The 72,089-nt window shown below is 44.0% G+C and overlaps 4 protein-coding genes across 10 annotated transcripts; 2 read left to right on the top strand and 2 right to left on the bottom strand.

Moving 5' to 3' along the window:
- Positions 1–2,149: 2,149 nt before the first annotated feature.
- Positions 2,150–15,303, bottom strand: LOC133342425 (protein phosphatase 1 regulatory subunit 14B-like). Its single transcript, XM_061551603.1, has 4 exons — positions 14,502–15,303; positions 6,983–7,066; positions 6,431–6,463; positions 2,150–5,281 (listed from the first exon to the last, which is right to left on the bottom strand). Exons 1-4 carry the CDS (start codon positions 14,793–14,795, stop codon positions 5,216–5,218), a joined length of 477 nt encoding a protein of 158 aa, XP_061407587.1. The 5' UTR covers positions 14,796–15,303; the 3' UTR covers positions 2,150–5,215.
- A 9,489-nt stretch (positions 15,304–24,792) lies between these two features.
- Positions 24,793–52,908, top strand: LOC133342422 (calpain-9-like). 3 transcript variants are annotated; one of them, XM_061551597.1, is made up of 20 exons: positions 24,793–25,111; positions 25,921–25,990; positions 28,865–28,983; positions 30,568–30,701; positions 33,227–33,395; positions 34,758–34,829; positions 36,550–36,635; positions 37,590–37,664; positions 38,889–39,052; positions 40,285–40,448; positions 41,065–41,276; positions 42,607–42,631; positions 43,031–43,093; positions 44,292–44,349; positions 44,931–45,001; positions 46,345–46,413; positions 46,873–46,951; positions 48,878–48,994; positions 49,906–49,964; positions 50,879–52,908. In XM_061551597.1, exons 1-20 carry the CDS (start codon positions 24,932–24,934, stop codon positions 50,903–50,905), a joined length of 2,013 nt encoding a protein of 670 aa, XP_061407581.1. In that variant the 5' UTR covers positions 24,793–24,931; the 3' UTR covers positions 50,906–52,908. The 3 variants fall into 3 exon arrangements, 2 of the variants coding, with proteins under 2 accessions (XP_061407581.1, XP_061407580.1); XM_061551596.1 differs by lacking the exon at positions 50,879–52,908 and having other exon boundaries at positions 49,906–50,341; XR_009755128.1 differs by lacking the exons at positions 42,607–42,631; positions 49,906–49,964; positions 50,879–52,908 and having other exon boundaries at positions 48,878–48,928.
- A 1,056-nt stretch (positions 52,909–53,964) lies between these two features.
- LOC133342424 (heterogeneous nuclear ribonucleoprotein L-like) lies at positions 53,965–66,613 on the bottom strand. 3 transcript variants are annotated; one of them, XM_061551598.1, is made up of 14 exons: positions 66,450–66,613; positions 62,455–62,573; positions 60,989–61,232; positions 60,281–60,366; positions 58,974–59,070; positions 58,701–58,773; positions 58,246–58,308; positions 58,020–58,123; positions 57,208–57,390; positions 56,563–56,684; positions 56,063–56,264; positions 55,861–55,918; positions 55,086–55,205; positions 53,965–54,615 (listed from the first exon to the last, which is right to left on the bottom strand). In XM_061551598.1, exons 1-14 carry the CDS (start codon positions 66,468–66,470, stop codon positions 54,557–54,559), a joined length of 1,551 nt encoding a protein of 516 aa, XP_061407582.1. In that variant the 5' UTR covers positions 66,471–66,613; the 3' UTR covers positions 53,965–54,556. The 3 variants fall into 3 exon arrangements, with proteins under 3 accessions (XP_061407582.1, XP_061407586.1, XP_061407583.1); XM_061551602.1 differs by having other exon boundaries at positions 55,086–55,181; XM_061551599.1 differs by having other exon boundaries at positions 58,032–58,123.
- A 2,204-nt stretch (positions 66,614–68,817) lies between these two features.
- LOC133342199 (ADP-ribosylation factor 6-like) lies at positions 68,818–71,151 on the top strand. 3 transcript variants are annotated; one of them, XM_061551170.1, is made up of 2 exons: positions 68,818–68,905; positions 69,260–71,151. In XM_061551170.1, the coding sequence occupies exon 2, from the start codon at positions 69,323–69,325 to the stop codon at positions 69,887–69,889; it is 567 nt and encodes a 188-aa protein (XP_061407154.1). In that variant the 5' UTR covers positions 68,818–68,905; positions 69,260–69,322; the 3' UTR covers positions 69,890–71,151. The 3 variants fall into 3 exon arrangements, with proteins under 3 accessions (XP_061407154.1, XP_061407152.1, XP_061407153.1); XM_061551168.1 differs by having other exon boundaries at positions 68,819–68,905; positions 69,112–71,151; XM_061551169.1 differs by having other exon boundaries at positions 68,826–68,905; positions 69,116–71,151.
- The last annotated feature ends 938 nt before the right edge of the window (positions 71,152–72,089 follow it).

Below are 72,089 nucleotides of genomic sequence, written 5' to 3'. Positions count from 1 at the left end.
ATACTCAGGATTGAAATGCTATTTCAATTGTGCAATCCGCAGCTGTCCATAGTGCGATTGGAAACGTGATCAACGTTCCTGTTGAATAAAATAACGTGCTAATTAATGCATCTATGAGAGTACTGACATGATTCGCAAATGTCCCTGCTTCTGTAGATAAATAAATAATGAGAAATTGCGCCTTTGCTAATCTTCGATCCGTGACCACAGTCATGAGACCATATAGCAGTGAATTAAAATTATGGATGGGTCTAACCTACAGCATACACAACAATGCCACATTTACGACATTTCATAACTGCCCTTACCAAGTGACCACCCACACCCAGGGCAGTGTTTGTGCACAGTCATTCTCTATGGACAGTCACATATTGAACATTTTTATATATTCGCCGATAGCTCAGTCCCCAGTTAGATATGCGATATTGTACTGTACCAAAGTAAGGCATTAAAATGTGTATCCATTCTATGTTTTTTTTACTTCCTGGAAAATGCAATGATGCTTTTGTCTGGAACCGAAGTGTGGGCACAGTGGCAAATTGAATCACGCTTTCATCTGCACTGGCGGAAAACCACGAACAAAACGTGCATGACGTTATATTTCAGCGCGTTGTGGAAAATGTAGAGTAGGCAGCACCTGGCACAAGAATGGTTTGTGTGCCTTATGTCAGTTCCTTTCAGCGTGTATTATTAATGTATGAGCATTGGCAGCTAAGTTGAAATGAAAGTCCCAATGCAAGCCAAGGTCAGCTGGAGAGAGTCGTGTGATGTATGCACAACCCACACACTCTACATTTATACTCCTGCCCATTCTTGCCCGAAATAATGCATGCCCTACTGATTTATTGTGATTTATTTATCCTACGGCTTATTAGATTTGAAAAAAAATAGCGGCCAAAATTACACCGTGCATTTTAATGTGGATTAAATATATTAAGATGTATGTGTAGTACATCTATAATTTACATGGTTATAATTAAATTGTGTGGTGCTATGCTGCCCCTAAAGCAATGTTTAAATACTGTACAGAAATTGGTAATGTTGGTGATTTTTTCTTTACTAAAATGAGCAAATCAGAGACCAGTGAAATACAATCATAAAATGGCTTTAGGGCTAGGTACATTTCAAATTTTGCTCGTTAGAATACAACTGCAATGAAAATAAAATGGATATATACATTATCTGCAGTATATTTTTACAAATTTCATCAAAACCATAAATATATTATAATATCAGTTCTCAAAAATAATTTTGTAAAAAACCAAATATCTATGGTGTATATACAATATATATTGGAGGTGTAATGATTATCAATTAAAATGTACAGCAGTAGACAATACGGTACATACATTAAATTATACCAAGTATCTTTTTAGTTTACAAACTATACAAATTAAATTTACACCCATGTTTTTTTTTTATGTATTCCAATTGCCCTATTTGAATTATTCCATACGTCTCAGCGTGCAAATAGTGAGGACCCAAATGTTATAAGATTGAGCGTTTTATGCAGTTATTTTTTGACTGGACCCATGACCATCCACTCGCAAGGCAAAATAACTATTTCAGCATGGGTGGCTGCCTGGATTTTAACCCAGGACCTTAACGATGCCAGCTCAGCCGTCTGACCTCCGAGTAGCCCGGCTACCTTAAGAAAAATGTATTGTAAGGGTTGGAGGGTGGATCGCTATTTATAAAAGCAACATACAAAACACCATCAGCCTCCTACTCAGGGGATTGATGTTTTTCCAGTTTAAAATACGTCATACAAAAAAAAACAATTAAAAATTTAGATATTCACCAAAGGCTGGCTCAGGTGTTTTACAAAGCTTACCATGCAATCGTTGGTAAATCAAATAAGAAGCACAGCAATTCGGTGGGACATGGGTGACCTTCTGAATGGCTATCATATAAGCCAAGACAAGTGGACGCTTCAAGCCCTTCTATTCTGGGATGGCAATCATGACTGGAATGACATCTCCAAGTCGGAAAAGTCAATCGAGAACGCTGTGGATCGCATTTTGTTTATAATGCACAGCACAAATATGAGCACACGCATACCCGAAAAAACAAGACACCAGTGAAATGTTACAAAAACCAACTGACAGCGACCCGTAGTTTTGATTAATAAATCAAGGTGTGGACAATGTGTTTTGAAGGTGCTTTATTTAGAGTCCACTCGTATGTACACAGACATTTAATAACAGCACGTGACCCAACGTACATCGGTAACATGAAAACACTGCAACACCAAAGACAGCAAATATACTTAACGTGTGTGCATTTAGATTTAAATTGTTTAAGATAAACAAACAAAAGCACATTCCCACTATACATACAGAAGCAAATATGTAATTTTCCACCAGACCACACCACTTGGCTTATTTGTTTATAACAAAAGACACGAAGCTACACCTTTGTATGATACGAGTGGAAAATACCACAGTATACGAACTTGCACACCTTAAAAAAACTAAATAGTATTTGATTAGAAGAAATGAATGGTGATATTCCCCATTGATAACAATAATAAACAGCATACATTATCGTTCAGTCACATAATTTTCCGTGGAAAATTAGACATTTACATTCACTTGCAAATAATAAATATTGATGTGTGCCATAAAACATTATAGAAAACACCTTTGAGCACAAAATAAGCTGTGCTTAATATTCAAAACCAACCGTAATCACAATCACAAGATTCATTGTTGCAAGCAAGAAAACACATTTGAATGAATTATTGTACATTTTGTTTTATCCAGCCAAATACTTTTTTTTTACCAAGCTTATCTTGTTAATGCAGTTTGATGTACAGACCTTTAGAGCAGTTGCTCGTTTCTAAATCATACCTGACATTTCAATACCGCAGGCTTAAAATGTATCGGAAGCCGACACCCACTGACAGCAAACCGAGTGAATCTGTAAAGGGGCTGTAAATACCCACTCGCACAGAGACAATATATTTTATTGATAAGTGCTTTAAATTAAATATAACCGGCCACGTGTCTGTAATCACTGGTTTAGTGGTTGTAATCACTTAATGCAATGTGTTCAAATTATAAAATTTGGCTGAATTGATATGATGCACACTAACTCTAAAGAGTCTGATGATCTCCGCATGTCAATTGCAACCTCTCGTGAACTTTTATCTACAGATATCGATGACAATGGCGATTAAAGCGAGTGGTTTATTCACACTAACCCTGTAACATCACCAAAATAAATCTATAAGTATTTCCACTGTAACAGAAAGATCATCACTTCCATCCTGTGTCCACAGGGCACAGATAATAAAATCACAAACTACCATCCTAAGGCAAGAGCAGTACAGCTGTCATCGTTTTTCACATGCCAAATGGGAAGTAAAAAAAACTTCCTTTCTTTCCCAGACAGCTGTCACATGTGGTATAAACGATTTCACAAGTTTGGATCACGAATCGTGCATGCGAGCGTTGACAGTTTGTGCATATTAATGATGTCATGAAAGTCAGAGATGATTTGTGAAATGGGTGAGTGGCACAATCGGAGAGAGTTGAAACTGCCGAGTGTCAATGCTGACAGCGTCACGTAGATAGCAGTAACTGAAGTAAGCCACCATGCGGACACAACTTTACATTCGAGAATGCAGAAATTGTTGCATTTGGTTTAGGTGTCATGAAAGTGTCGTGCCAAAATTATTGTAAAAACACGTTATGGACATTAGACCAATATGTCAGTATTCACGTAAAAAAATGTATGTGCATGTTTTATAACCGGAAAAATGCACACCACCTTCCAACGCCACTGCAGATGGTTGTAAGTGGAAACTCCTCATTTATTTCTCGGACAGTATCAGCATTAATACTGCAAGGAATACTTTTTGTTTAAAAGCACAAGTGTAAAATATAATTGAACCAATACAATTATTGGCAGTCAGCTTTAACAGTTTTCTTGCCAGCGCAACAAGCCAACCGGATTTCACGGACTAAATCGGTTATAAGACGCGCAAAAAATTCGAGACGACGTTAAACACAAGTGCCAATCAATCTACTAACCAATCGGTTAAGTAGGCACTAGCACGCCATTTAACCCGGTGTGCTCGTTTCAGGCATGGAAGGCGATCTCCACAAGCACCGAAATATTACATTTACGATGTTTGTTGTGTAGAACAATGTCCAATGAAAATACAATATACAGTACAAAAAAAACACAAAGTCCCCTGATGTTGAAAGCCAGTGATATGACTGTGTGTAACAAAATACCACATTTCCCAATGTGTGCGCGTTTAAAAAAGAAAAGTGGTGTAAAAAAATATTCCTGCTGCGACAATGACGCCAAACAACTGTTTACACTCCAAGTAATGTGCTTAGGGGATTAATTGTTTTTTTCGAATTCTTGGGTCTTTCGGTAAAGTCACATAGATAGGTTAAAAGAAAAAAATGCAAGTTATATAACTTCATTGCATGCAATAAAGGACGTTTTAAAAATAAGAAGAATGTTACCGCCAAAAAATGTGAACATTGTCACGTGCAAAAACTTAATCGAAGCATAGAAAAATAAAGCCATCAACAACAGCAAAACAGAAGGCTGTCACATCTGTTTGTATACACGTGTATAAACTGCATTATTTTGCTTAAAATCCCAAGCATTAAACTACACGATACACACACAGACACCCACACATGTAAAACAATTGTACAATCTCCATGTGTGTGGACACATGAAAACAAAAACGCATAGGTTTTACAAACTTACACTGAATGAGAATAAGCTGCAAAACATTAAAAGGTAACAGTGTAATGACTGAACATTCAAATGCAACCGTCTAACATGAATGTAAAAAAGTTACGCCATGATGGTAAAAAATGCACACGTCTGACGCTTTAATGAACCATAAGGAAAAAAATTCCAAAAACTTCACTATTACGATCGCGAAAGGCATGTGCCTTTAAAAGTCGCAAATGCCAATAAACTTAACCCGCACACTATATATTCCTGGAGTGTATCTTAAAACTACTTTACTACAAATGTGCCTTCATGGCTAGCAGTGTGCAAAATAATATCTGCTCTCAAAGTGTACCAAAGTTTTCCCTGTGATTTTTTTAAATATCCAATTTAGGGGTTTTTTTGTTTGTCTTTTCTCTTTAAATACAAATTTTCGAGCATCTTTTTTTACAGGTGGCCGCCATGGAGAGGAGTAGCTTGTTCCACTGCACGGCCAAGAGCCAGGTCTTTATTTTTTGTTAGTACTCAGTTTTTTCATCCCTTTTATTCTGGACAGCAGCTCCAAAACAAATTCCTGCACGAGCACACAGACAAATATGAATGTCAGGTTTATTTCTGTTTGTAAACGAGCTGCCTGGTGTACCTTACACAACATAATTTGCAATCCACCCATGCAAACTCTAGTGACAGTACAGCCATGGCCTAGCAACGAACGATTCAAATGTTGTAATGATTCACAGCCAGAGGAAACTATGCGGGCTCAGTGCTAGTGAACGAGTGTGTTTTTATGGCAGCCTGGCCCAGCCGAACCAATCACAGACCCAAGACCCCAGGCTCATGCCTTCATTCTGTGCCACATTCTTAAGGACTCCGCCAACTCGAGAACCATAAATGGCATCACCGAGTCGGCGAGGAAATTAGACACGCAATCTACGACGTCACTCACAATGTTCAACATTATGTCCAGATTAGTCTTTAAAAAACGAGGAATATTACAAATGCGATACATTTTAGCGCAAATTAGTCTATCCTAACGACTGAGTGTTGAAACAATTACTTCGTTTTAATGTTTTTATTCAGGTACGCACACCGGTCCGGCAATAACGCCCCAGGGGCTTCTGGGGAAATGTTATACTGTACTGTATTTAAAGATCGTTCCCCGATTTGCAGAGCACGGGGAGAAAGCAGGCAAGGGCACGGAAGCAGGATGGGCCAAACCCATGGAAACTCTTGACTCGTGGAGATTGGGGACACAGGTTGGGCCAGCTCGAGGCCAGCTGAGACAAGTTCGCATTTGTTGTGAAAATGTGGCAAAGACACTACAGTGGATCAGTCAACATCACATTCACCACAGCACCACCCTCTTCTTACCTGACCTTAAAATGGACCTTTCGCTCTGCGTACGAAAATGGTTTTTTTTTCACCCACCTTTAAAAAAGGCATTGCTAATTTTAGATATGTTTATTGCCAAGCAATCCGTGACCAAATCGAGACTTTGAAACACGTTACGCATAACCTTTTTTAGCACAGGGTACATTCTGAAGTTTGAAGCCAAGAGCTCAGCAACTTGACATGGATATACACCCATTGCCCACTTACTCACCTATGCTCAAGATATTTTAGTACGCGGTCCATTCTGCAGGCTTGTGGTTCTGCTTCACTGTATGTGTTCTACATGGTGATGTATTTAACTCTCTCTGCATTCAACTTAGCACTGGCTTACCTCTGAACTGCTGCAACACTCTTGTAAAATCTCCTGCGGAGACAGACACATGGCTGTATTAGTGTATGACAGTTTTACAGGAGGCAAATAACCCTGCTGCATTTTAATGTACCCGAGAAACATATGCACACATGTTAAGGACATTAATCATATTCAAAGGGATACTCAAAATCACTGCAAATAAAATTAAAATACAGGATATCTGTTTTAAGTAAACCTGACATTCCAAGTCAAGGTCCCGCTTTGTCACTTTCTCTTGGTACAAGCAATGGCAATTTTTCTGGAAGCATCCCATCAAGTGCAGATGCTTATGCTGCTACGGTGTGAAGGTTATCACACTGGACTTGTAATCCAGGTTGCCAGCGCAATGGTTGTATTACCGTTAATCTATTGGAAGGTCGCGTGTGGTGGTGTAATATGTTGCTACTCACACCTCTTTCAAGACGTCGAAGAAGTAGGCCAAATACCCTAAACAGGGGCTCTCAGAAGCTCCCTCTACACGAGCAGCGAGTCTACCTCTTGGGACAGCATTTAGTACTAACGTACACTCACCCGTAACTGCTCAGCTCTCTCCTCATCCGTGTTCATATCCAGCAGCTGGTCAATGTCTATCTCCAGTTCAGGCATCTCCTCCTCCTGTTGTTGTTCAAAACAAAGGGCAGCATTCTTTAAGTCTATACACACTCTTGATTAGCTGCATATACAAATACATAGCACATTCATACGCTACTGCTAGAACAAATTACACAAAATAACGTATTGCAGTGTGCTTATATCAAACGAAGTAAATTCGCATCGACTGACATTTAATACAGTGCAACATTATGACATAAGCAGTGGGACCTCCAATTGTGAAGCTGTTAAATAAACTTAACACAAACCACCTATGCAATCGTGCATGTAACAACAAATGCATTCAATCAGCTGTAATTGAAACTAAAAACACAACCACCAAGGGAGGCCATCATCCCCACTGAGTAGCCAAGGTTATCTAATCTGTACAAACACCCCACGCCTTCCTATAATCATTGGCGGCATGCATTATTGAAGCCAGACGGAAACGAACATGAAAGCAGGCCGAAGCCACGGGGTTTCACTGCTGCACATCACATGAGACGAAGTGAACTGAACATTACAGACCTGTGCACGATTAAAAATGCATGGCAGTGCGGTTATTGAAAGGTCTTTAACTTGCTGCTCAAAAGAGACCTTTGCCGTTATGGCTTTTTTATCTTGATCATTTAACCTTTTCAAATCCTCGGCTATTTCTCTGTTATTCAAGATTCTCTTTTTTTAGTTTTCCCTCTTCTAGTTCGTGTTATAGATTATTCATAGCTATGCAATTTCACAAATTAGGCAATTTTACAGTCACAATGTAAAAACATATCCTAATACATATGAGGTGTCATTTTAAAGTAGTTAATTACATTTTTTTGAAAAAAATGGTCTACATGCATGTTGAACTTCTTTCACACCGTACATATAAACCGTGCTGGAAGCCTTTAGTTTCATTTACACAACTGAATCATGATCCCAGTACAAATATTTAACCTCATCTGAGAAGGGCTGGCACCAGTATTCTATAAGCATTTCTTCCGTACCACTAAAGGTGGACACAATATTTAAATCTGAATGACAGTCCTATTTGGTTGACTTACTATGGCCATGTTTATACTCATGATTAATCCCATATTTCAAGTATCTGAAAGATACATGCAAACTTGTGCAACTGCCCAGTGACAAAACAACACTTTTCCAGGAGTGCCAAGTATATTTTGTTTAACCAGGTTAGAATTCAAGAGACACAGGATAGTTTAATTTGCCAGAGTAAGCTGGGGCATCAGTCTGCCAGTAAGGGCAGATCATGGCTATGTATAATCCCAATTGAGTAATTTTAAAGTAATATTTCAAATTTGGGCCATGATGCCAGCACACAATGGCCTAGTTTTTTTGCGAATGACATCAGGTGATCTTTAACATCCACTCTGAAGGAGACTGTCGTGTATGGCTTTACACCCGCAGTAATAATTAGGGCGGCCGCTAGGTTTTAATCCTGAACCTCTATAACAGGCTGCGAAATGACTACTGCTAGGCCATGTTACCATACAATTTCATTCATGCCTCAATATTTTTCAAAAATATCATTTCAGAATGTTTATGTCTGTAAAAATAACAATGTGCATTTATTGACGTAACAAAAAATACAAAAGTTAATGCATAACATAATTAACTGAAGTAAACATTTGCTTGTGAAAATAACACATTGTTATATATAAATGTCAAAACCAATACAATACCATACATATAAGAAGTGATTTGTGCTGGCAGTGATGCATGTATGTACTGCTGTTTGTAAGACACTTGGCCCCGTACATAAAGGCCAAGATTGTAGTGGACTTTGAAAAAGAATGCAGTCACATGTAACAAAACATTTACGAGACTACGGTATTGTAAAATGCAAATCCCTGAATGCTGGTGAGAATGGGCTAACTTTACACACTCTCTAAATGGAGGACCACATGGGTAGATCGCGTAAATAAATGTGTCGTTAAAACCCACCACCACCCTACACAGGCAACTCGTAAGGGTTATTCAACGTAAACAGAGCATGCCAATTCGTCACTAGTACAGCACACCGGTGTGTTGGAGAGCCAAGCCACAATAGAAGCCGACGTGTTAAACTGACCTTCCTGGTAATATGCAAATTTGTAAAAAAAAAGGAAAAATTTGTACAAAACTAAATAAATAATTAAACTAAATAAAATGTTTACTTTTGTTCATAATCTCCCTTTGCTTTGGGATGTTTGCCTGCAGCTTAAACAAAACGAAGTAATATCTGTCCAAGGAATGTCATGTCAAACAACCCAGTTCCACAACAGCAGCAAACCCACAGGGTGAAGGATGCCTGACAGTTATTGCAGTTTCCAGTGGCACGATCCTATTATTCTTAACCCGGCGGCCATAGGCAATGCCATTTGTTACACTGATGTTCTCGCAGTACTATGGCTGAAACCTTTTTCCAGTGATAATGCGCTGAAATAAGAAGATGAATGAATGTAGAAGCAGTATGTGTAGAGGCAATTGCTCATGTGAGTATTGGGGCACACTCATTGGCAAGAAGTTGTGCTGACACATCAAACAAAGAATTGCTAATTTTCCTCAGTTCTATTACATTGCGTTTTAAACACAGTTACTGCTCGACTTTGAAGGATGAGCAAAATAGCAACTATGCTATGAAGTATACTACCAAAAGTAAAAAAAATGATTTTATCTGGGCCAAATAACTTCTACTCTTACATAGCTCGAGATCAGGCAGAATTATTTAAGTCTAACAGCTACTGGTTACAAGACAGGACATGAAGGTAATAACAATAATTCAATCAAGTATATGTCACGATATATAAGAATAAGTACTGCCAACTTCAGTTCTTAAAAAAGGATGCCACACCTAATGGTCTAACCACAGCACAAGTCAATCTTCGACTTAACGTGGCCTCACCCAGAAATGCATGAACGTCAGAGTCTTCTTAATTTTCACAAGTAACCGTGAAACTCTGACCCCATTGACTCAGTGGTGGTGATAAAGCTGGCACTTGATATTCTAGTTCATATTTTCCAGGCATTCAAACACATCGTTGTTGTCAATGATTGCCAAGGGACACCAAATGTCGGTGTTAAAATCGCCAAATCCCGCAGGGAAAGGAGAGCATAAAGAAGTAAAGTATTCACCCCTTGCAAAGTGCAAGCAGCACACAGAAGCCCTCACTGAAGCTCCATTGATCGAAGTTGACTCAGCGCAAATTCTCTGAGCTCATTAATGTGTCTCGCCGGACTTCTCCGTGACCTCTGCAAGGATTAATTCCCTGCACCAGTCAGGCAGCCATTTGTTTCTGAAGGACCGCCTGTGTGCAATGGATAGGTAATCTTTAACGAAAATAGAGTTGCCTTGAATGCAGCTCTGCTGGGCATGTTTTCTTACAACGCGATGCTTCTCTGTTCCGGGCTATATAAAATGTAAGGGAGCACATACTTCTGTAGTCATAACCATTCAGACAAAGTGAGCCTCTTCCAGCAATGGCACAGCTCTTCTGATGGACATCTTTGCTACACTGCAGATTTAACATTTTTCCAAGGTCCCATTTGTCTCGGTAGGCAGTTATTAACTTGTGATCTGTCAATGAATTACACCCGAGTAGGATGACAGCTCTCTGCATGACTACATCGTGGGGCAGCAGTAGCCAGCAATCTTTCACGATGTGAAATATTGTCAATGCACAATAATACATTATCGCTGTGTACAATGCCCATACGAATATATTCCACCACAATTTTACTTGTTAATACTAAATCCTTGTAATACAACAGTGGTTGTTCCAAGGTTGCATACGATTGGGCAGCACGTCAAAGAATGTTGCGATAACATTTTAACACTCAAAGGGAATGGTCAAGGTCACCGCATAAAAAAACTACAAACATCATTGTTGAAGAATGTTAAGTGCCAACTCTTTAAATTCAGATATGCAACTTGTGAATTATAAAGTACAGTGCCTGTAGTTTTTGCACGTTGCTGATTTATATACAATAATTTGATTGAATTTAGCAGAAACCTTTCAAAACGCCAAATAAACATTACTAGAACGTGCACCACGCACAAGAAGACAATTGTAATTTGTGGCTTTTGAATATTTTGAAAACCCAATATTACATAAGTGCATATTTTCGTCATAAATCTGCGTTGCAAGTGCAAATAACCACACCCATGCCTTCAGCTGGCTTATTATATAAATCCAATTCATTCCTTGGGACACATTCTAAAAATCATCACTCCAAATGAAGGAGTTTATTTTTCAAACTAAGGATTATTTGAAATAAAATTTTCTAAATAAATAACATTTTATCAATGTAGGATTAATATGCGTTTCCATCATTCACAAGTCTTCTTAGGTTTCGCTGACAGTTTGGCTGGTTGACCTTTCCCAGGCTCCGAAACCCAAATGTTATTACAGTACTTTAAAAGGTCAAACAGATGAAACTTTAGACCTGTGCATATACCAAATAATGTATGGATAATTGCACAACCTTTTCACCAAGGTAGGGCCACTGGCTAGGCATGTTGCTGCCACGTGTACGAGTGTACTGACGATACACAATCGTTTCAGTTAGCCCGTGTGGTGTGTCTACCGAAATTACAAACACTGTTTGTGTGCACTGTTAGTTCCAGGACTATATAGTCGTTATTATACAGGGCAGAACTGCGCACAAAAATCAGTTTGCACACCTCCAATGGTACATAATACTGCACTTGTACAGCAAATACACATAGTGCAATGCGGTATAGCGTATTACACCATCGTCATCCATGAGCAATCCACTGCTAGACGAAGATCTCGATTAAAAGCTGCTAAAAGTTCCACGTGTTGATGTTTCAAACGAGCATGAACGGAAAGGTGATCTCCTCTAACAGCCCCGAGCTCCTGTAACTTCCATACTCCTCTGGCCATGAGCCAGTGACTCGATGCAAGTTCTATATTCTATAAAGCGTGCATGTTGTCCTGTGTAGTGCATGTTGTACTGTGTAGTGCATGTTGTACTATGTAGTGCTTATACAGTGAGTTGTGTATACAGTGCACAATACGGGATATAAAAAATAAACTACTCGAGTATACGCTCAATACTGCCGTGTATTGTGCACTCCCGTTAATATTCATAGTGTAGATAGTATCCAGTAGTTTATTTTGTATATTTGGCACAGTACGCCATATATGTTGCTGTGTATAACACAGTACACGTATTGTGGACTCTAAATGGTGCACGGATACACAATACATTGAAGCCAGCATACGGTATTGTACAACAGACAGTATGCTGGACTACACACACACAATCCCGTATAAACACACTACAATGTATAATGCTAAATAGTATAATAGTCCATTAGTACTATGCCGCACAATGCACCCTGCACATTGCCAAGCTGAGAGTGTACACACATATAGTAGACCAGTGTATGACTATAGTCTTATACTGTGCAGTACTGTACATAGTGTATTCTTTAGTATACAATATATACAGTGTTATACTAAACAATACATTATATTAAACAATAAACTGTACCAAGCACTTTTGCACCATGTGGCATGCACTGCAATGTGGACTCACTCACTCACTCAGTACACTGCTATATAGAGTAACAAGCTGAAGGTAATAAAGTATTTATATGCACTATGCACTCTATAAACAACACACTCTTTGGGGTATGTGGCTTCTCTAAGTTTCCACGCGACAAGCCACTTCGTTTAGCTGTCATTGGTGGCCAGGTCGCTGCTGAAAAAGAGCGACATGAGAGCTCAAGTGGGCCTTACCTAGTACAAATAAATATAACGTTTTGAGTTTAGTTTACTATACAACAGTACATCGTACACTGAACATACTATTCCATACCTGTCAACCCCTTATCAATGCCTCCCTTATTACAGACCAATTCAGACCCTATTGGTCACCTCGTGCCCTTATAAATCTCAACGTTCACCCTACAAAGTCCCATCACAAGGGAGAAACACAAATAGACACAACACAATTTTGCAGGTATTGAAACAGCTGTACATATTATGGACCTGAAAACTCAATTTCCCTTTACAAGAATTCGAGTAAACCGTATGGGTTGGCAGGTATGCACTAATATACGATACCACTAAGATACTATAACACTACACTACCACACATGTCAACCCCTTATCAGTGCCTACCTTATTACAGACCAATTCAGACCGTATTGGTCACCCCGTGCCCTTATAAATCTCATCGTTCATCCTACAAAGTCCCAGCACAAGGAGAGAAACACAAACAAGCAGACAAAAACACATTGCCGTTCTTGCCCGTAATCGAAACGTCTGCACGTCGCACGGACCTGAGAACTCAATCCCCCCCCCCCATACAAGAAGGACAAGGTGTTGTTGGACACGGTATGATGATGGCTCAGTTATTCACACTCCATGGAACACACACACACACTCCATGGAACACACACACACACTCCATGGAACATCCACACACACACACTCCATGGAACATCCACACACACACACTCCATGGAACATCCACACACACACACTCCATGGAACATCCACACACACACACTCCATGGAACACACACTTACAATCACTCCATGGAACACACACACACACACACTCCATGGAACACACACACACACTCCATGGAACACACACACACACACTCCGTGGAACACACACACACACACTCCGTGGAACATCCACACACACACACTCCATGGAACACACACACACTCCATGGAACACACACACACTCCATGGAACACACACACACACACTCCATGGAACACACACACACTCCATGGAACACACACAAACTCCATGGAACACACACACACACACTCCATGGAACACACACACACACACTCCATGGAACACACACACACACACTCCATGGAACACACACACACACTCCATGGAACACACACACACACACACTCCATGGAACACACACACACACACTCCATGGAACACACACACTCCATGGAACACACACACTCCATGGAACACACACACACTCCATGGAACACACACACACACACTCCATGGAACACACACACACTCCATGGAACACACACACACACTCCATGGAACACACACACACACTCCATGGAACACACACACACACTCCATGGAACACACACACACACACACTCCATGGAACACACACACACTCAATGGAACACACACAAACACACCATGGAACACACACACTCCATGGAACACACACACACTCCATGGAACACACACACACACACACTCCATGGAACACACACACACTGGCGTCGTCGACGTTAACCCAGCGACTGACCAGGGTGCTGAACGGACAGCCGCCGCCGCCGGTGGTGGTGGTGGCGAGGCCAACACGAGAACCACCACGGGGGCAACGCGAACGAGAGAGAACACAACAACTACAACAACGTGTAGTGGTGCTGGTGGTGGACACGTGCGACAAAGCCAGGGAGGGAGGGGGGGTGAGACAGGCGAGGCGGCGCCCTACGTCGCAGTCGTAGAGGAGGTGCAGCCGCTCGTCGATCCACTCCTCCAGGTCGAGCCTCTTCTGCAGCTCCTTGCGGTTGTACTTGACGGTCACCTTGCTGCCCGCCCGCCGCCCCGGAGGCATCGTGGGCGGCGCTGCGCCTCCACCAGGGAGGACCGGTTGTTGTTGTTGCTGCTGCTGCTGCTGTTGTTGTTGTTGTCCATGTCCCGGTTGTTGTTGTTTTCCGTTCCCTTGCCCCGCCTGCGTGGCGGTGCCTACCCCTGGCCCGGCCTCGAAGCAAACTCTGGCAGACATCAGCAGAGGGCCCAGTCCTCCTCGTGACGGTGATGATGGTGATGAGGTGGTGATGGTGATGATGGTGATCAAGCGCCGACTTGTATGTGCTGATGGTGGCGGTGATGATGCTATCAGTGGTAAATATCGCGGTGGTGGTGGTGTTGATGCTGCTTATCGCAGGTGATAATGACGACGGTGATTAGTGTGTGACAATTATGGTGTCGATGATGTTAATGTGTTGGCGGTGATGTGGGTGGTTGGTGGTGGTGACGGTAATTACGCGACTGCGTGCTTAATTGAAGCGATGTTCAAGCTGATTGTGCCGACACCTATCGACTCGGCGTATGACGACGTCGATGACTTTAACGCAACTGCAGTGAAGCCACTTCACGAGTTAAATTTTAACGTTACCGCCACTTCGTATAAATCACGCGTCTGCTTTGTTCTTGTTGTTGTTGTTCTTGTTGTTGTAAACGACGTTGTTTACTTGTCTGTGAGGCCGCGTTGGCGACAGCGCGGAGTGAGGGGAGCGCACAGACGGCGCCTCCTGCCTCAGCCTGGGGCTTATATAGGGGAGGTGGTGCCGCTGTGGGGGGGGGGGGGGTCGGAAAGAATCGACGGTGGCTCGATTCAAACTAATCGATTCCCCCGCCCATTCGCACGTATGAGGGATCGCACATTGTTGCGAGCACGATTAATCGAAAGGGAATCGATTACGTTCGCGTTGGGGTTCCCTCTGCAGCAGAGCGCTGCCCCCAATCTCTTGCCCCCGACTCTTCAAGCGGCTGAGATTTGATCTTGATTTGATCTTGATTTGATCTTGATTTGATCTTGATTTGATCTTGATTTGATCTTGATTTGATCTTGATTTGAAGCTGATATTTGGCTTTAAATTCCTACTCCCAACAACGTTCGTCAATAATAAAACTGCCTTCTGCTTTAAAGGGATATTTACATGGAATGTCGAGGATGCGACGTTTCGAGCAATGGCCCTTCTTCATGGCGCGTGTGAATATAATTCCTACTGAAGGGCAAATCCGGTCCTATGGACGAGTTGAGCCTTCCCCATGAGCCTTGCCACCCCGATCCATCCTACTAAGCCCTCTCTCCCTTTGCCTTGTCGGCTCTGCCCTTTTGCAGTTTGTTTTGGAAAATAAAGAGATACATATTTGGAATATAAACATTACACAAATACAAACAAATGCAAGCGTGTGATAACAAACAAAACACAGTCATTCTAGATTTGATCTAGATTTATCCCATGACCAAATATCATAGAACCCGCCCGATCTCGTCAGATTTGTTGCAAGCTAAGCAGGGGTGATCCTGGCTTTAGTGCCTGAATGGAGTGACCATCGTGCCTAACAGGTGCTATAGACTGCTGCGTGGCTACTGTGGTGGGCAGCAGAAGAGGCAGTGCAGCAACATCATCTGTTGCCCTGGACCCACGTCTATTCTCCCCACTTACAGAAACCCGCACGCATTGACTGGCGTGGTGAAGTATGGTCAAATAGCCTCGATGACCTGCGACGGTTTGGCCAGGTCGTCATCCAGCAGTAGATTAACAAGGAAGGATGGGAGGGGTGGGGCTGGGTGGGGAGGGGCTGGTCACCCCGTGGTGCCCTTATAAATCTCAACGTTTAACCTACTCACGCCGACTTGTGCCCACCCTCACAGTCGAGCATATTTGCGGAATACACCACGCCGCCGTTGACCCTGGCCATTGACCGAGCAACCCAACGTTCCTACCAGCTCCCTCCGCAGGACACGGCCAATCAGTGAAGGTTTGTCACGTAAACAAAACGTGTGTCAACTCGTTACTAGTTCAGCACACCGGTGTGTTGGAGAGTAAATTCGCAATATTTACAATTCGAATACTTTATATTTACGAGATCTAAACCGAAACAAAACCTTGATTGTGGATAATATTGGTCACGAAAGCCTACGTGTTAAACTTGAATGAAATATATCATGGGACCTCCTGTGCCAGTACCAAAATATAAGAATAGGGTTTTCTCATTTTTTCTGGCAACAAAACTGAAACCTTACAAGGAATCGTGTCTGCATTAACCACACGGTGTTAGACCAGAGGACGCATTTTGGCGTCCTCTGATCTAACACCATTTGAGACGCGGCTCAAAAGAAAGCTGTCTCTGGTGTAGACCAATCAGTTTCAAGGACAATGCAAATATTATCAGAGTGTGTTTTTTTCTTCTTCTTGGTTCTTTCGGTAAAGTCACGTAGAAGGGAAGTAATAAAATAATAAAAATAAAACATAATATTATGTTTTATTTTTATTTTTATTATTTTATTACTTCCCTTCTACGTGACTTTACCGAAAGAACCAAGAAGATGAATCCCTGCAGTCACGAAAGCTTTAAATCGAAATGTGTGTTTTTTGTTTGCATTTTGAAGTATTGTGGTTAATGCAGACATGATCCCTTGTAAAAAGGTTTCAGTTTTGTTGCCAGAATAAAGGTGAAACCCCTATTCTTGAAATGAAATACATGAATTGTTGTGCTGCGAGTAAATGGCCAGGAGATGGCGCAAGTGTGCTGCACTTGCTCAGCATGCCACGGTGACCAAACGCGGCACGCGTGTAACAGGATGTCAGCGATTTAATTGCATTGAAACAAACTTCAGTAAGGCTACAGACACCTGAAAGTTTATTTAAATGGCATGCTAACTATGTGAGACTGAGAGCTTGTCAGCGACACTTTCATATGCCTTGGTTGTTGAAGCCAATCGAGAGAAGTTGGTGAACAAATGGGCGGGACTGAGCATTACAGAAATTACAAAACAGGCATGTCCTTCACACTTGGGATTTGCTGCCAAGATGGCAATGAACTGTAGATATAATGGGCGGTCTGAAAGTTAATATCTAATGGGGTGTTAGTGAACAAGCGTCTGTACATATTCAACAAAGTCAGAATTAATGTACCATGTAATAACATAAATGATCATTTACGGCCTTTTGCCAAGTCCCTGCTGGGTGAAGACCACCCTTGTTCAGGAGAAAGCCTGAACGTTTGGCGCACGTGGCCCAACGATTGGACGGCTACTGGTCGTGTTATCCACCTCTGAGGTGCAAATAACCCCCAGGATATATCAGGGAAAGAAGAACACTGCATCTCACAATACTGTAAGGGAGGAGCGAAACACGAGATGAAAAGAGTTAAACATGGAAATACCAAACAAAATATAAATACACAGATAATACCATTAGGAATGGAATGTGGAGGGGGGAAAAACAGAGAACACAATACAAAAGTGTTTTAGATGTCAGAACAAACAATGGGAGATCTAAAGCAAAAGGTCGTTGATTGAAAAAATCACAATTGGTAGTCCGTACAGATGAAAATGGAATCGTTATGTATGATAGAAAAAAAGCATAAAACTAGCCGAGGAATTTCATGCAGATCTCTAGCAAAAAGGTTCAGAGAGACGGAAGGAGGAACACCTACATCGGAGAGCGAAACGCAAGTTAAAGGCATAATTATGACTGTTAATGAAATTAAGCGAGCTTGGCTGAAGCACATCGTGAGCAGCTGACGAGTGAGGGAGATCACAATCAGAGCTGCCAGCTCGAGTCCCAGCAGCCTCATCGTTCGACCAGTCATGGGGGATGGACGTGATGCGTGGAAATTATTCATATCCGTGAAATTAATATCAAATAAGTGCGAATAATAGTAACTATTTGCACATGACTCCTATCTGAGAAACAATGTGTTGATGATAGGCGACTACTTCTGGGTGTACCTCTAACCCACATAAACACAGGTTACATGATACATTTGCTGCGCGACTCATGCCTTGACATGTGACAGATCCTCAGATTGGTAACGCAAAGCGTGACTTTCTTTCCACACTATATTGTCCAACAAACTTTACTGGGCATCTGTGAAAACTACTGGACATCTGTGAAAATAAGCTTTATAGCTCATCGGATTCCTCCAGTATAAATAAATATTCTGATTCTGTTCAGTCCACCATCTCTTGGCTTCAAAAGTGGCACATCACGTGACACCTTTCTCTTTACATCACCATCAGCTTGATTTTTTTTTATTCTCAACAATTTCAGGCCTCTTTCCATGCCCACGTGATGTACTTTCTCCGACATTGTTTTAAATTTCCCACACATTAAAAAGCAACCTTCCAATATGACCATTCTTCCTTTCTTCTTGGCAAGCATAAATCTGTTCCGAACTGCAAATATCATGAAGGGAGACAATGATGCTGAAATTGCATGGGCAGAGATTTATTTGGCTCACAGCAAAAATCTCTTCAGAGGATTTTTTGTATAAAAATCCAGCCAGTGCCCATGACAAATCCTACCCCTCTACTCACCTCTAGAAGAAAGAAGAAGAGGAATGTAAAAGTAGCAAAATCGTTTCAATTTTGAACGTTTGAGGATACAATCTTAATTTTAGAACTTTCGTGACTGCAGGAATTATTATTTGGTTCTTTCAGTTAAGTCACGTCTAAAGATAAAATAATAAATTAAATTAAATAATAGCATACGACGTTTCGATTGCAACACAAGCAATCATCATCAGGTATAATGAAATAGCGACATAAAATCTAACCAGAAAACTATAGACAGACACTCATTGATATGCAATTTTTTTCTCTAACCCCCTCCCTCTCTCTGCCTCCGCCCCCCTCTGTCTATTTAAGGCCACCCCACAGAGACGATCTCCCCTCTCTGTTACCTGTGTTGCTCTCTCTGTGTATCTTGGTGATATCTGTCTGCTAATATGTCTGTCTATAGTTTTCTGGTTAGATTTTATGTCGCTATTTCATTATACCTGATGATGATTGCTTGTGTTGCAATCGAAACGTCGTATGCTATTATTTAATTTAATTTATTATTTTATCTTTAGACGTGACTTAACCGAAAGAACCAAATAATAATTTGAGGATACTTCAACCCGGTTGGACGCCCCTCCTCCATGTCGCGTCAGCCGTGCTGGTTGCTTTGCCTGGCCCCTCGTCACGTCGCTGACTGTGGGTTGGTGACGGTGGTCGCCACTCAGACACCGATTGCGTAATCTCTCGCCACTGATGTTAACTCGCGTCAAAATTACACGCAAAATGTAGCTTAGCTAAAGCGAAACTTGCCGTAAAACATTGCAGTTTGGTGAATGACGTATATGTTTCTAAGAACTCTCTCATGCACGCATGCACTCAATGAAAATGAATCACTATTTTTCAAGAATATTATTGGTACCAGTAGAAGTAACTTGGTATTGCTTGGGTTGTTATTTACCTTGGATAGGTTTGAGCTGAAAATGATTAACCAGTAACAGCGAATGTGCATCCACTCTCGCATTCCTTTGTTTTATGACTAGCCCTGGGACACTAACGCAAACGGACATCACACCGATCCTTCAAATGTGAATTAATTATTTACTAATGGAACAAAATACTCAGACACAGCATTAACTGCGCATTTAAACTACTCAGGTATGCTGCCGTGGTTTAATGGTTAGCACATGCAGTGGACTTGCATCCCAGTAGTGCCAAGTGCATTCTCCCACATGACTCGCACTGCTCTGTCCATCCCGCAGAATACATGGATACACCACAGTCGGTCGGAAAGTCATGTGCGGTGGGGTAAAACGTGGGTACTGACACTTGTTCCAGAACGGTCCAGCCAGCGTGGGGAGAGAAGGCCAAATATCATTGAGATAGCGGCTCTGTCGTGCTCCCTCCAGGCGGGGTCCTTACGTCAGCAGTGGCATAAGCAAGTGACTCATGGGGGGGGGGGGGGGGGTGCGATGCAGCAATAATCATATTAATGTAAAACCTGTGCCTTCACTGTAAAAAGTTCTGGGGGATATTGTGACTGTGAAAGGCGACCGCTCAAGATGCTTTGTCCTCAGCCAAGCGTGAAGACAATTGACAGCCAAGCTGCAATGACTACAGTGCAGAAAATGCAACCCAACCAGATCTGCAAAACCTGATAATACTGGAACACTTCAACCGACTCGGTAACACTTTCAGAGAGAAAAGAGTACTAAAATTGTGATTTCCAGAGAGCAAAAGGTATGATTGATTGGAAGTGTTGCCAGCTCCTAAAAGCAGAACATCACAAAATACTTTCTGGGCAGACCTAAAGTCATCAACACTCTCACTAAACAATTTACAAATATTCACACATAGTAAACAGATGTAGGATCCGAAATGTGCACTGGAAATTGCTCCTAAATCTGCACCATGTCTTCATCGCAGAAAGTTGTTAAATGTGTTACCTCTGGTCACTTTGACAAAATGTTGTCATTCGGGAAAACTCAAAAAGTCGTAAAATCTATCAACAAAACTACCAAGTTAGCAACACCGATTACTGTGACCATGTTACAGTTCTCCCGTCATCTCTTGCATTCCACGTGAAATCACCATACTGTGTGTGTCATGCACACAGCCTTGTTATAGACCAACTCAAAATAGAAAAAAAATTCTGGCCCATATTATTTGTATAATGATTCCATCCTTGAGAGGACCGATCCCTGAGTCACACTCACGCATTTTGCCATCGAGAAATAATATTTTGCCTGTATTTTATACTCTGTAACAGTTTCCTTGAACACGACAGAGTATGTGAAAACACCTTACAATAATATAAACAGTACGGTACTGTTCAGATTTCATTGAGACTTTAATTCAGAAATAAGGGTAACGTTTCGACATTTGCAATGGCTGGTGGGGGTTGCACGCGTAACAATAGTATTCTTTGCATGTATAATGTGCTTACATCCCTCAGCAACTCACGTGGCACCTTTCCCTGTGCATCAAAAATAGGTTTCTCACCACCTGTGTGATGTCTACATATCTCCACGCAAAGAGTCGTGGGCGAAACAACCCTAAACGTAGTGAAACAATAACATTGGCACTATTTAGACACGTATGTAGGATGGACAACAAAGGTTGAATTAAAAGTGTGTTGTTCGTGTTATGCAAAACGCACCATTATAGACAAATGGAAAGAGCCTGCTTCCCCAACACTGCAAGAATGGGCCTATAAAAAAAAACGTGCCAAACTAATGGGCAGTGAGGAAGCTTACCACCAAACATGAAACCCCCCCATCACGACCTCTCCTCCAGTGGGCAGTGACTCTTAAGAGCATTCATGAGGACATTTAGGCACTCCCCGTTTCCCTCTCACTCCCTTATTGTGTTCATCACCTACAAGGGTATCAGGGTTTAGGAAGACACGGGGGCTGTACAGTTGATTGAAAGAGTTTATTGAAACATGCGGTTTAGACAGATTTCCATTGCATTGTAATCCGTAATGTGTTTGCGCTGGTGTCAACCCCTTTCATATCCTCTGCGGTGTATACCTGAATCATTTTGTTAATAAAAAATATATACTTTTGTAGTGTGTTGTTCTGGAAAATGGAAGGGACCGGAAAGAGAGGAAGACCTGACAGAGCACGGCTTGACGATGACATTCGAGCTTGGTGACAGAAAGACGTGGCCACAACTTGAGCGATTCGGCACAAGACAGAGAGGAAAGTGGAAACAAATGGCGAAAAGTGCAGTGGACACCTACGGCCTATCTTCCCACATGGATCGTGTTGATGATGTTGACAGAGCACATTACGGTATTAATTTAATCATGCTTCAAAGGTGTGGTGGTAACCACAGACGCATTCTGTCTTCCTCACCACGGGCTGATGCGTCTTGCCCATTGCGTGATCACTAGCGAAGAGCGTGGGCACAGCTTTTTTCTCGTTCTGGGGGTGGGGGGTGTTTGTTGTTGTTGCGAAACTTCGTTGTGCGTTGACGGATGGTGCCACACCCTCCTGGCTCCGCTTCTTGTTGTCCGTGCCATGGCCCTGTTTCACATGAAAGAAAATTTATTCAGAGACACAAGGCACTTTTCTCCAGGTAATCTCAGATCTCTGTTGTCACTCTGAAAGGTCTCGTTGCCACCTTCCAAAGACACTGAGCTTGTGTGCAGCCTGACAAAGCTGCACACATTTCAATGCCATGTCTAACAAAGTACATTGTATATAAAGTGCATTTTATATACGCACTATGTTGTAACGTGAAAACTAATTTGGTAATCATGTTTTTAGTTTCCCTATATTGGGATGGGGAGCAGAGGTAACGTTACAGGGTTTAAGCTCCATAATCAGCCACGGCTGACATCCTGAGCTCTCCCTGCATCAAACCAACCTGACGAGTTTGGTGAAGAATGATAATAAATAAAAAAACAACCCCGACGAACGGCACAGCGTGCTAAGTGTTATGTTTTAATTGCTTATGCCTAAAAAGTTTATAAAATGGCTATTATTCCCAACAAACTTTGCTTTTGTGACCAGGACTTTATGTGAAGGAAAGACACGAATGCACACCACGTTTTCTCATTGAAAACAGGTACATTTCTAAATATCACTGTCTTAGTCACAAAAGCAAAGTTTGTGGAGAATAATAGCCATTTCTTGTACTTTTGAGGCATAAGCGATTAGGAAATAACACTAGCTACCCAGGAACAATTGTTTTTGTTACACAGTATAATCAGTGGTAATTTGGCGTACAGGAAGATTTCTGCCTAGAATAGGAATGTGGAATTTGCACCATTGGCCGACGATCACAACCGGTGATTAAAAATCAACCCGTGCTCATTTGAGTATGCGGACTTTGATTTTTGGATTCTCTGTAGTTGCCTTTGGCACCATTTTTATTCTCATGTCAATTTAAATAGCCTTACACACTGACGTGATAATTTGGCCATTTGGTTATGCAATCTTAGTAGAGACATTCCATGATGTCATTATTTTTAAAATGCATTTGTATTTCAGAGTTTTTATCAATTTCTATGGAATAAAATGCTCTTAAAATTGCCCCAAACGCCTGGCATAATGGTCTTTGATATTCAATTGTCTTTTCTCGTATCCAATTGTTAGTATGCATCTGGTTCATTGTAGAAATAAAATCTAAATCCAGATTGGCCACAAAGTTTTACTTTAAAATGCTCATTATTCGGTTCCCTATGATCTTCGTGAACAATGTATACATGCGTGATATGGGGGATAATGGCTCTGTAATTATGCAATTCAGCTGTCTTACTTTTTGAATAAAATAATGATTTGGACATAATTCCAATTTCGATTGTACTCCTGTGCAAATACACACTTAGTCGTCACAACATGGGTCTGCGTATTTTGTTACGACTGGTAACGCTTCTTTGACGATGTCCACAGTTATTCCATTCCGATCTGGGGGCTTTCCCATACATTAGAAGCCATTTGAGAAACATTGAATTAGATAATTTCAGACGTAAACATAAATGTAAGGCAGTATAACTATGTAGGAATTGTTGACAAAGTCGTCACTGTAAACACGAATGAAACTATTTCAGAAATGGATTGAAAATCTTAAAGAAGGCTGTAAATTTTGGCTAATAATAATAATTATCTTTTACAAAACAACAGCCATGGACATAGACATATTAAATGAAATAAATGCTGGAGATTGTGCAAATAAGCACAGAGAGATGAAATGACACTGGAAGTGGGACATCTGTATCAACAAGACATTTATACTGTTAAGCAAATGAGCTTGTCCAGTGGATAGATAATTGCTGATGGTAATGAGTGTCGTCTTACGAAAACAACGTTCACAAAATGTACTCTGAGTGCACGTTTAAAAAACACAATTCGAAAAGAAAAATTGGTCAAAAGTAATTATTAATTTCTGTATTTAAAAAAACGATATTATTTTTTGGTATTCCTATACCTAAAGTGTAATATTTAAATACTGCAAAGTTCGAATTGTCGTCAATAAATGCATAAAATGCTTGTTTTTATTACCTTTAAAGGGCAATACATATAATAGCGTGTGATATGTAGATAAAATCATTATTTATTCATCAGCCATGTGGGGGTGTATATCGTAATTGAATAGCGAGGTGGTTTTCTGCGAGTCTGAACACGTGGGAAGCGTTGGTTTTCCTATAAAGCCTCAAGGCATACCTCGTAAATAGAAGCTCAAATTCCATATGCGTCGAGACAGGTAGGCGTTGGTGTTATAAGGTGAGAGCTGCCTTTTTGAATGCATTCAGTCGTTCTGACTGCTGCAGCTTTTTTCGCAGCTCACGTTTGATTTAACTGCCCCCGTTTTAAGTACACATCTTGCCCATCGCAGTCATGATTCGGAACTTTAAAACAAAATCGAGGACGTTTCAGGAGATAAAGGAGGAGTGCTTGCAGCGCAAAATTATTTTTGAAGATCCCGACTTCCCAGCAAGTCTGTCCTCACTGCATATTAAAGTCCAGCCGACGGTCATCACACAGTCTAGCAATTTCATTGAGTGGAAGAGACCTTGGGTGAGTTCACATCCATTACATGCATACACCGATATTAAAACGAAAATGTTCCCCTTTGATACGAGCCACATCGACAAATGAAAGTATAACTTTTCATCAAATGTATGACATAGTCAACGTGAGTTATGAATAAAATGTTATTCACACAGGGTAAACTTCTACATACGTTGCTGTATTTAAGTGTGGAAAGGAGAGGGGGAATAGAACGGTATATATTTGAGGAATATCCAAATATGCTCTCTAATGAATGTGATTTACAGAATATTATATGAGAAATGACACCGATCTGTCCCACAGAACGATGTTTAATGTGAGTCAATAACCTAACACGGTTTGCATTTATAGGCTGCTTAAGTTACTCAGTATCTTAACACACTTTGCACCACATCTGATCTCAAACATTCATTCCATTTCCCTGCGGTAGTCTTGTGTAGAGGAACCCCATTGACATGTGCCGCTATGTGGCATACGGTGTATGCAGCAACCGCTTTAAATGTTATATAGTCTGCCTGCAGAGGGCGATGGGCTTTTGTTTGGAAAATCTGGACCACGATGTCGAAACAGACAGCGTATTTTTTTTTTCAAATAACTTCATGGAATATGTAATGTCCACTGTGAAGCAGAGGGCACGTATTTATGGTTGATAGACCCGCAGTATTATCTTAGAGCCTGTACAACAAGCAGCAAACATGCTACTTGAGTGTTTTATGCAGTCTAACCCACAGCCAAACAATAACATAGCAATGGATATGTTGTAAGACAAACGCTGCTCATGGCACATGTTTCATAAAACATTCATCTCTCCGCAGGAACTCGTTCGTCACCCAGAATTCATTGTGTCTGGAGCCACCAGAGCTGACATTAACCAAGGCATTCTACGTAAGCCTTATATAATTACATTAGAATACATACACGCTCATCATCATCATCAGCTATCATCTATCCACTGCTGGGTGAACACCACCTCATGGTCCTGCAATACCACAAGCCATCTTGCTCCTGCACGTGAGCCGGTCCCATCGCTCCATCTCCTTGGCAGTCTTCCTCTCAGGCCGTTCCCTCCTTTGACTGCCATTTCTATACCAGACTTGACCATTGGCCATCATCTCCTATAGCAATGTCCTGTCCAAGCCCACTTTCTTTCCTTAACCGTCATCACGATGCGTATAATTTGCATTCGGCTGCTGCTGCTGCTGATGAACATGATGTGACATTTGGAGGCCGACCAAACCAATGTTAGCAAAACCGCCAAAGCCCTCCTGGCCATGGCCCGCCCTCGTGCAGCCTGCCTGAGTGGCAGGCTGCACTCACGGCTCCCGTGGGGCTCGTCACGGCGTGACCCGCGCACCGGCGACCACGAGGCGACGTGGCAGCTCGCCCACAGCCCACGTCGCCTGGAGTCGACAGGCAGCGTTGGCCTGATGCTCGCAGTTACAATTGGCATTCGTATTCCGCCTCCACCCTTTAGCCGGTGATGTACGCCTGCAGTTGAGGACTCGATCCATTCACATTTAAATTTAGTGGCTTCCCTAATCCCCGGAGATTTGCTTCACACCTTTCAGATCGCTGCTTGGCTACCGTGCGCTGGATCCCATTTGAAACACGGTAGCACCAACACTTCTGCCGTGGCTGATCATTGTTTTAATGCGGCTGGCTCACGCGAAATGTATTTCTCTAAGGTACTTTGCAAACTAAAGATTCGTTCACGAAGCCATCCATATATACAGACACAGGCACAATTTCAACCGAGATGATGGCTATAAACTCAGCAGTCATTGGAAAGATGTCATCACCCGCTTTGAGTCATGATTTGATTGGTTTCTCGTCAAGGGAGCACAGGTTAAGTTATGACTTGATCTGTGTTGTTTTATTGTTTGTCTTGTAGTCTTGCCCCAGGGCACATCGAAACGTCGCTTTATTATTTTCAATGTATTATTTTTATTTTTAAAATTTAATTGTATTTAATTGTATTATCTTTTATTTTTATTTTATTTTCTATCCACGTGACTTTACCGAAAGAACCAAGAATACTGAAATGTCAGTTCATGCCAATAAGTGTCTTATGTAATCTCAACCGCAACAACGATTTACCGGTTATGGTTGTAATGACGAGGAACACACCTACAATAGCAATTCAACTACAATTATATTTTGAAAATGTGATCAACAATTACAGTATTTAATTATCACAAATAAGTATTCATATAATTAGATTATGCAATGCACACTACAGATTTGCTTTGTCCACCCACTGCTGGATGAGGCTCTCATCACACCGTGCGGATCGTGGGAGCACGTCTCCGTGGCGAGATGTTAACTACCTCGCCTGGTATACAGGAGGTCGTGGATTCGATCCCAACCCTGACGCCTGTTAGTATATTTGTAGTTTAAGTGTTCTCTCCGTGGTCGCGTGGATTTTTCTCCGGATCCTCTGGGATTTCCCTCCATATTTATAACCAACATCACGCGTTTAGAGGATTTGGCCGCTGCTATAAATTTCAACAGGATAAGCCACTTTGTTGAGCTATCATTTGTGGCCATGTCGCTTATGAAAAATAGCTCAGTGGGCATTACCTGGTAAAATAAAAATAGTTTATAGTTACTTGACCACCCTTCACTGGGTTCGTGAAGGCAGGGAGAGAATATGGTGAAGCATAGCACAGTACAACAATGGATTGTTCTGCATTGCCCTGTGCTGACAATGTAGCCACCACAGCAGCCTACAGCACCTGTTCCTGTAGCCGTAGTGGTTGCCCATTAATTCAAAATCCAGGCTCAAGCCTGCTTGGCTTCCAAAATCAAACTCATGGATGTACAGATGTTTATTGGAAGAGGCGATCTAACAGATTAAGAATGGACCCTTTCAAACAGGGCTTGGCACGCAGCATAAAGGAGTTCACGCGCGAACTGCAGATGTCAGCAAATGCTCCGGTGTTTACCATGGTCTCAGCATAATTAGCGTCAGGACTCCTATGTTATGTTGGGTCATGTTCTCGCAGATAAAGTATCGTCTATTCTATTGTTTGAATTAGCCCCTACTTGGTGTACTATTCATCACCTGAAAAAGTTAGTTGATAAAAACATCCCTTGCTTTCCTTTTAAAGTAAGGCTGTGGGTCCTATGTAAGCAAATAGAAGATTATATAAGACTAGATTTAAACACAACATTCCAATTTTTTTGCATCCAAATAATTGGGTTCCGAAATAAAAAATGACGTTTTTCTGATGTTTATAGTAATAAGCATACGCTTGATGACTCTACTGTATTCCCAATTCCAGATGTCTAACCCTTCTGGCACATCATTAGAATAGTATTTTTAAAACATATATTTGGTGATGCTGTTGGAAAGTTGCGTACAAGCACAACAACAAAATAAACTACACAAACTCGTCGACAACACTGCCTTAAAACTACATTTTAAAATGTATATAATCGGCTACATTGTGGGCAAGGCCATTTGCTGCTATGAATAAGGACCATTGCTTGACAAGTCGCCAATTATATCTTTATTTTAAAAACAATACTGTTGACGAGTGTGCTCGTGTTTTGTTAATAACAATTTACATTATTCTCTTCGTCTTTTATTTATCATCATTATTAAAGTAACCAGATGCCACAGTTGCCCTGCGAAGCGCTTTGTGCAGTCTGAATCCTAACATATGCACTAGAAAGGTAATAATGCCTGCTGTTGTTGGTGTTTTGTTGATGAATTAAGCGCGTGTTTTACCCCTGTCCCTGTGTTGGTTCCAACAGCTGACTGTTGGCTCCTCTCCGCCATCGCATCGCTCACCCTCTACCCACATCTGCTGGCCAAGGTGGTGCCCATGAAGCAGAGCTTCCACGAGGACTACGCTGGCATTTTCCTCTTCCGTGTAAGAGAGCAAGGTCCCTTCACACGTGGCGTGGTGGGACCTCGCGGTGACGCGCACGCAGAAGCAGTCTCGTAAATCCACTGCTGGATGAGGGTCTCCCCGCACCTTGTGGGTAATGAGGAATATTGTGTTGTCATCTTGCTCTCTACAAAAAGCAATGCCCTTGAAATGTGGTGCACGCTGAAGACGACAGAGCAATGTCTATAGCATTCACAGAAATTCTTATTTCAGTGACCTTGTCAAAGTGAAGGAGTCATAAATTGTATGAATTAAAGTACACTGCGCACCCTGCCAGTTTAATATGTGAAACGTATTACGTGTTGTTGAGTGGCATTGTGCATGTAAATAACACGTTCCTGCGGAGAGAGCTGATAGGAACGTTGGGTTGCTCAGTCAATGGCCAGGGTCAACGGCGGCGTGGTGTATTCCGCAAATGTGGCCGACTGTGAGGGCGGGCACAAGCTGGCGTGAGTAGGTTAAACGTTGAGTTTTATAAGGGCACCACGGGGTGACCAGCCCCTCCCCACCCAGCCCCACCCCTCCCACCCCCCACCCAGCCCCACCCTCCCTACCCGACCCCTCCCCACCCAGCCCCTCCCCACCCTCCTCTCTCCACCCAGCCCCACCCCTCCCATTTTTGGATGCACGACGGACAGACGGACGGACACAATAATCCCCTGTGGGCTGGTGTAACCAGGAGGTTCCTACCAGTATAATAGTGCATGTCCATGCCGTTCTTGTTACTCCAATGCAGCATGAGGTCATCCCCACGCCGTGCTGGAAGGGAGATTGCTTCCTCCACACGGGTGGAGGAGGCAGCGAGGAATCACGGGGAGAGTCGCAATGGGGAGTAGCGATGGAAAAGTACTCAGGAAGCGACTGGCTGACATTGTATCAGTTGCGTTTATTGTCCAACAATCGACAGGAATGTAAATGCTTATGCAATCTGTACTTACGTTTATACTTAATTTATGCTTATTTATTTTAGTGACGTGCTTACCTTTCCTAACTTTTGCACTCTTAGCATGTGTTTGTGTTGTTTGTTGTTGCATCTTGCTGACTCGCCCACGCTGGACATCTGTAAAAATATATGCATAGCTCATCAGATTCCTGCAGTCTAAATACGAATTCTGATTCCGAGTGCCCGACTGCTTTAAGTTGAATTCTATAAAATTGGTCGAATCGGAGCCTCCTTGGGACCCACTGGCACTTTCCACTGGCACCTTCCCTTGGCAAGGGGCACGCGGCGTCGTGTGCACGGGAAACATTTCCAGAGCTCAGACTCTGGACAGCCCCGGCTGAAATGAATCCCTGGGTGGACGTGTATGTCAGAATCAAAATCTTTATTTATACTTGAGGAATCTGATGAGCTATGAATATCTTTTTCACAGATGTCCAGCGTGGGTGGGTCAGAACGTTACAACAACAAACAATACAAAAAGTCGACAGGAGTATTTTTTCTTTTATCGGTTAAAGCTCACTGAGCTATTAGCTTCTTTTTAAGAGGCGACCTGGCCACACTTCGTAGCCGATGTTTGACCACCGTGCGCTGAGCGTGGTGTGGGTCTCTCTCACCCGGCGCAGTTCTGCCAGTACGGCGAGTGGGTGGACGTGCACGTGGACGACCGCCTGCCCACCCAGAACGGGCAACTCGTGTTCGTGCAGTCGGGCACCGGCAACGAGTTCTGGAGCGCCCTGCTGGAGAAAGCCTACGCCAAGTACGTGGCACGGAGACATCGAATCATCCACAATGTTTGGATCGCGCAAATATAAATGTGTCGTGAAACCCCGCCACCACCCGATGCAGCCGATTGGTAAAGGGTTGTCACGTAAACAAAACGTGGTAATTAGTTACGAGTTCAGCGCACCGTTGTGTGTTGGAGAGTAAACCCACAACATGTATTATAATTCGAGTTTTGTGACGTTTAGTCCGGTAATTACAACCAGCCTCATCAGGCGACAGTTGGGACTCTGGAAGGATCCTCCTGTTGTGGTCAAGCAGGTGCAAAGACCAGAGGGGGGTTCAGGTTGTCATATAAATGACATCACATCATCATCACGATCCATGGGCGGATAGCCCGTAGGTGCTCACTGCACATTTCATCATTTGTTGTTTCCACTTTCCTCTCCGTCTTGTGCCGAAATGCTCAAGTAGTGGCCGCATCTTTCTGGCACCGATGTCTCGTGATGTTGTCAAACCGTTCTCTGTTAACTCTTCCTCTCTTTACGGTGCCTTCCCTTTTGACAAACAACACACTTTTAATTGTCGTGCTGTTGTCCATCCGACATGTGTCCAATACAAACCATCAAATACACACAGACAAAAACAAGATCCCCCATCCCGATAGGGACAGGTACAGCCCTTTGTCAATCCACTGCTGGGAGAGGGCCTCTCCTAGGCCTTGTAACCCGTGGTGGTTAGTTGACCATACTTCACCACGTTGGTCAATGCTGGTTGATGAAGGCGGGAGCGTGTGTGTGTGGGAGTGTTCGAAGCGCAGTACGACAGTGGATGTGTCTGCACTGCCCTCTGCCGCTCACAATGTAGCACAGCACCAAAGATGCCAATAACTAAACTAAACATAACAAAAATTGGTATTTTGTCAGGTCAGGCCCACTGAGCCTATACCAGTCTCGCTGTTTTTCAGAAGCGACCTGGCCTCAAACGACAGCTCAACGAATGGCGCATCACGTGGACATTTATAGCGGCCAAATACTCCGAACGCGTGTTTCTGAATGTGGAGGGAAAAACCAGAAAAACCCAAGCGACCACGGGGGGGGGGGGGGGGGGGGAGACTTGCAAACTCCAAAATACAACAGGCGTCCAGGGTCGAGATAGAACCCACGACCCCTTGTAGACCAGGCGAGGTGGTTGACATTTCGCCACCGCCATTGGTGTGCATGACAACGTGGCGTGGATGGTGGTCGCCCATCCGATCACTATCCAGGCTCAACATTTTGGATGATTTGTTCACAGGTCTCCTTTAACATACTGGGGGGAAATGTTGTCCAGACATGATGTTTAGAGACTGCACCATTTTTATTCTGATACCACTTTTCACTGACGTTTGCGCTGGCTGGGAACGCACGGTTGTGTGTTTCCACAGTACTGTACTGTATTAGTGGCAGCACTTTACTAGGCAAAAAGCAAACGAAGCAAAAGTGTAGGGCTCCAAGTAGCTGAAGGGGCCTTGGATTCCCAAAAAATTGCGTTAATCAAATTTCAACTGGAACTCATATTATATATATTTAAAAATAAATTATCAGCATTGTAATACCGCTCCCAAAATAGTATAACGTTTATTATTTTACACACGTGTGACATAATTAATTGGTATAGCTTGTTTAGCATATAATGTGTGTAGTTACCCGAGGCATACCCATAATTTATTTATGCTTTGGCCCCCAATGGGCGAGCACTCCCACCGAGATCAATTGCTCTTAAAAAGAAAGCTTTTTCAGATCAGCTCCTCATTACCAACAACAACAACAGCTGCCATTCGCCACTAAGTGAAGATGCTGTCACCACAGCTCTTGTGCCAGGCTAGGTGCACCTTAAGGCCCCGTGAAGTGTTGAAGGCTCCCTGGCAGGGCAGGGAACAGACCCAGGTTTTGCGTGCAGAGACAAATCTAGAAAGTTCCTAAGGGTGAGGGCAGTCGGAAATTGTATATATTTTTTATGGGGCCCTATATTAATAACAATAATATAAATTAACCAGATCATGTTCATTTGTTCCACAGAAAGTCTCATTTAGCCAGTTACCCAGATAGTTTGAAAGGAACATCCGTGGTGGATCAGCAAAAAAAATACATGAAATGTATTGGCTCTCGTAAATATAAACCAAATAAAAAATTTCGGGAGTTCAAGGGTTGAGGGGGGGGGGGCATCACCCCCATCGCCCCCCCCCTCCAATTCCACCCTAGATCCATCACTGGTTATAAGTTAACTGATTGATCTAACTGGCAGATGCACCACCTGTGCGCCCCATTGCTGCTACCTTGCTCCTCATAACCAGCACCAACAAACGCCATTCCCCACTAAGTGGCGGTGACGTCACCACGGCGCTTGTGCCAGGCTAAGTGCACTTTGTGCCCAAGGCTGGAGATCACGGAAACAGACCCCGGTGCTTGTGGGTTGACTGACTTAGATGACTGGCAGATTGCGCCACGGTGCCAGCATCGCACACACACGTGGCCAGCTGTCTGTTCCCAGCCTGCTGACGGTCAAGTGCTGCTTGCGCAGGTTGAACGGCTGCTATGAGGCGCTGGCGTACGGATTCCCCGTCGAGGCCCTCTGTGACTTCACTGGAGGTGTGGGCGAGACGTTCACGATGGACCGGGCCCCCCACGACTATTGGGACGGCATTTCCCGTGCCATCAAAAAGGGCGCCATCATCTGCTGCGGAATCAAGGCACGTGTTCCCCATGGGAATGGAACTCGCGCGGTGTTAGAGCAGTGTTCTTCACCAATTTCCAGCGAGAGGGGCTCACTTTCGCCGATAAGACATCATCAGTGTGAGGGCCGCCACACGTTTTAAACCGTTGTGTTTGACAGCAGCACGATGGGGATTGGTGAAGTGAACAGGACTCGTCCATGGCTGATGATTGAGAAAAAATGCTAATTATTTTCCAACCATTAGATATGCACGCACACGCATTAATAGAGAGCGAAGCACAGTCATTACATTTGCCAACATTCCTGTGCATAGGAGAGTTCAATACCATTTAAAGAAATTGAAATGTTTTCAGTTTAACACGTAGTAGGCTTTCGCGACCCATATCATCCATAATAGAGGTTTTCTTTGGGTTAGACCGCGTAAATATTGAAATGTGTCGTTATAACCCGCCACCACCCGACACAGCCAACTAGTAAGGGTTGTCACGTAAACAGAACATGCCAATTCCTCCTCTTATTCAAACGTTCCCTTTTCTGCCTCTCAATGTAATTCAAAGCATACACCTCTCCAAACGTGGTGCACCTACCGCTTTTTGTTCCATTTTTTATCGAGGTGTGTGGGTTCAATCGCATAAATACGTGTTAAACACTCTGCAAAAGTGAAAATGCTCAGATTAATTCGTGGAAATTAATCCATAAACCATCGTCATCTGGTCCAACACCATGTGAGACTAGGCTCTAAGAAAAGCTGTCTCGGGTGCGGACCAATCAATTTCAAGGACAGTGCATACATTATCAGAGTTGTATTTTTTTTGCATTCCGACCGCAGGTATTGTGGTCAATGCAAACATGACTCCTTGTAAAAAAAAGTGTCGGTTTTGTTGCCAGATGAAAGGGTAAAAAAACAATTATCTCATTAAAAATATTTAAGGTGCCACGACAGAGTGTGGTACATAGAACTAAAGTGAGGACATCAGATGATATTGATATGAAGTAAACATACAATTTGATGTCCTGATTCACAATTAATACAAACCTGTAATATCACAACAGCTGCCCGGCATGATGCCCAACATGTTGGTCCACGTGCTGGCAGCTTCTTGTTTAACCGAATTCAGTAACTAAAGATTTTTATCCCGAAATTATTTCGTCGCTGAAGAATCTCTCAGCACGTGGAGCAAAACGTCGTACATCACGCCGAACAACACGCGGTACAACCCGAAACCACATCGGAGAGCCGCAATCATTTTCCCTGGAGTTCAAACGAAGCCACAATTCCCAAAATAATGAGGCATCTCAAGCCTTGCACATGAGTGAATGAAAAGCTCACCAGAATGATCTAATCATACTTCAAACATTATCATTTGTCTTTTTCTAGGGCCGTGGAGAGAAGGAGACGGCAGTGGGTTTGGTGGAGGGACACGCCTACTCAATAACAGGCGTGGTAAAGGTATTGTACACACACTCTCATCTGGTTGACACAAGCTAACGTGATTGTGTTTGTTGACAGCCAACAATAGGTCACGGGATTTACTCCAATGCCCTACTTATCCATTAACAATATTTATTCACTGACGTATGTGTCTACGTATATGCACAGTGAAGTGGTGTTGCAGTGGTTAGATCACTGCTCTATGAAGCCAGCAACCCGTGTTCGATTCCCAGCTACAGCTAACATGGACAAACACCCTTGACCGACACCGTTGTGAAGAGAGCTGCATTGACAAAGAGCTGTACATTATGCACAGTGAAGGCTGAATTGGTGATGTCCATTGCTTGCTTGTGGAGTTATTTAGGCCATGAAAATCCATATGTTTGTGTACGTTTTAAATGCCATGTTACCATTCGATTCAAGAATATATGTTTTTAACGTTTGGGTTTTACAACCAATTTGATAATTTACAATAAATTGTTGGGTTAGGGCTCCTAATGACCTGGCCGAAGTTGTGGCATAAGACCCTCCACCACCCGACATAGCCAAACAAATTAAATTGTCGCGTGTCCAAGCGCAAGTGTTTAACGTGCCGTTTTTATTGATTCATTTCGCCGGTAATTTTAAAAACAATTATCAGAACCAAATTGAGCAATTAGAAATTACATTTCATTTGAAAATACGCCGGGCATCTACAGGTTAAAATCCATCGCTATAGCTTGCCACCCCTTGACACCACTAATGCCTTTTGTGGCTGTGTAATATCTTTAAAAAACATTCTTATTAAATTAAATTGGAAGAATGCATCATGAGCTGAAACATCGTCACTATTAATTGTTCAAGCAATGCATCGTCCCAACTCTTTTGCACATTATGATCCACTTCAATATACAGGCGTTTTACATGAGCATGAAATCTTTGAGTATATTTTACAGCATTTACATTGAATTTAAAATCATGAAAAGCTATGAATGTCAATGTTGTTCTTTGAACCTCACGTTCGGTCATTGCCAAATTAAATGATGATTATTCTTATGATGATACGTTGATAATGAATCCAATTTTTTCCAATGACTTGGAAGATTTACCCATTTGCCATGAGATTACATCACACTCGGGGGGGTAGGGGAATGCTGCCATCGTGTGATGCTCAGCATCCAGCACTTGCAGTCCAGCAGTCGGCACGTCGATTGCATCTCCAGACGTGGCATTGCAAACAATGGACACATTTCGATTTAAAGCTGTCGTGACTGCAGGGATTCATCTTCTTGGTTCTTTCGGTAAAGTCACAACGCAAGCAGCCGTCCTCAGGTGAAGAACATGTCTGTCGATAAGACAGAGTCTGCTTGCGTTGTGGCCGAAACGTCGTGAGAATTGTTTTAATATGTTTTATTTTTATTATTTTATTACTTCCCTACTACGTGACTTTAGCGAAAGAACCAAGAAAATGGGCACATTTATGCAATAGCCCTCGCCTCTGTCTACCTAGCAGATGTATACACCGCCAGTTGATCGTTAGGTTGTATGAGGTGGGGTATAATGTGGGTACTCCCATTTTTTCTAAGACGTCGGGGGCCAGCATGGGAGAGGAAGCCAAATAATCTTTTGCTCCCTCGAGTGAAGGCCCTGCCGCCAGCAGTGGTTTGCGCCCGCAAACCGCAGGGCTGCACCTTCACCTGTTTACCTTTTGGCATGACTCTCACTATCCGTTGCCTCTTGTGTCATCCTTGGGGCCCAGCTCAAATTCCCGGAGAAGACAGTTCAGTTGATACGAGTTCGGAACCCCTATGGCAAGGTGGAGTACACGGGGCCGTGGAGTGACGGGTGAGCGCTGTCGCTGCTACGAAATGAAACATCGCTTCCGAGCCGGCTCGCGTGGCTCACACGAGTCAGAGCATTGAGCCAGCACTGCCGAGATTCTCGAGTTGGATCCGGGTTTCGGACACGTGTGGCTACACCGAGTTCTCAAGTGCACAGAGAGTCGGACGCTTCTGAGAGATCACTTTAATTACCACTCATCCACAGTAGCCGATCGTCCTTCCCACATGCCCTGTTATCGATGGTCACAAGACAAAGAGGAGGTTTTTGTTTACTGAATTCAGCTTCTATCCAGCTGTGAGTATTACGGGAAGAGAAAAAAATCCACGACTGAATTCCAGCTTTGAGAATTTAAAACGTGACCGTCATGTAACGAATTTGACGATGTGCAGTTGGGCGTTTGTAAAAGTGCTGCCGCCCCCTGCCATGTGAAGCAGAGGTCACCTGACAGGATCTCAGAGGGAGCTCTGCCATACCCCCCTGGCGTGGGCCATATCCCCCTGGCGTGGGCCATATCCCCCTGGCGTGGGCCATACCCCCCTGGCGTGGGCCATACCCCCCTGGCGTGGAGGGTGGCACTGCTGTGCAGGAGATCAGAATGTATTCTTTTTCTTAATGACATTTTGCCGATAGCACAATCGAGATCAAATTGGGGAAAAAGACGAAACAAAAACATCTGACACGTGAGGTAGAGCCCCTGTGCAGGTGTACATGTTGTATTAATTAATTGATTAATTGATGCATTTTAAACCAGGCAACAATCTGTTTATACGAAGGGGAAGGGGGGGGGGGAGTTGTAATCAAACTGACTTATAATCTACCCAGCCAACTATGTGTCGAAAGTTACAACTTCTTGAAGCAGGGCGTCTGTTCCAATCGTGTTGGTCTCCAGTCAGCGCAGAGTCTGCACAGGGCTTATTCAGTTCACAAACAGCTCTGCCGCTTCCACGTTTCCCTCAGATCCACGACGTGGAACGAGGTGTCGGAGGAAGAACGGAAACATCTGCACGTGAGAGCGGAGGATGGAGAGTTTTGGTAAGTCCCCTGGGTGAGTCCACTATGCACTGAGTGCCTCTCTGTAATTCCGTAATTCACTTTTTTCACATTGGACAGATTGATATCAATGAGTCGTAACTCTTTGCCACTCCACCACCCCTCGTGTGAAGGTTTCGTGGCTTGGTTGGGAAGTTGGATTTGTGGTCACGGATGTGTAGACCTTTGTTTTGGTGACATTTCTTCATTTGTTTATTGGGTTTCTTTTTCTTGGTGGTAGGGTTTTCATTTGCTTGGAAAGTGGCTGTGTATGGGATAGGGTCATAATATAATAAATGTACAGCGTTATGAGATGCTATTAACATAAAATGAAAGTATTATTGCATTACATTCAAAAGGACAAAATCTCTGGCCTCTCCAATGCGAGTGACAATGATGTAAGCATTCCAAGTAGGACCCTTTGAAAATGACCCCGAATCATAAGTCAACAATGCCGTATCATAAACAATGACATATTTTCTCTTCACGGACCTTCTTGGAGTGAATACATTCAGCAGCATTGTTTCAAGACATTTATATTATATTCATATTTACACGATCTAACCTAAAAAAAAACCTTTATTATGGATTATATTGGTCGCGAAAGCCTACGTGTTAAACTGTTTCAAGACAATCGTACTCTGGACCGGTTTGCGGAATTCAGTGTCTGATTGCAAGAGTGAGGCATGTTTGAACCAATTATAATAAACTACCAGATGTTTGGAGGCAAGGAACCTTTCTATAAGACATGGGTCCTGACTTAAAACGACATAATGCATATTACAAAATTATTATTAAACTTCGTTGCAGAAAAAAACACACACAACGCTTTAGCATGTGTCTTCTCACATAAGATATATCCTGTGACCACCATCCTAAGTGATTCTTTGCAATGTATAGATTTCTTAAAAATAACTCATAATTCCATTATTCGTTTGGAATTCTCTTACAAGTGTGTTAGATATTAGATATTCTCATCCTCTGTCCAGCAAGCAGTATGAATGGGTATACCACAGTCAATCAGCAGGTCGTGTGTGAGTTTGGGTTAGGTGTGGGTACGACCACCTCTTCCAACAGGAGCTCACTAGACTTCTGTGCAGTGGAGGCATTTCCACCAGCATTGTTATTAACAAGTGAAATATGCGCGTCACTGCGAGATTGCCAAATAAACACATTCAGATTGATGCCACTACCGCATAAGTGACTGTGCACTGCAACGAATGGCAGGATTTCAGACAAGGACTTCAGGAAGAACTTCCACCTGGTGGAGATCTGTCACCATGGCTCGGAGGTGGAGATCGAGCACAGGAAGAAGAACGTGTGGATCAGCGAGTCGCACAACTCCATGTGGCTCAAGGGCCTCAACGCTGGCGGCAGTCGCCGGAACCGCGGTGAGACCCCGAGCAGCTCGCAGCTCCTTGCAACGTCATCTTCGTCGGCCGTCGTCTATCCACCGCCGCGTCTGAGCCTCCCCACGTCGTCGTCATCCCTCGCGAATGCTGCACACGCCACGATCCTGCGCGTGAACCGGTCTCATCACCCAACCCACTCGCTTGTAGGAAGAAAAATAAATGTACACGTCCGTCAATTGCATTTTGGCCTTACAAGGAAAAATATCTAAGAGGTAACGTCTTGGGCAATGGTGCTTCTTCGTAGCACACACAGAAGTCAAAGTGGATAGTACAACTTGGAGATTGGACTTGACATCGTTGAGGCTGATAAGAATGATATTTTTTAAATATTGCGTGATAAACGGTTTTCAAATTGGCATACGGAGTCACTCTTTGTTATGGAAGCATGCAGGGTACAGGTGAGCTCTGCATGGAGCTCGTGGTACTCGGAGGAGATAGCTTCTGACTCTTTGGGTTTTTCGGTAAAGCCACGAGGATAGAAAAAAAAATCACGACGTTTCGATCGCAACACAAGCAATCGTCTTCAGGTGAAAAATGCAGCAGGCGGACTGCTGAGACAGGAAGAAATGTAGCGAGAGAGCTACTGCAGCCAAAGGTGATATCGGTTTGAGATGGCTTCTCGCTTCAAAGCAGCGTTTACCTGATGGTGCCATAAAATATCAGCACACGTAATGGGTTGGGATGGAGTCACCACTACATTTATTTCGGTAATCGACAATAATTGAAAATCAAAGCTGTTATCGTATTCATCTTTCACCTCCCTTATGAGTTTATTTTGCTCAGTTCAGATATTGAACAATTCCTGGCCATTCATTGTTTGAAACTAGTTTGCAAATCCTGTACATTTGCACTTCCCCAAGGCTACAATATTTCATTTTAAGTCCTTACTACATTTGAAGTGAAGTTAAGTGATTGATGTCCATGATTCAGTAATCATACAAATCTTTTGTGCAACATTTCTCATTCCAAGAAACCAAAACCCAACAAATATTAAAATGGGAATCACATTTTTGTATTTGAATTCCACAACCGCACTGGAATCAGAGCATACTATAAAATATTATGAAAAAACTCCCCCTCACCTAATAATGTCCTCGTTCAATTCAATAATCTGTATCAATAGATTGGATTTTGAAAATCTAAGCTTAAGACGTACACATTTTTCGTGCATTTTTGGCTTATTTTAATACCTCTCATTTTTGTTTTCAAAGAATTTCCACTGAACTACCAGTTCTTCCTCACGCTGTTGGAGGAGGATAACGTCATGGACGTCTGCCATGGCTGCCACTTCCTCCTGTCGCTCACGCAGAAACACCGCAGGAAGTTACGCAAAATTGGAATCGACTTCGTCCCCATCGGCATTTATATTTACAAGGTGTGGGAGCCACCCCCATTACCCCTTCCACCCTTCCGCAGTCATTCCACAAGGAGCAGAACTGTCGCATTCATTGATCATATCACGTCAATGCTTTAGCGCACATTACAAATGTTGAATCGCGCGCGTAAGAGTCGATTGTTGTTCGCTTCATGTATGCTACTGGCTGCAAACATTACACGCCCGTGCGTATGTAGTGGAGCGATCAGCACGCTGTCCTTCGAACGCGGGTCGCCGGGTTCGAATCCATCTCGCGGTCAATACCAATGACGTTGATCTGAACCGATCTTGGGCCTCCCCTAGGTCGAGTATTCGGCTTGTTCCTGCACGGCGTTTAGAGATGTGGTCACATTTAGACGCTATGTAAATCCATATAAAATTTAGAGTGGTAAGATGGTGCACTGCGCTATAAAGCAGACGACCTGGGCTCAATTTCCGGTCGCTGCTAATATCAGTGACTGGTCCTGAAAGCTTGCCTACACACTGTCGAGCAGAGTGAAATATAACGAAACAACCTCCACGAACGACGTGGCATGGGGAGGCTTTCATCCCGTATTGGATTGAGTAATGGCCATAAACGAATTCATACATCCGCGTATCCGCACCGATTGCATAGGCGGTGGTGCCCGGCAAGAAGCTGACCCCACAGCAGTTGCGCAAGGAGAAGCCCTTGGTCGACATCCCAGAGTTCATCGCGCGCAGGGAGGTGACCATGCGGGCGACTCTCCCGCCTGGCAACTACATCATCATTCCCTGCACCGAATCGGCGGGCCAGGAGTCGCAGTTCCTGCTGCGCATCTTCATGGAGAAGGTTCAGCCGCACCAGGAGTGAGTGCTCCTATGGCCCGACTGCCTGGCCACGGACTCAGTGGTAGACCTCAACAGGCCCCGGTGCTCAGACCGCTTTTAAAATTCAGTGTCAGTTCCGTTGATAGTAAACTCAGCGCTGGGAATGCTATTGAATCGCACTAAAATTGGTGGAGATGAATTCTGCAATCGCCCTGTCCTCTGGCTGCCAGCAGTAAACGTGGGCGCACCACAGTCAGTCTTCCACAATGCATGGTCAGCATGGAAACATAGGGCAAATACTATTTACCCTGTTGAGAACGCGAAGCAATCACAGACCACTGCCTGGATTCGAACCCATATTGTCAGTGGAAGCCAGCTCAGTGAGCTGACCTCTAAGCCACCTGGCCATCTCTTCATATGTCAAAAGTTAAACTTCTGATATCATGGTCACCAGCCTCTCCCATAGTTCGTCGACTGGAGAATCTAATGTGGTGAGGTAAAGTGTGGTTACTCCCACTGCTTCCATAGCTATCTGTCCAACGTGAAAGAGTAGGCCAAATATCCTCCAGATGAGCTCTCAATGGTCACCGCTAGTGGAGGCCCTTTATCTATCAGTGAGGTAAGCTAGCAATACCAGGGCTCTACCTTTACCTCTGAAAGTAATTCTATGCACCTATGTCTCTGCTCCCCACCTTTGCCAATGTGTATTTACCAGTGAGGAGAGATATGGTCAAATAACCCCCATGGCTTTCATTCAAAAGTGGATTAATAACAGAGCGACTTCTTGCATTCTGCAACAGTGATAATTGGCTTTTTATTCTTTTATCTGGCAACAAAACTGACACCTTTTTTTACAAGAAGTCATGTTTGCATTGACCACAATACCTGCGGCCGGAATGCAAACAAAAAACACAACGCTGATAATGTATGCAATGTCCTTGAAATTGATTGGTCCACACCCGAGACAGCTTTTCTTAGAGCCTAGTCTCACATGGTGTTGGACCAGATGACGCCAAAAGGCGCACTGAAAAAAAGGTGTCAGTTTTGTTGCCAGATAAAAGGGCAAAAAAACAATTATCATATTTTGCTCCTGGCAAAGGAGGTTCCAATGGTGTAAATTCTTCAACAGTATTCGTGTACCCGTGTCACAAGCGACTGGACAGATGTGCCTCCATGTGACAATTTTTCTTTGTTTTAATTATTTCTGTAACTCAATTCATTTTGGCTGGGCTGGGACTGAAGGCTTCCCAGCTATCTTGCCCCACATCAATGCATAATAATTCGTGTATTCTAATACTAAATGATCACGGTGATTTCAATAATAAGACAATCCGAAATAAGAAGTTATTTTTCTTCTTTTACCAAACAGACCTAAACCACTCACCGTGCCAAAGGTAAGCTGTCATTTGATTTATTTTGCATGCACAGTGCAATCCTGTGCAGCCGTTTTCCAATTAACTTTGTTTTATCCACATGAGTGTCGTTTATTTGAACGAAATTTATTTGTAAATCTGATAAGATGGATAAAAATCGACGTCCTTCCATGAAAAAGTATGCTACTTAGGAAGAGGACAAAACATTACGTGCTGTTGTGCATAAATGTTTTTTTAATCAAAAATGTTGAAATGTTGTAGAACAACAGTTTGTATCATGTCAAGGCCACATTTCCCAAGTGAGGTGCTATTCAGGCGATACTGTCTACGTTTAGCAAGTCAGTTGCAAGTAACGCCATATTTTCCGCGTATGGAAAGTCAGACGGTTGTATTAATGTCAACACTTTCCATGTGTGGCAGGTCAACCCTCCTGCCGCAGATAACTTTGATATGGAGGAGTGCTTCCTACAGCTGGCTGGCAAGGTACCCCAATTCATAGCGACTCTTCAGCCTCCGTATACAGAGGAGGTTATTGAGTCATACTTCACCACACCGGTCAATGCGGGTTGATGGAGGTGGGGAGGGAACAATAAAGAAATTGGAACCGCAATGGATGTTTCTGCGCTGCCCTCTGCTGCCCAAAACTTGCACGTGCATGGAAAATACAAAATGAACAATCAGCCACCAATGACTGCGTGGGGGTTCACTTGAATCCATTACATACATTTTACAGATCAAACACACACTGATTCTTCCACGTGTGATTCAATGCGCACACCGTGAGTTAGAGCATTTGCTCAACTCCTACAAGCCACTCGACCAATGTCCTCCATTGATAGCGCAAGAACATAAATTGTACATCAATTTGTTGGGAGGTGAACCGTGCCACGTTCTATTACTGAACTCCGATATGAAACCCTGCAGCCTGAGGTTGATTTCCAGCCGCTCTCAACATCAGCGGTAGGGACAAATGAGCTGGTCCCGCAACCCCCTTCACTGCCCCCACGCGAACCAGCATGGTAACGTCGTGGGTCAAACAAACCTCATGGCCAACACGGCACGGGGAAGACTTCCTCCAGCAGCGGGTTGATGAAAAGCGAAAATACGGCAACACATTCCTACGGAGGGAGCTGGTAGGAACGTTGGGTTGCTCTGTCAATGGCCAGGGTCAACAGCGGCGTGGTGTATTTCGCAAATATGGCCGACTGATAGGGCGGGCACAAGCCGGCGTGAGTAGGTTAAACGTTGAGTTTTATAAGGGCACTACGGGGTGACCAGCCCCTCCACACCCAGCCCCACCCCTCCCCAACCCCCACCCAGCCCCACCCTCCCCACCCAGCCCCTTTCCACCCTCCCCTCCCCACCCTTCCCCTCCCCACCCTCCACACCCCTCCCATTTTTGGATGCACGACGGACGGACACAATAATCCCCTGTGGGCTGGTGTAAGCAGGAGGGTCCTACCAGTGTGATCCATTTATATATACCCCACTGAAACAATAGGGAGGAATGATCAAGCAGCCATGTGTTCTCTCGCCCACCGATCTCAATGTGCTCTTGTCAGCGGAGAAGAGAGAAAGAGTGTCGTTGGAAATCAGTGTGGCATCTTCTAAATGGATCACCCTGTATTCTTTTTTGCTTCGGTAATGTAATTGACAACTGCATTTCTTAATTTGTCCACAGGAACAACTCGTCAAGGCAGACAAACTTCAGGAGCTCCTCAATCTTGAAATTCAGAAATGTAAGTCTGTCCATCCCTGGGTGGGGAGGGAGAGGCAGGGGGCCAAATCGAGCTTTGTGAAGTTCAACTGCAACAGATGACAGACGGAGCCCCGGGAGGAATCACGGAAGCTGCCTGTGGAGTCGATAGATTCCTGAGCTGCTGGGCACGAATGGCAGCGATAGAAAGACATTTTTGAGATGCTCAGATTGAAGTCCATATAAAGGCGAGAATGATGCTGATGCTGTGTGTCGGTGCGTTCGCACACCTTGTATTATGTACCCATAGTGGCAGTGTCGCTGGAAGCAACACTGCTACGGACCCGAACACGCGAGTTCGATGCCCGCTCACGGCCATGGCCATTGATGAAAATGTCAGCTGGTCCTGGGCCTCTCCTAGGTGGACTCAGCCTCAAACAAGTACCTGGTGCGGTGTGTAAACATCAGCACTGGGGAGACAAAGGCGGCCAATCGTGGTTTTGATCACCTTTTGTGGTGCCCTGCCGGCCTTGATAGATGCTTGCGAAAAGCATTTACCCCAACAACAGTTTGTTAAGGCTGTAGGAGGAGTGCTTCATCCTCGTCTTTGTTATGTGTGGGCAGGCATCACAGACACGACGGCGGTGGTCAAGTTCTCCATGGAGAGCTGCCGCGTCTTGGTCTCGCTGTTCGACGTATCCTTTACCCTCGGGTTAGCCCTCGTTGACGCGGCCAGCAACAGTGAGAGAGACTTGCAATGTTTATGAATTCTCACCAGATGGCATAATAAAGGCAGACTCAAGGGGAGTCCATCCTATAGACGGACTGACGTGATAACCCACGTGACACCCTCGCCACTTGGGTGGTGACATGGCCCAGCGGTCGCGCATTCGCCGCTTGTTGCAAGAAGTTCACGGTTTAAATCCAGCGTCTGCACTGAATAATACGTTATGTGTAGCTGCTCAAAAGGTTTGGAACCAACTCGTCTCTTCTCTGGGGATCACCACTCTGCCATCTCTCTACTCTTTTAAATAGACATTGAGATCGAAACAATACAGATGCAAAAGTACGTAATTGTTTTGTAAGATGATATGGCTTTATTTACTTGATATTGTAAAAAAGAAAATCGTGTTTACTAACTCTTACTGCCGTGTCTGTCTGCTGGCCGAGCCGCACGTGAATAAGAGCTGTATCGCTCAATGGGTAATTTACTCGGATAATAAACTTCTGATTCCGATAACCATGATAATACTTCCACGCTGTATCCTTCACAGTGGACGTTGAGAATCCCCTGATGGCATTCGCAAGAGTAGGTCACTGTGTGCCAGAGTGACGGTCCAAATGTTTGCTACTCAATTGGGATTATACATAGCAATCATCGTTCGGGGATTACATAGCAATACTGGCAGGTTAATTCCCCCAGGTGAATCTTGCAAATGAGACGATGCTGGTCTCTTGGAGTTGTCACCTGGTTAAACAAAATCAACTTGAAACTCACCATGCACCACACACACTGAGCATACGCAGCTGTCAAATCAACTCTTTACATTGCATTAAGTCCAGCGTTTGACTGCAAACGTCAATCCGGCAAAGCGTGGATTACGTGACCGTCAGTGATATAGGACCGATCGACGAGGGTTGCGATTGGTCAGTGGTAACAGACGGACAGACACCGGGAAGTAGCATTTTAACGGGGCAGTGGAAGACCCAAATGTGTCAAACACTCCTGCAGCAGGTGGCACAGTCAGCAATGACACGCAAGGGACAGCATGGTGGCCGAGCGTCTAGGACGGCGTTCTTCATCATCGCAAGGCCCGGGGGCTACCGGTGGCGCCTGTTGGCCTTCAGTGCGTCCCCCGACAGTGCGGCCCCTGACAAGACACAAGAGCGACGACAACAGCCCGTGCAGGCGGTGTGGGGCCCTCTGAACATGAGTGAAGAACACTGGTGTAGAAGCTGCCATTTCATGGATAGGGTGTTTCTGGATAATTACAGATTGACTTCTCCTCTGTTTGATCCTTACAAGTAATACGGCCAGATTGACAACTCTGGACAGCTGGGATATGAAGAATTTATTCACGTCTGGGAATTCATCAAAATGAGTCTGGCAAGTAATACATATATAATGTACAAATTGTTTCACTCTTGCACAAGATAAAGTAATACACTGTTCGTGGCAGCCCATAAACAAATTGTAACTGCATTCACCCGTGTAAGGCATGGTAATAATGAAGTTCAACCAATCGAGATGAGTGCCCTACATTGCTCGTTTGAGGAGGGAGACACTTTCACTGAACTTGGACCACTGGATACACTTGTTTTATCCTAGAACATAGAAGGGGAGTAGAGTAACATGAGAGAGGAGAAATATGCATGGACATTGACGAGTGAGAGTATAACACGGTGATAGTCCACCTCTCTTATTCACACACAGGTCGAATACCGCTCTCTTCTTCTCGGCCTATGCCAGGCTGCCCCTTTCTCTGTAGAATCAGATTGTTACAGGGGTTCGTATTTTGATGCTCTGTCCATGATTTCGTAAAGCTCTCTGTATCTGTGTCTACAGAAGGCCTACAAGATGTGCGATGTTGACAAGTCGGGTACCCTCAGCAGTACGGAACTTCCCATGGCTTTGGAGCATGCAAGTGAGACATATGGCCCCATGCTGGACACTTACCACACTGCAAATGTCTGGGGCGCCACGGTGGAGAGATATAAACTACCTCGCCTGGTATTCAGGTCATTGGGTTGACCCCTACCCTGACGCCGGTATACTTGGAGTTTGCATGCCAATCTCCCCATGGTCACGTGGATTTTTTTCTCCACGTTTAAAAACACGTATTTTAGAGTATTTGGATGTTATCAATTTGCGCGTGATAAGCCACTTCGTTGAGCTATCACTTGTGGCCAGGTCACTTCTGAAAAAGAGCTACATAGCTAGTAAAATAATAATTATATAGTTTAGTTTTAATATGGGACCTTTCTTGCCAGTATCAAAATATAACAATAGGTGTTACCCTTTCTGGCAATGAAACAGGTTTCAAGATGTTAAACACAAAACAGAATCCTTTTTCAAGGAATCCTGGCTGCATTAACCACACCTACTTGTGACGAACATGCAAACAAGAAACATGCTCTGATAAGAAACACGCATTGTCTTTGAAACGGATTGGTCCACACCAGTCTGTTGTAGTGCCAGAAAGGATGCAACCTATTATTTTAGTTTGACTGTGCCGTCAATCCACCAAACCCCTCCACAAAGGACGGCTTCTCTAAGTCTCTCTTCGTTGGACAGGAAGGCATCATGACCAATTATATCGGTACGACTTGCACCTCACCACTGCTTCCTTCCTTCTGCGAGATCCCGTAGTTGTAAAGTCAACTCCCACCCTCATGATCTGCTCCTACGACATGCCACCATCTGCATTTGGGTCGTCACCTTCGCCGCCACTCTCCGAGGGCTAAACCTCCCAAAGCAGGACCCTCCTGAAAATGTCCTAAGCCTCGGCGAGGCTTTCCTGGATAAACAACAAACCTCATTAGTCATTTTATTTTCTCCTTCATTAGTCGTCACACAGTGGACGACGATGAAGCTGGATCAACGTCTTGCACTGCTTCCTTTTAATGGTCGTGGCGATCACTTCATGTAGGTCTATACAGTATCTTTCTGTCAAGTCCTCCTCCTCTATACCATCGATCCACCTCTTGCATGGACCTCAACATCTCGTTCATTCCACATGGCCACTGACTCTCATGTGTTTGTCTTCTGTTATTTACATATATCCCAACCAAAAAAGTTCGTCTTCTTGGTTCTTTCGGTAAAGTCACGTAAAAGGGAAATAATAAAATAATAAAAATAAAACATAATAAAATAATTCTCACGACGTTTCGTGACAATTATTTTATTATGTTTTATTTTTATTATTTTATTACTTCCCTTCTACGTGACTTTACCGAAAGAACGAAGAAGATGAATCCCTGCAGTCACGAAAGCTTTAAATCGAAAAAGAAGTTCGTCTTTTTTATAATTTGCACCAAAGTCTTCTTCCAATCTCGCTCTTTTCTTTAAGGATTAATTTCTTAGCTTTTGTAGTCTCAACACTCCCAGGATCCTTCTGAGCCAGGTTGCAGCTGCTACCACTAATCTCTCTTTCATCATGTCTCCTCAGGCTCCAACAATTCATATCTGTCAAGTGGAACTCGGATCACCAAACAAACCTGTGGTCTGATTTTGATCAGCCTTGAGCCTTCCTTGCTTGATATCAATATGACATGCACCGTCCTCGGTCATTGTGCTTCCTAGATACACAAAAGCATTAGTTGCCACAGTGTTCCTAAACGCAGGGCTTCATTTCTCACCGAATGTTTGCCGGGTCGCTGGTCGCGACTGTAGCACGGCACGCAACTTCTAGCCGCAGCCACAACCAGAGGTGTGATCGGCATTGCGTGCCGGGCTGCGGAAACGACTTCCCATTTGCTCATCTGGAGAGAACTGGATGAAATGCATCTCTGCGTAACAGCATCATCAGGCGTTGTGCACATCCCTCATTGGCTCTGCTACCTCCTGGCAGGATTCAAGGTGGGCAAGCTGATGCAACGACTGATCATGATGCGCTTCTCCGAGCCAAACCTCACCATAAGCTTCGACTGTTTCGTCTGCTGCCTTGCCAAGATGTACGCTGCCTTCAGTAAGTGTTTTGGGGATTTGGGGGGGCGGGTATGAGGGAGCTTACTGTGATATTATTAAATCCATACCGGGGATGCGGCTTCATGGTTCGCACACTGAACTTTCGATGCAGTGGTCGCCGACTCGATTTGATCGCCCAGCTCGACAGTTCAAACAACGGACGAGTTTCTTAACCCCCCCCCCCCCCCCCTTTTGAATACAGGCGATCAAATGCTCACTGCCTTAGGGAAGGTTCTGGCAAAAACATTGCCAAGCTGCAGCGGGTACAACATTCTTTGGCACGTGCAACATCTGACCATGCCCATCCAGTGCTCGCTCAGCCTCATTGGCTTCCGGTTGCCGAACGAATACATGACATGAGTTCGCACTCATTGCACACAACGTTCTTGCCACAAATGAAGCACAACACCTCGCTGATCTCGTCAAGGAGCATGAACCACCATCACGCGAACTGCGCTCATCCTCGCAGCGGCGGCGGCTTTTGGCTGCTGCCATCGAACAAAGACGGCGGTCACCGCGTCGCGCGCTTTCAGATGCGCTTCTGCGGCCGTCTGGAACGCTCTCCCTTCCGAGAGCTATGCACTTTAAGATCTCGATTGAAAACTAATTTCTTGAGAACTGCTTTTTGTGCTTAGTTTGTTGTCCTCCCCCCACACCTCCGATTAGAACGGCGGGCTACGTACGGTGCGAACGAAGTTCAACATACAAAAATACATGTTCTCTCGTCACAATTAAACGATGAATGATACCTTCATGGTCACTGTGGATGTGCATTTTAAACACTTAGAGCTGGGATGATAGAAAAAAACATCGAATTAAAAATGTTCGATGTTGTGTAAAGTCACGTATCTGGATTAACCTTGGCTGCTTGCCTTCATTGCTCTCATACTGATTGTTTTTTTTGTGATGCAGACATCTTTAACTCGCTTGATGCAGCTGGAACGGGAACCATAACCCTGAACCTCCATGAGGTGAGCTCCATCTATCATCGATGTTGTGCGTGACGATAGCAGTGCTCTCTTTACTTTCTGCTTGCAGCACGTGGGTTCCTTCACACTTTCCAATTTACGGTTTTCCAAAAGCAATAAAGCCTGCTTCTCAACCACCTGTTTAATATATTTTCTCCCAATTCACATTCCAGTTGTGTTGCTCCAACAATAATTATCTGTATTTGTAAAACGTGGACTTTACTTTGGTACCATTCATGTGTTTTTTTGTATTGAGCCCGACTAAATCGCCTGATTAATATGAAATTATTCATTAATTTGAATCGGTTGCTTCAAAAAATTGTCGTCAGCAAATCCGAGATGGTTAATGCTTTTTACGAAAGTGTTTATGCCTTTTTTTATCAATCCAATTTTCATTTTAAAAAATATTCAGTCCCTGGATATCCTTGTTGGTGGTGTCTTGCATGACTCTCAAAAATGTAATAACTTTCTTCATGCAATCTCAGTGAAGCTGTTCCATCTTTTTTTTCATGAATGCCTTGTTTTTGAGAGCGTGTATGATGGCATCAGTTTCCATTCAATTAAATGTTTTGTTTCACAGCCGAGTGAAATCAGTGATAATGTTAGATTCAATGTATTTCATCTAATATGATTGATGGTGTGTGGTCCATTGCTGCAAACTTTTATTCAGATTTTTCACAAAGTTGGTTAGCCTCTAACTGTGCCATTAATCAGCTCCCTCTGACCTTCACGAATATTTTCTATGCATGTAACATGAGACTAATGTCTGTAAGAATTCAAACATCCGTTTTTTGTCTCCCTTTTTCAATATAAAAATGTATCGTGCAAAATGCTTAGTAAAGAGGTTTGCAAATTGCATATCCCCATGATTTATATCATGTTGATCCTTCTATTCTGCTTTGTTTGTGTGTGTGCAGTGGATGAAGTTCATGATCTACAGCTAAATCGACAGGAGAAACAACATAACCATGCTTGCAGCTTTTGCTTATGTATCATGACGGGTGGCCTGCTTCATGAAAATCAAATGCTCGTGAATACGTTTATAGTTAATTGCAGGCACTGTACACTGTGGCTTCCACTCTAAACATATGAGCTGACTGTGAACCTCAGAAGCACTGCTGGACTTCTAAATTCAGCTGAACAATTATCAGGAACCACCTAAGGTCCTCGATTCCATTATCTGGGGTGCTTCCAAAACCACTTTATGTTTGACCGCCATTTTATAACTTTCAAGGTATATTGTACCTTGTTTTTGACTAACTTGTCTTCCCACAAATGTATGTGTTCAAGGCAGTGTGCACAATACAGCTTTGATGTGTACCCTTGAACTAGGAAGACCTCCACAGTATAAGTTTTCAGGAAAAAATTTCACTTTTTAATAAACCAAGACACTAACTTGATACGAACAAGATGCTGTGCATATGCAAATATTTCTGTTCATATTCATTCACAATACGCATGCCGAGTAAATAATAATTAACCATACTTGAAAACAAACATAGTAAACTTGGAAATGTGATGCAATACAACACAGAGTCGGCCAAAAAAACAGTCAACACCCCACCTGTTTTCAAGTTTACTATGTTTGTTTTCTCATTCATTCGTACCTGATGATGGTTGCTTATTTTGCAATCGAAACGTCGTATTCTATTATTATTTAATTGAATTTCTTTCTACGCGACTTTACCGAAAGAACCAAAGAGTACTTCCTGCAGTCACGAAAGCTTCGAATAATAATTGACCGGTTTACAAACTGCAATAAAATTTAACTTGATTACTCACCTTTTCAAATTTTGTATTTGCTAATACAGGGGACCCCTTCCCCGCTTTCAAGACCTTTCCTGTGGTTACGAAGACCCCCACAGTAACGCCCAAAGCTCGTATCGACGACCACCGAACGACTGCTTCCGACGCAGTGAATTGGCGACGAATCCGCGCATGCCATGCTCACACTCGTCGCCAGACTCCCCTGCTTTGCTCTTCCGCCGTATGTGATGTAGAAGAACCCGAGTCTTCATAGCTGTCAACCCATACGGGTTACCCGTGTTCTTGTGCAGGGAAATCGAGTTCAGGACCATACGGCGTACAGCCGTTTCAGTACGCGCAAAAACAAACTGTCTGTATTTCTCGCTTGTGATGCGACTTTGTAGGATGAACGTTGAGATGTATAAGGGCACGGGGTGACCAATGTCTGAATTGGTCTGCGCCGAGAGCGAACAGCAGCATCTCTCTCAACGCTCTTCGCTTTTGTCAATTTTCTGCAAAAATTCGCCTTTCGCGACGTCTGAGAATAGAAAATGTGATGCACATGCCTCAAAGTACTTAACGATGTTTAAATGTTTGTTTTTACTTCATGTTGGGAAATGTTATATTGAGCTACCATGTTTCTTCGGGTTATTTTCATTTATTTTCGTGGTCAATTTTGGTATTTTTATGGAATGTAATGGGTTTCCCGGAACGGAACCACAATGTATAACGCTGCTGCGCCTATGGGAAATGAGGGTTCCAATTACGACGGCTCCACTTGCGAGTGTCGTCCAGGAACCAATTAGGTCGTAAGTGCGTGGCTCACCTGCATACTCGCACCATATTTTTTATAATTTCACTAATTGTAACACTTCCAGAGGTCGTCTACTCACCATTGCATGTTCAAGGAAGAACCCGTCTCTTCATCAGACCTCCTCCTGGTCGTTTTCCTCATCAGCCGAAGTCACACCACTGCCAGATGAAGGCCTCCCAACCCGTTTCCATCTCTCACGATTCCGCGATGCAATAATCCACCTAACACTTCCAAACGAGCTTTCCTCGCTCCATCTCTTCAATGAATGTCCTCTCAGAAGCCTCCCGTTCATTGGATGTCACTCCCCTTCACTATTCTTGACCATCTTCCATCATCCGTTTTTTGTTCATTAAAATCCACACACCTTTCATGAAATAAAGGATCTTCAAACGACTTGCTTATGGACATGCAATTTGCATGCACGTCTTACTCTTTGGTTCTTTCGGTAAAGTCACGTAGAAAATATAATCAAATAATAGAATACGTTTCGATTGCAACACAAGAAACCATCATCAGGTATGAATGAATGAGAAAAACACAAACTTAAAAAATTAACCCGTAAAAACAAAGTTTTTCACTATAAATCCTTTATATGCGTGGCGGCTAGTCATCTCGTCCTCTGGCTTGAGATGGCTGCCACCTATGGGTCAGATGATTGCCTGCCACCATTAAGCAATTGGTAATTAAATATAAAAAAAAATTCCCTACAAAGTGTAAAATTTTGAAAAAAAAAATTTCACGAAAATTAATTGTCACGCACAACGAGTCTGTGTGGAAAATGTCAGCTCGATTGGATCACGGGAAGTGGGTTAAAAAACGACCGAAAGATTTGCACAGGTCGTAAGCGCGCAAGCAAGTGAACTTAATATAAAGGATTTAAAAATACAACACAGAGAGCCGGACAACACAACAGCCAACACCCCACCGGGCTGACCCCGCTCTTCCAATGACAGAAAGACAGAAAGACAGCGCCTCTGTGTCGAGGCTTTAAATAGAGGGGGGGGGGGGGCAGCAGACAATGAGAGTTGTGTGGAATTCCGGACCATAGCGGCCGGAGGCAGACCACGCTCCTCCAAAGAAATTGTGGAATTCTGGACCATAGTGGCCGGAGGAGAGACATGCATGTCTTGTTTGGAATACCCAATATCGAACACATTAACACAATAATCAAGTTGGACTTTCTCTTCAAACTGCATTTAGCTCATTGTGACTTCTCTGTAAAATGCATTTCAGGAAAAATTAACACTTGTGCTCGTATGCACTAACCCAGATATGCTTAGAATATGCATATCAATGTATATACCCTGCAAACACTAATAGAATTTACCCCAGCCAACATGTGATGTTACCATCAGCCAATATGAGGTAACTTGCTGGGGTCAGAATTTATTTGACATGAGAACACAATGCAGTCCATGAAAAGACAAAAAATGACCCGAAACATTTTCCTGCATAACCAATCCAGCCCTTTATTGACAGGTACTGCGACATGAAATACTGTAACTAAATATCAAATCACATTAAAAATCTGAGTACGACGTTTCTTTTGAATTTTGTGAAGCGGTAAAGAAATACCTTTATACATTTGGTTACTTTCCATACAGACCACAACATAATTAACCGCCTGTACAAACCAAAACAGACTTACATTCATTTTCCTGGGGGGAGTCAAAAGCAATAAAACTACCATCTTTCAAAAACAAAATCCTTTACCATTTTCTTAAAATAACTTGTGTGCGAAACTTTTGCTCACAACGTGGCCCTAATCGTACAGTATCGGGTGCATTTTGCACCTTTGCATGACAAAAAGACGAAAAAAATGAAATCAAGACATGAAACAAGTTTGCGACATGGGTGTAAGTCGTTTGCGGCTTGTCGGACTAAGGGCTGGACTGTGGGTGCGCGGTGGGCGGTGCAAGTTGACGGCTGTGCGGGTGAGGGCGGTGGGAGGAGGGGCGTGCGTGCAGGAGGGTGCGCGGACTCGGTGGGGTTTCTATCTCTAGTCCCCGCGTGCGTTTGCCCCGCCACGGGCGCTTCATGCCACCTGCTGGGCTGACGAGAAGCAGAGCTTCAGCGTGTAAGCGAAGAACCCATCTGTAACGAAAACGTGCGCGCAAGCACGCAAACATTTGAACACCTGGGTATTTGACACGGTGTGCCACATGCCTATTGGGCTCAGTGCGCGTTGGAAGCAGGTGATGGTGGAGCAGACCTACGCATATAATCGTGCACTTGAGTTCACAGTAGAGTGTATAGGTTGCAGATGTAAAGTATTGAATTTTTATTTGTCCCATCATGTGGATTTTCTTTGCATAACCTGAGACACTCGTTAAGAAAATAGTTTGGCATTCCAATGCAGTACCCATCTGAGGCTTTCCCAAATAATGTATACAACGGTTGATGAAAGTTGCCAAAATTGTACGATGCAACAATGTATACAAACGGTAACGTTAATAATATTGCCCATTATAAATTAACAAGGAACTGTGGATATTAGCTATAAACACAATTTGTACAATCAGGGTAATCAAGATAAAAAAGCACGCAGAGGTGTCAGTACTTACTGGGATTCTTGAGCTGATGGTGGTTCACCACCGCCACGACCTCTGTAGCATCGTTTTTAATGTCCCACTCTGCCAGACCAGAGGATGTCCTTTCACCTGTCAATAATGTATTCGCAAAATCTGTGTGAAACGGACAATTGGGCTTTATTTACATTAGTCCACACTCAGACAGCACAACTTTAAAATCAAGAGTACAAAAAATGATTCATCCGTTATTATTTAAAATTAACAAGTCGTACATTTGACTGCATCAATTTTCGGTTGAGAATTAGCTAAAATGTTTACAGTAGTCTTAATTTGAGGTGTAAATCCAATGAAATCTAATCACACGCATCAAGTGCTTTTCCACTCATTCTGGATTTAACCCAGATGAAAGCAAGCCTTTGTGGAAACAGTAAAAAGCGTTAGGTGCTGAAATAAAGTTACAGTAAATTGGGCGTCTTGTCAAGCGTAACATTTTCATTCCATTTTAAATGCTTTGGCAGCAATGAATCGTAATGGATTTTTTACTGTCAAAGGCGATTCCCCATCTCTGTAATGCCGCATGCTCATTTGCACTTTTGAAAGCGTTCATAATCTTCCATCGTAGAAGACATTCCGCTCAATATTATAGTTTTGAGTATTGCACATATCTCAATGTGATTATTAGTCCGACGGTAATGGCACACATTTGTTTTTATCGGCAATACCAGGGTCTTTACAAAAACATCATTACCATCATGGTTACTCAAGTTAATTTAACTTCTGTTTTGCAAATGCTTTAAGAAAAACTCACTCTTGGATGAAAACAGCTTGAAGGCGTTTGGCTTCTTCACGCCAGTTTCTTCACAAATCTGAAATAAGAACCGATGCATGTTACCACTGCAGTTGAACCGCATTCGCAAGAAAAAACATGAATTAACCACAACCAGTTATGCAAAGATAGGCAGTGCCACGTTGAACAAACTTGGCTCATTGTTCATCGTAATGACGCGTGCCTGGATGAAAGCCTGCTCGGAAAACTCTGGCGGGGCGCTGTAGAAATGCAGGATGGCCGACGGCGGCAGAATGCGGTTCTTGGAAGCTTGCTCGTGAGTGGAAAAACGGTTGTGGCGGGAGCCCACAAAGTCACGGAAACTGTCCGAGCCATCCTCCAGCTCAAAGGCCTGGCCTGCCACGATCTCCTGCTGCTTCGACACCCTGCCGTCAAGACCAGAGAAGTAGACACGTTAGGAGTCTAATCGAACAAAATAACACCTAACAACTTCAACACAATTGCAATGAAGAGCTCAGAAACACATCAGTTATCTATTAGGAGAGGGCTACTTTTGCAGAGGAGCTCAATTTAACGCCAAATTTTCTGCAAAGGGAAAATCTTGGAGGGACTGGCAAGCCTTAGCAAACATTGGACATCAGCTTCCCACAAATATAACAATAAACGACACCTATTACACCAACAGGAACATGTATAGATAATAAAAGCAACAACTGTACGTACGAGAGGCTGAGCTTTTGGCCAAACAGCTGTGCCGTGTTGAGGTTTGCAACGGCACGATCCACTGAAGCTGCATCGGCCATTTGAATCATCCCGACGCCAGGCTTGCTCTTCAGAAACTTGATCTGCAGCAGTCACATGCATAACACGACAATTTGCAACCTTTTACACTGCAAGCCTGAGACAGGGATACTACACTATCCTGCAGTCAATTCCCTGGCACAGTTGTATTACATTTGAGGTTTTACTTTAATCCATACAGTTTAAAGATATCAATTCAGAATACCTTCACAGACCAAAAATAACTGCATGGGCTTAGTAAATGACTACTTTCTGGATAAAATATGAAATCATTAATGTAATTCTAGCAATATTATCAATGATCAAAATCATGATTATCATGATGGGACAAATGCTACCCATACTAATTCGAATAAATATAATCCGATGACTTTCTTGGCAAAAGATTATGAAATTATAATGCTGGCAGACAGAAATTATCTCAACAATTAGTATCATATCATGACAAATTCCACGCATGCTAGTGGAATCAATAGAATGCAGCCAAATTCAATAACGGTCACACGAAGCCAAACGACACCCAGCTGGTCACAAAGATACTAACGACTGCAAAGTTGTGCCTCTAACCTTCTCAACATTGCCATACAGACAGACGAGGTTGAAGAGGCGGCTGCAGTTCATCACGCTGGGATTCATGTTGTACACCATCATCACGCGGTTGGCAGCTGAGCCCCCCATGGGGCATGGGTTGTTGTGGGGGGCACAGGTGCCCGGTCCACTCATCGGTGTGGTCGGACGCGCATTGCCAAACTGCAGCACGTTTAAAACAAACAAGTAAAAATCGGTAAATGACAATAGCAATGCAACAATTTGGCCCATTGCTCAAGCCACAATTCCATGAATTTCCCACCTTTCAAGGTGAGATTCTATTTTAAATCAATCCTTTCATTTCCATCTTTAGTATTTGTTATCGTCCGTTTCATCTCACTGTTAGTTGTGTGGTCTATTATAAAGGTAAACTTGGCATATGTGCAAAACATCACTTCTTACATGAACATTTTTATTAATTCATGAGTGCACACATCAGTGCATCATTATAAACACTATCAGCCAACTAAACACTGCATACCATAATTTTTAAAAAGCTCATTATCCCCAGATAACAGAAAGGTAATGATCGTAATAATGCTATGCAGCCTAAGTATGCAATTTAATGTACAATGGCAGTGAAACATAAGCAGATTTTCACTCCTGCAGTTAAGGCATTTCACAACTAAATCATGCAGTCAGACCACAACACGTACTTAACATCTACTGCCTCGAAAAACATTTGAGTGAAATTTAACTGGACGTCCAATGCAAGCCATTACTCTGAAAGGTAACCCCAAAATGGCTGTTGACAGCCCTGCTCTAAAACCTGCTAGATACAGCATGCATACCCCCAAACGTGCCTCCGCAGTGTGGTTGTAAGGGCTTCCAGGAGAGCCAGAAGTGTAGTTATTGAACGAGTAGTTCTGGGCGCAGTAACTTCCTTGCTGGTTTCCTGCAGAATAAACACACACATCAAGAATTGTCTACTGAGCTGCCATTTTCATTCATGACTGGGTGCTTCTAATCTTAAAACGAGGTTATAAATTGCCCAGTGGCTCCACACACAGCATTTACCATATCCTCGCATAGTGGACGGATGGTCACCGAGCAGTGCTGGCTGCTTCTTCTGTTGTCCATCTTCAAGAGAAACAACAAGAGTTTGCAGCCGTCAACAGTGTAGAGGTTACAGAACCACTTCCTGTTTCCACAGTGTGGTTTCAATTTTAAACTTTAAGTGATGCTTCATTCTGGGTATGTACTGTATGAAACTATGAACCCCCAACTAAGTTTAATAGTGTAACAGCAGCCATTTGCAGTGACAAGCAGCTCATGTGGTCAAACACGGGTATTCATTCACGAGGAATTTTAAATATGCACATGAACGGTTGCACGAAAGGTGTCACTTTTAGCACTTTAAGTCACAGCATCTAACATTAAAAACCTAACCACAAAAGCATTTGTGGATCCTATGCCAATTCAGAAAGAAGTTCAACATATATCGATACGAATGATTACAATTTGCTACTTACTCGGCACACAAGGACCTTCCAAAGTGTAGTCCCAGGTCTCGCTATCGTTCCTGTACACATTTAGACGTGCAGGCTTCCGTTCCAACAGTAGGGTGAGAAACAGCACACACAACCAAGGCATTATTAGTAGCAGCAAATATAAGCTGGAAGTTTTTAAATCAATAAAATGAAGAAAAATAGCTGCATTCTAACCACTTTAATGTAATCAACTAAATGCAAAACTATACAACCCCTGTAGTTATAAACGATAACACTAAAAGAATGCAGCATTACCTTGGCATATTCTATCTTCAATGTGCAGCATCCAGAGTAAATATCAGCTCCATTGAGTGAGCTCTTGGCTTGCTGAGCACTTGGGATGGAATCAAACGTGCGCTGATTAAGGAGAAATCACTTAAAAGGTAATCAGTACAACACCAAAGGAAAAACATAGTAATAGAATACATTGTAAAAAAGCTACAGCCTTTTGTAATTCCACTGCTAGATGATGGTCTCCCCATGCCATATTGCTCATGGGGATTGCTTACAAACAGGACTGTTTAGCTCCAATTTGCAAATGAGGCATCCAGGACGGGTAAAGACACCACTCACCAATGACATTAACTAGTGGCCAGGAATCAAACTCGAATTTGCAGGTCAAATGTGTAGCACTTTAGACAACGCAACAATATACCAAAACATAGGAAAATTATTTACTATAATTTACACAGGACATTGCAGTCTTTAGAAAGTGTTCTAATAATGTCCTGTAGTTTGTCCAATCGTTGTCAATTAATTTAAATTTTTTACCTACGTGACTTTACCGGAAAAAAAGCTAAGAATATAATCATTGTCACATTGACAAGTCCGTCTGAAAATGTGATTGTTAATACAATCGTTTGTTTTTGTTGACCTTTATTTCAGGGAGTGGTCGTGGCCCTTTAACCTAGTCTGTTGATTATTGGTTTTTAATTATTCAAAATTGTTCATATTTAGACGGTTGTTTTAAATAGGAGGTGCAATAAAGAACTATTTGTATGACTGAGAGCCACTGTCCATGGAGAACGGCGAATGATGATAAAGGATGTTGGTGTAATGTTTCAGTGCATCTTTACTTTTGAATTTTCAGTCATATGCACACATCAGTTAACAGGAACTGCAAGCTCAATCCACATTTTTCACTCACTGAAATGCCATTATGCCTACTTCACCATATTGACAAAACCAAGAGATGTCCATCCTCAATAATGCTTCCTCAAGAGCTCAGCACAGCTACCAAATTCGAGTTTTTGTACATTTATAATGAACTCTCTCCGCACGAGCATCCTTAAGAGATTGCATTTTTTGTGTTAGGGTTAAAGGATTAATAACAGGACTGGAGGACAAGTGCTAAATCATTACCAAATTTCCACACTACTCAATCACATGTTGACTGAAACATGTTAAATTGGTCAAAGAAAAAGCATTGGCTCTGTTCAAGTAAATTACAGGAGGCAAAGTATTTCCATAGCGTACACAATGTGTTGTAGATTAAAGTTCACATCTTAACTTTTAAATTTTACGACATGATAAAACACATAGCACAATATGCCAAAGGATATTCCACCAAAGCCTGCACTCCATTCTTCTTGAAGATAACGATCCTCTGCACCACACCATATGGGCTGCAAATCGTGTGAATCACCTCCTGCACAAACAGAAGAAGAGGCAACTCAGCCAACTTGACCTTGAACAATTGATGCTCCCCAAGGAGAAACTGTATTGTTGCTAGTCAACCTGGATTATTAAACGACAGTTGTGGTCACCAGAGATGGTTCATAGCTCCCCATGTAGTGCCTTAATTATACAACAGCACTCAATAGCTAAATATCAATATAGAATTAAACATCTTACCTGGCATTTAAGACATTTTACCTTGCATACATTCTCATGCAATGGGAACACAAACACTTATTTGTTAAATATTTGGGAAAGAGAAAAAACCCCTAATAGTGATCTTGTAGTTACTTACCGAAGCTGTGTCCCAGGTTATACAACAGGGATTTCAAGATTTGTAAATGTGCAAATAAGACTATGGCACTCATCACGGGCACTATATACATTGCAATAAAATCAATGCGATAACATCACTGCAGCCCTATGGCAAAACACCTTCACCATTTAAGTATTTGTTTCTCCTAAACTAATCTTTAAACTCACATCACCACCTAGATACATAAAAACAACAAGGGGGCGAATACATAGTTTTTTTTAATTAGGTCTTTATTTTAAAGACAAAATGGAGTCCACAATCAGACAGGGCAACTCACGGTAGTGATGGGATACAGAGCATTGTTGACTGTGAGCAGCAGGATGTGGTTGGTCCTGGCCACATCGTCGGCCGGGGTGCCACCCTTGCGCGAGATCCGCTGGCTGGTGGAGAAGTTACAGTATGCGGGCTGCCCACCCACATACACGGGGTCACCAGCCGTCCCCGCCACGCAGGCACGAGCATCCTCAAGCCGCTCAAACTCCACCAGCGCCTGCCGCCGGTGTGGCATCATCACCACGTGTCTGGGGAACACAACACGCAGCCGTGATTAATAGGGAACCACTGGGTGAGGGAGATTGAGTGGCTCAGGTGGCTGAGTGTTTCACAGCACCAAGCCGACATCCGTTGGGATCCCAGGTTTTAACCTGCACAGCCACCTGTGGTTAAACCAGGTTCTCTTATGAGGCGAGTTGCTGGTCTCACTCTGTTGACTCAAAACTACGCCACAAAAAACAATCATATAGACTTTTGTTTATGTTTTTTATAATCAGAAGAAAAAATTATGTATGATTGTTTTTATTATAATTTGTCATATTCCAGAAGGGAGGTATACAATTTTTGGTTTGACATGTCATGAACACTATTCAAATAAGTGTGGCCTGAGCATGGATAAAGATGCAAATTCAAGGGACTTCATAAGTAGATCTGTACATTCATCTTCTGGGGCCGTTCCCCGATAAAAAAAAAATTACATATAACAAGAGTTCCGAAAGGAAACTTCTTCACCTGAAGTCATGATGCTGACAGCATTGGAATTTATTGTGAGGGGAAAATAAAAAAGATAACTAACCAGTAGTGTTCTCATCATAATATTAAGCTACATCATGACATAAACATCAAAGCTCACTAAATATTACCATTGATAAAGCAACACCTGTAACTCAACTTAAGAATCCAAATTATATAATATAACTGTAGTTTATTAAAAGCATTTCTGGTAACATTTTTGAGATGCTGAAATTATTCAAAAGTAATCCTGCTCAGATATCCAATTTAAAGCAAATTTCACTGAGGCTACGCAATGAATAACCAAATTTGTGTATTATAGCCAAGCCTGATAAGAAGTGTCACATATGAAACAATCCAAATAATAACGTTAAAGTGATCACCATGTACTGTTTTACTTACGGCTCGCAAGACAAATGGCTTATTTGATAACATTTGCGTTTTTAGGTTGATACATTCACTGAAGCACTGCATATTTAAAATTCCACCATCATAAATATATTTATCCTTTTCTTTAAAAAATTTATATTCTTAGTTTTATGCATAATCTGAACTGACGTGAATACAGTAACACAACAGCTGGCAACAAGACAGACAGTACCACAGAACTAAAAGTGGTGCCTGTGCCTTATGAAAGTGTAACCAAAATAATACTCTTGTCAACTCTTTCCAGTGCCATTCAATCAAAATATGTGTCCCCTGTTGCAGTGGAAATATATTGGGCTTATGATTTCATACCTGACCGTTCCAAATTCCTGCAGGGCTTCCATGACCTGCGATTCATCGGCAGAGCTAGCCAGTCCCCGGATGTGAACAACCGGGGATGGAGCCGGCTTCTTTGGGTCCTCAACATTATTCTGCCAGGAACACATGCATGGGAGTAGAACACACACAGGTAAATGTAATGTAACATCATTAACATCACACCAACCTCTTCCTGTCATAACCAACATTGCACAAGCCAGAAATAAAATTATGATATTACATCAATGACAATAAGCACATTTAATAATATAACATTAATTCTTGCTACCACTAACACTTAAGTTCAAATATTTTAAATGGTATGATTACTCTTCAATAAAAATTCCACCAACAGTGGTGAAAAGCCTTCACCAGCCTACCTAATGGTTATATAGTTTGTGTCACTACGCAACAACCCATGACTCACCACTCGATCACTTAACAACCGATGCACCACCGCCACTTGATGGAACACTTCTGCACACCACAACCATCATATGCTCCCAACATCCCACATGTTCAACATCCCCACACTCCAACAACCCAAAAGAAATCTAACACCCTCGACAACCAATATCTCACACCCCAACCACGCACCACCCCACAATGTTAACCACCATCACCACAATCATCCCCTAGATCTTGTTTTTTTGTGGCAGGCCACATAATAAAATATGCATGTGGTGTCAGGTCAAGATATGTTATTTGCCATGTGTACAGATGCTATGAGGTCACATGAAATAATGTCATGTCTGCAGAAGTGACAAATGTGTACTTTTGCCTTCAGGTGTCTTATATCATGTTTATTTCTTTTATCTCACAAATATGTACATCTCGGCGAGGGCGGGCTCCAAGTGTCTCCGCAAGCCACATTTGGCTTACGGGCCATTAGTTAAATAATCCTGCACGAGACCATAACCCAGCTATCCAACACCCCATCACACCACCCTCATCTCAGGATCCTCATGGCTTTAAGCCCCATGATCTCACCACCACATGCGCCCACAATCAACACCCCCGAGCTCTCACCATCCAAAAGGCCCAACCACCTCACCACCCCATGCCCTCATTACCCATGGAATCATCATCCATAACGCCACTACCCATGACCTCAACAAAGCTGCCCTCAAGACCTCTGACCTCACCTTTTAAGATATAATCACAGACATATTCATCAACACGGCTTCACCACCACTTACAGCACCAGCCCATGACCTTGCCTCCTCTGACGTCAACTCCCTCAAGCTCACTACCATTGACTAAAGCACCACTCAGATCACTCACTACCAATAACCGTTTCAGACCTCACCGTCCCCGATTCTTACCACCAGTGACTAACCTCGCCCTCACTTCAAATAACTCCATCACTCCTGAGCCTCACCACCACTGACCTCACAAACCATCGCCATCCCTGACCCCATCTCTACAGACCTCAGCACTCATGAGCCAACACCAATTCCTCTCCGGATCCCACAAACCCTGACCCCATCCCTGACCTCACCACCCATTATCATCCATTCACCCTGCCACCTCGCACGAACTCACTACCAACAAATAATCTTATCACCTATAAACCCCCTCCATCTATTAATGCCTCACCATTCCTCACCCCATCAACCCACACCTCACTAACCGTACCTCGAAAATCACAGATTGTAATCTGTGATTTATTCAATCCCACGCCTCACCAACCCATGTTATACCACACCTTACCAAACTCACACCTCCCCGCCGCTAGCTTCAACAACCGATGTATCACCACCAAACAACATCACCAACACATGCCTCAACACACCACACGCATTATCGCCCACACCAACCCATGGCTCACACCACACCAACCCACGGCTCACCACCCCCCACCTCACCAACCAATTGCCTCACCATTTTACGTCTTCAACCCATGCCCCCATCAACCCATGCCCTCACCAAACCCATGCCCTCACCAACCAATTGCCTCACCATTTTACGTCTTCAACCCATGCCCCCGTAACCCCTGCCCTCGACCAACCCATGCCATCCCAACCCAAGCCCTCACCAACCCATGCCCTCCAAACCACCATCCCTCACCAACCCTGCCCTCAACCCATGCCCTCACCAACCTATGCCCTCACACAACCCATGGCCCGCACAAACCCAGCCTCACCAAAAACATGCCCTCAACAACCAAGCCCTCACAACCCTGCCCTCACCAACCCTGCCCTCCCAAACCCTGCCCCATCAACCCATCCCTTCACCAACCCATGCCACTCACCAACCCATGCCCGTCACCAACCATGCACTCTATCAACCATGCCCTCAAACCCATGCCCTCAACAAACCCATGCCCTCACCAAACCCATGCCCTCACCAAACCCATGCCCTCACCAACCCATGCCCTCAACAAACCCAAGCCCTCACCAAACCCATGCCCTCAACAAACCCATGCCCTCAACAAACCCAAGCCCTCACCAAACCCATGCCCTCACCAACCCATGCCCTCAACAAACCCAAGCCCTCACCAAACCCATGCCCTCACCAAACCCAAGCCCTCACCAAACCCATGCCCTCACCAACCCATGCCCTCACCAAACCCATGCCCCCATCAACCCAAGCCCTCACCAAACCCATGCCCTCACCAACCCATGCCCTCACCAAACCCATGCCCTCATCAACCCATGCCCTCACCAAACCCATGCCCTCACCAAACCCATGCCCTCAACAAACCCAAGCCCTCACCAAACCCATGCCCTCAACAAACCCATGCCCTCACCAAACCCATGCCCTCACCAAACCCATGCCCTCACCAACCCATGCCCTCAACAAACCCAAGCCCTCACCAAACCCATGCCCTCACAAACCCAAGCCCACAAACCCATGCCCTACACCAACCCTGCCCCCACCAAACCCATGCCCCCATCAACCCAAGCCCTCACCAAACCCATGCCCTCACCAACCCATGCCCTCACCAAACCCATGCCCTCATCAACCCATGCCCTCACCAAACCCATGCCCTCACCAAACCCATGCCCTCACCAAACCCATGCCCTCAACAAACCCAAGCCCTCACCAAACCCATGCCCTCAACAAACCCATGCCCTCACCAAACCCATGCCCCTCACCAAACCCATGCCCTCACCAACCCATGCCCTCAACAACCCAAGCCCTCACCAAACCCATGCCCTCAACAAACCCATGCCCTCAACAAACCCAAGCCCTCACCAAACCCATGCCCTCACCAACCCATGCCCTCAACAAACCCAAGCCCTCACCAAACCCATGCCCTCACCAAACCCAAGCCCTCACCAAACCCATGCCCTCACCAACCCATGCCCTCACCAAACCCATGCCCTCACCAAACCCATGCCCTCACCAAACCCATGCCCTCACCAAACCCAAGCCCTCACCAAACCCATGCCCTCACCAACCCATGCCCTCAACAAACCCAAGCCCTCACCAAACCCATGCCCTCACCAAACCCATGCCCTCACCACATCTGACCTCCACCCCAAAGTCTCACCCCCCCCCCCCTCCCATGGCCGCCGTTAGCCATGCACGCACTCCAGTGCACCCGACACGCGGTGTCGCGCGAACCCGACGCGAACTCGATCATAACCCAACGCTCGTCCCGATCAATTCGCCGTGCTTTGCACGCCTCGAAACAATTGCAAATACGCCCGCGACTAATGGCAACGTGTAAACAAAAAGTAGATACGAATAGTCCCGTTACGATCAGCAAACAAGGCTGCGCGGAGGCCTAGTCCAGGCTTTAGGCCGCGGCTTTCAGCTGCAGCCAAGAGGCTCACAAAGAAAGCGCGGAGCGACGCGGGCGGCCTCCTCCCTCAAGGCCGCCCGCACGCCCTCGTTGTTTAATTTCCGTTTTAATATCGCGGTGGCTTCTTTTTCTTATTTTTTTAATCATCGCCCGTGTTGTTTTCTAACAAAGCGGATTCTTATATTTTTATAAAAAAAATACATACGCCCGCCGCAGTGCGATAATTGTCGCTCACGTTATGCTCCACGTCGTCCATTCCGTTGCTTGTCGGCGGAATCGGCAACGGGGCCCACGGGGGAGGAGGAGGAAGATGAAGGAGGAGGAGGAGGGGCGCGTTGTTTTTTCGCGGGTAATGGGAATGGCGGATTGGGAAGGTGGCCCGCTTCCCCTTCTGGAAGATGAAGAGGCCCGAGATGGGGGGGGGGGGAATGTGTGGGGCGGGGCAAAGAGGTGGGGGGGGGCATGGGGGGAGGGGTAAAGTGGGGGAGGGTTAAAGTGGGGGAGGGGGAGGGGTAAAGTGGGGAGGGGGAGGGGTAAAGTGGGGGAGGGGTAAAGTGGGGGGAGGGGTGAAGTGGGGGAGGGGGAGGGGTAAAGTGGGGGAGGGGTAAAGTGGGGGAGGGGCGGGGCAAGGTGGGGGGAGGGGCGGGGCAAGGTGGGGGGAGGGGCGGGGCAAGGTGGGGGAGGGGGCGGGGTAAGGTGGGGGGAGGGGCGGGGTAAGGTGGGGGAGGGGGGCGGGGTAAGGTGGGGGGAGGGGCGGGGTAAGGTGGGGGGAGGGGGGAGGGGTAAAGTGGGGGAGGGGGGCGGGGTAAAGTGGGGGAGGGGCGGGGCAAGGTGGGGGAGGGGGAATTAAACTCCTGATTCAGGCTGGTGGAGCAATCCAATGAGCTGGAAAGTATTTTGTTTACGGATGTCCAGTTGGGGCCGGGTCAGCGAATATGTCGATAGGACTGCAAAATATGAAGCAATGGAAGCAAGTAGCTAAGAGTAAATAAATCAGAATCTTTATCTATCATATACAACTCTATATTACAGATGTCGAGTAGGGGCGGGTCAGAAAGTGACAACAACAAACAATACACCAACACGATAGGAATTCAACGTAGGCTACGCAAGTCACTAAACGTTAATAAACGCATGCAAATTACATAAGTGCATACATTCCTGCCGATTTATCAACACCAAATGCAAGCTCGGGCAAGGCAGCAAAACAACAACAGAGTCCCTGAATGAAATAGCACATTAACATTGCACTGTCTATACACGGAGTAAGGCTCAAAGTAACAACACACATTAGCAAATGGTGGTGGTGGGGATCCTTTTCTCTTCCGAGAATGAGGTCGCCTCTGCGAAAGAAACATGCGTTTAGAGTCTTGTACGGTGTTTGGTTGCTATACATTTTAACTTGATAAGCCACTTCATTTGGCGATAATTTGCGGCCAGGTGGCTTCTGAAAAAGAGCTACAGAGCTCAGGGGATCTTCCCTGGTAAAATAAAAAAAAGTTTTTAGTTTAGTTAAATGTCAATTTTCTGGTGATGCCGATGACATAAAGAAGCACTTGTCCATTGCTTCTTTATGCACTTTTCAGCTATTGTTCCATTATCTTTGTCAATGTCATGTTACTAATCTGTTTGCCATATCATGGCAATTTAACCAAACATCTTGCCATACTCAAAGCTGGTGGTAAGTCGAATTAATGAATTTTTATCTTGTGACGAACACATCTGCAGGAGGGTATGTGGGTGGATACATAGCCCAGTGTGGATGAATTGAAGGCATCTCTCAGAAATGACGCTTCTTCCGTATGGCTGACGAAGATGGAGACTAACAACTACAATTTCATATTCAAGTGGTCAAGCCAAATAACCGCATCTGAAGTAGTGGAGTATATCGCTGTGATGTTTCCTCGTATTTGTGGATCAGGCATTGCGTCGTTATGTGTTGTACGGTCTGTTCTGGATGACAACAGTCGCACACTGGAGAGTTTTTAAGTTTCCATTTGTGCATCAGGTATCCGCATCTGCCATGGTTTGTGCGGTTGCGGTGTAGGGTGGAACGTGAGCTTCGTGGAAGATCAGACCCAGGGGTCTTCTGCATTGTGTCTTTCACAAGCTGTTTATTTGTCTTTAAAACTCCATTCAGCTCATTTTGTGACGACGCTGAGATCAGCTCACCCCACTTGCAAACCCATGGTTAATTATTTGGGCCCCTGAAACCTGGATCCGAACCCAGGGGTCCCAAAAGTGTTGCCTCGGTGCCCTGACGTGGCATTAACCTCTGCGAGCCAGCTGCCCAAATCGCATCAACGCACCCGAGGCCACGTGTGCACGCCGTTCAGCTCTTACTTCATTCTGCCCAGACACGCTGCAAGAATGCTTCAGACAGCTCAGCACAGCAACATCAATATCTGTGCACTGAACTCATCTAATTTTTTTGGGTAAGACATCACCAGTACATACTTCCACGCGGGATCTACCGCCGCCAGCCACTTGCCTCAAACACTCTGGTTGTTGCTAAATCCAATTGCCCCATAAAACATTAAAGATCTGTTACACATAAGCAGCATTGTGGGGGGAATTTGACCTCGAGCAGCAGACAGTCGAGACCGGCGATCGAGCGAGCGAGCGATTATTCACTCTGTGCCTGCAGCGTCCTCAATCCTGGGCCCCAATGTTGGCCGACCTTCTGAGTTGGTAAGAAAATAATAAAACATACTTTTATAGCAATTGGTACTTGTGCACATATTGAAATGAACGTGGTGATTTTGTTGACATGTTTTTGTTTTGATCAGTGATGACAATCGAGCTGTCTCTATATACGAGGCTGTACTCCCTTTAATGAACGTGCTCCATAACGACTCCGTGCTTAGTCCAACTTGTGTCGAATACTCTTTTCACAGGAAGGCTGACAGTGGTGAAAGGTGCTGTTTAGTTGTTATACTAAATATTATACACAGTAATTCCACTCTATAGGTGGTCTGCATTACCACAGACACATTGAGACGTGGAGTAGAAGTCTAAAATACATTGCAAACTATTATTTGATAGGCATACAGACCGTTGGGCCAAGTGCTGTCAGCAAGCGCCTATTAAGGACATCTCACACGCACAATGGGGAAAGTCTTCTCCAAGGCATTCGGGAACAAGGAGATCCGAATCCTCATGCTTGGGCTGGACAACGCGGGCAAGACCACGATCCTGTACAAGCTCAAGAGCGGCAAGGGGGTGGCCACCAAGAGCACGGTGCCCACCGTGGGCTTCAACGTGGAGACCGTGACCTACAAGAGCGCCTCCTTCAGCGTGTGGGACGTGGGCGGGCAGCACAAGATCCGCTCGCTCTGGCGCCACTACTACACGGGCACCCAGGCGATTGTGTTCGTCGTGGACTGCGGGGACCGCGATCGGGTGGACGAGGCACGGGAAGAGCTGTCGGGCCTCCTGTCCGACTCCGAGATGCGTGGCGTTTCGCTGCTCGTGCTGGCGAACAAGCAGGACGCGCCGGAGGCCATGCGGCCAGCCGAGCTGCAGGAGGCGCTTGGCTTGCCCCGTCCTGGAGAAGGAGATTCGAGGCGATGGCTGGTGCAGCCGTCGTGCGCCATCATGGGCCACGGCCTCTACGAAGGCCTCGTGTGGCTGGCGGACAACTACCAGCCCCGGCCCAGCAACGTCTACGGATGATGATGGCACGGGGGTGACCGAGCGAAGACGAACTGCCGCGGGACGATCGCTGGTGCTGGATGTTGATGGACGTGGCACCGACAGAGGTGCATGAGTTACGCATGGAATGGTTTATGTGGAGGTGGCCGGATAGCCCAAGAGTTCAGTGCATTGTGCTGGCCCCGTCGAGGTCATTGGTTCAAATCTGGGTATCGTCTGCTCGTGAGTAAATCGGCATCTCTAGTTTATTAAGTTCTGGTCACCAATGGCTGCACACAAAAATAGATTTAGGATTTCGTTCAGTTTTGCAAAAAAACAGTGTTTCAGGTTCCTAACAAATGTTGGTATAAATGTTAAGTGACCGACGTTTCTCAAGCAAAGCATGCGAGAGGCACCACCACCTCCCAGTGTAGATAAGAGGCACGTGGAGGGATCTCAGAAGTAGTTCTGTGATGTCACCTTCCACGGGCCGTTCTCTAACACTGGGGGATGCACTGCGAAATTGAGATGTATTTGTCTCCAACCTAATGTCTACAGCACAATTTGTATAATATTGGGAGATTTAAAAAAATTCACATATTAAAAAAATAATAAGTGAATATTACATTCAGTTAGTGCTGAAAAATATCACGAAATAAGGAACATTAATATTGTTATTTTTCTTATTCGTGTCTCCTGTCCAACATATATAGTCTTTTGCAAATATTCTGCACAGGTCACCGCTTTTGGTGTTGGCATTGTCAAATCTTGAGGAGTAGCATTGTGGTGCTGCAGGACATCGCAGGAGATAATCCATAGTTTGCTTCTCCTGACAAGCACAGTGTTCGGTTGCGCAGAAGCCATATAATTAAAAAAAAAACAGGACGCGGATATGCAGTATTAAAACAAACGGAATGCTGTATGTATAAATGTGGTTCCTGATAAAGAATAAATCAGTACATTATACAACTTATGTACCAGCTCAGACCTTCTGTCCTAACAATTGTAGAATATTCGTACGCATTACAGGAATACATCGTAAGCCTAACACGATTTTCATGAATTTTTACATTAAATGTAGAGTATTTAAAAAAGTATGAACTGCGAACTGTTGTATATTGTCTTAAACGAACAGCTGGTATACATAAGGTACTTTATAATATATGAATGCTATATAGACGTACACCAATCAATGTATTATCGTCTCATTGATCAATATCGAGTCACACGAACTATACATGAATGAAATTGCGTGTTTCAAATTCGATTGTTTGCGAACATTACTGTATATTTCTGGATTTGAAGCTTTCGTGACTGCAAGGATTCATACTCTTTGTTTTTTTTGGTAAATTCACGTAGGTAAAAATTTAAATAAATGAAAACAACTAAATTAAATCACGACGTTTCGGGCGCAACCACCTGATGACGGACGCTTGTGTTGCGCCCGAAACGTCGTGATTTAATTGAGTTGTTTTCATTTATTTTAGTTGATTTTTTACCTACGTGACTTTACCGAAAAAACCAAAGAGAGTATTACTCTATATCTTACGTCAGCCTGGAGAGTGCTTGGATGGGCAACAACCGTGATTTATAACAAGGTTCACATACTGCTGTGGGGCTACGTTTCAGGCAGCAGCAGAACAATCATTGTACCGTACTTCTGTGCTCCCACTCCTATGTTCCCTGCCTTCACCAAACCCGTACTCACCGGTGTGGTGAAGTATAGTCAAATAACCCCCCCCCCCCCCCCACGATCGCAGTGCTTCGGGAGGTTATCATCCAGCAGTGGATTGACAAAGGGGCGCAACATGAACACGTAGAATTGGTGTTTCGCACAGCAATGTCTCGTGTGCAGGATAGACACAATATGGACCTCTGTCCATTATGCCTCTTTGCTCAATGCACCTGTGTCTGTGTGTGTCACGTGTCGGTGTGTGTGTGTCTGTGTGTCACGCTCACAACAACGAGCGGAGCGCCGGGTGGCTAAAGCACAGCAAGTTGGCACAGTAGGGGGCGCAGGTGGTGCATCAGCCAGTCATCTCGGTCATCTCAGTCAGTCGACCCGTGGCACCTGCTGGGTCTGCCCCGTGACCTCCTGCCAGCGGGTGTTCGACACTTCACGTGGCCTCAAGGTGCACATGGCCTGGCACAAGCGTCGTGGTGACGTCACCGCCACTTAGTGGCGAATGGCGGTTGTTGTTGTTGTGTGTCACGTATCGGTGTGTGTGTGTCTGTGTAACAC

This window comes from Lethenteron reissneri, chromosome 14 (assembly GCF_015708825.2).
Source record: "Lethenteron reissneri isolate LAM-NWPU_2019-01 chromosome 14, ASM1570882v1, whole genome shotgun sequence".
Lineage (NCBI taxonomy): Eukaryota > Metazoa > Chordata > Hyperoartia > Petromyzontiformes > Petromyzontidae > Lethenteron > Lethenteron reissneri.
Note: the sequence above shows the minus strand (reverse complement) of the source record. Positions and strands in the feature narration are given on the sequence as shown.

What these genes read in the sequence shown, in the direction of transcription:
- LOC133342425 (XM_061551603.1), bottom strand. Translation starts at nt 14,795, where the DNA reads ATGTCTGCCAGAGTTTGCTTCGAGGCCGGGCCAGGGGTAGGCACCGCC. An exon ending in ACCTCCTCTACGACTGCGAC is followed by an intron (nt 7,067 to 14,501) that starts GTAGGGCGCCGC and finishes GAACAACAACAG; the next exon opens with GAGGAGGAGATGCCTGAACT. An exon ending in AGAGAGCTGAGCAGTTACGG is followed by an intron (nt 6,464 to 6,982) that starts GTGAGTGTACGT and finishes CTGTCTCCGCAG; the next exon opens with GAGATTTTACAAGAGTGTTG.
- LOC133342422 (XM_061551596.1), top strand. Translation starts at nt 24,932, where the DNA reads ATGATTCGGAACTTTAAAACAAAATCGAGGACGTTTCAGGAGATAAAG. An exon ending in TTGAGTGGAAGAGACCTTGG is followed by an intron (nt 25,112 to 25,920) that starts GTGAGTTCACAT and finishes ATCTCTCCGCAG; the next exon opens with GAACTCGTTCGTCACCCAGA. An exon ending in TCTTGGTCTCGCTGTTCGAC is followed by an intron (nt 45,002 to 46,344) that starts GTATCCTTTACC and finishes TAATACGGCCAG; the next exon opens with ATTGACAACTCTGGACAGCT.
- LOC133342199 (XM_061551170.1), top strand. Translation starts at nt 69,323, where the DNA reads ATGGGGAAAGTCTTCTCCAAGGCATTCGGGAACAAGGAGATCCGAATC.
- LOC133342424 (XM_061551598.1), bottom strand. Translation starts at nt 66,470, where the DNA reads ATGGACGACGTGGAGCATAAC. An exon ending in CAGGAATTTGGAACGGTCAG is followed by an intron (nt 61,233 to 62,454) that starts GTATGAAATCAT and finishes TGTGTTCCCCAG; the next exon opens with ACACGTGGTGATGATGCCAC. An exon ending in GGCCAAAAGCTCAGCCTCTC is followed by an intron (nt 56,265 to 56,562) that starts GTACGTACAGTT and finishes TCTTGACGGCAG; the next exon opens with GGTGTCGAAGCAGCAGGAGA.